Source organism: Melozone crissalis, unplaced genomic scaffold (genome assembly GCF_028551555.1).
Source record: "Melozone crissalis strain CALT ecotype California unplaced genomic scaffold, PUWL_Pcris_2 ptg000074l_1, whole genome shotgun sequence".
NCBI classification, from domain to species: Eukaryota; Metazoa; Chordata; class Aves; order Passeriformes; family Passerellidae; genus Melozone; species Melozone crissalis.
The window spans coordinates 1,802,820-1,874,908 of record NW_026535851.1 but is presented as its reverse complement, the minus strand read 5'-3'; the positions used below and the strand labels follow the sequence as shown (position 1 = coordinate 1,874,908).

Below are 72,089 nucleotides of genomic sequence, written 5' to 3'. Positions count from 1 at the left end.
GATTCGTTCTTACCGGTACCAATGCCATTTGAGTCCATATTTCCCGTGCCACTTGCCGTGCTGTAACATCAGCAAATCGGTTTCCGCTGTAAACGTCTCCCTCTGCAGTCTGATGTCCTCTAACATGCATAACTGCAACTGCTTTGGGACTATGTACCGCATCCAGTAGCTGTAGCACTTCTTCCCGGTGCTTGATGTTGGTTCCCTGTGAATTCAAAAGCCCCCTTTCCTTCCATAATGCCCCATGTACATGAACCACACCAAAGGCATATTTAGAATCCGTCCAGATATTAACCCTTTTGTCCTTGCTCAAATACAGGGCTCTGGTGAGTCCAATCACCTCTGCCTTCTGGGCCGAAGTTCCAGGTAACAAAGCCTTTGCCTCTATTACCTGATCCAATGTTACCACTGCATACCCGGCATAGCGAGTCCCATTCTCGACAAAACTGGATCCATCAGTGTATAGTTCCCATTCAGGGTCTTCCAATGGTTCATCCTTTAGGTTGGGTCTGCTGGCATATACTTGTTCAATTACCTCTACGCAATCGTGCACCAGTCCCCCAGCCTCCTGGTCACTGCGTAAAAATTCTGCTGGATTAACATGATTAGTAGTCTTTATTTCAATATCATCCTGTTCTCTCAGGATGGCCTGGTATTGCAACATTCGACTGGATGATAGCCAGTGACCCCCCTTTTGCTCCAAAACAGCCATGACCATATGGGGAACAAACACTTTCATTTTTGCCCCCAAAGTCAATTTCCGGGCCTCTTGAATAAGAATTATTGTTGCCGCCACGGCTCGTAAACACGAGGGCCACCCGGAACTTACCAAATCCAGTTGTTTAGAGAAGTATCCCACTGGCCTCTTCCAGGATCCCACCTTCTGGATGAGGACCCCCAATGCCAGTTTTTGCCTCTCATTCACGTACAACTGGAATTCCTTGGTCAGGTCAGGGAGTCCTAGGGCTGGGGCCTCCTTTAGTGCCTGCTTCAATTCCTGGAAGGCCTTCTTTTGCTGTGTCGTCCACTCCAGCCGATGCTGCTTCAAGGCCTCATACAGCGGCTTGGCTAGGAGACCGAAATTCATGATCCACAGTTGACACCATCCCACCATTCCTAGAAAAGATCTCAATTCCTGATGGTTACGAGGCAAAGGAATAGCACATATTGCCTCTATTCGGTTTACTCCCAAACGTCTCTGTCCTTGTGTGATCTCACAACCGAGATAAATAACGCTATTTTTGACCAATTGAGCTTTTTCCTTAGAAACCCGATACCCTGCTTGGCCAAGCATGTTGAGTAATTTAATTGTTAATTCCACACACATTTCCCTTTCCTTAGTAGCCAGAAAAATGTCGTCCACGTACTGCAGGACTACATACAAGGATGGGGATATTGTTACCTGGGTTATCTTCCATTCCTCCAGCTCCTTGGCGAGTCGGTTTCCAAAAATAGTAGGGGAGCATTTAAATCCCTGTGGGAGTCTCGTCCACGTAAGCTGCTTCTTTCTCCCAAAATCAGGACTCTCCCACTCGAAGGCAAAATATTTCCTACTCTCTACTGCCAGTGGGATGCAGAAGAAGGCATCTTTTAGGTCAATCACTGAGAACCATTTAAACTCCTCCGATACAGATGTTAACAAGGTATAAGGATTAGCAACAACTGGATGTATGTCTTTCACTATTTCATTAATAGCCCTTAAGTCCTGTACCAAACGGTACTTACCATTAGGTTTCTTTACAGGAAAAATTGGAGTATTGTATTCCGATTCACATTCCTGTAATATTCCTTGAGCCAAAAATTGTTTAATTAACGGGGCTACTCCCCTCCTTGCCTCAAGCTTCAAGGAGTATTGCTTTACCCTCACTGGTTGGGCCCCTTCCTTTAGTTCCATCTTTACTGGCTGTGCAGCTTTAGATTTTCCGGGGACCCCTGACTCCCATACCCAGGGTACTACAGCCTGCTCAATTTCTTCTGGAATAAGAGAGGCATCCACTTCCTTAATCACAAAAATGCCTGCTATTTGTTCCTCAGGTATTTCCAATTTCACCCTTCCCCCTTCAAATATTATTTTCACATTAAGTCGGGACAACAGGTCTCTGCCAAGAAGGGGTGTGGGGCAATTTGGCATATACAAAAATTGGTGATCTAATTCCTTCCCCCCAAACCTAAGATTTAAAGGTTGTAAAAATGGTTGTTCCTCTAGCTTCCCTGTTGCCCCTACCACCTGTACTGTTGTGTCACTCAAAGGTCCCAATCGTCTATTAAGTACAGAATATGTTGCTCCAGTGTCTACCATAAATTCTTGATCCTTTCCATCTATTTCCAAAACTACTCTACGATCCTTTTCTAGTCAGCTTTGATTCTGATAGTTTCCCAAAACTAGTGCTTGAGCGACTTCTGCTGGTCCTCCCGTGAATCCTCCCACAGGAGCATTCCCCATTGGACCTGTCCTTAATCCTATGTTTCCCATGCCCATACCTCCTCTAACCGGGCATTCATTTTTCCAGTGTCCCAATTGTCGGCAAAACGCACACTGGTTTGGATCCAACCTCCCCATGTTAGGTGCAAACCCAAATCCTCCCTGACCTCTTGCCGGCCCCCTCTGTCCACGATTAGCTCCTCCCCGACCTCGACACCTAGTGGGTCTTCCTCCTGCCCCTGTCTGTTGCATTACAGCCAGAATACCAGCTTGTTGTCTTTTTGCAGTTTCTTTTTCCCTGTTGTTGTATACCTTCCACCCTACCTCCAACATTTTATCCAAACTCCGAGTGTCCTCTCCTTCCAGCTTTTGTAACTTTTTCCTAATATCCTCTTGTGATTGCCCCATAAACAACAATGCCAATTGAAGTTTTCCTGATTGATCCTCTACATCTAAATTAGTAAACTTCCGAGCCATGTCTTTTAATCATTCTAAAAAGGCAGACGGTGACTCATTCTTGTCCTGCTTGACCGAATACAGCTTAGACCAGTTCATAGTCTTAGGTATTCCTGTCCTAATTCCTTCCACCAACAATTCCTGATATCGTTTTACAGCCCTTATTCCTCCCGTAGAGTTTGGGTCCCACCTTGGTTCCTCACTAGGTACCAATTCATCAACTGTTTCATTTAGTTGTCTCAACTGAATCTCCTCACGAGCCTTTTCTCTAGTGGCTCTAATAACCATTTCCTTTTCCGTGGAATCCATTATAGTATCTAATAATACCTGTAAATCATTCCAGTCCGAATTCTGAGTCTTTATTACCATTTTAACCACCCTTGCCACCCTTTCAGGATCCTCCCAATAACTCCCCGCTGATTGCTTCCATATTACCAAATCCCTGGGGGAGAAAGGCACCTTTATAAGTATCCTTTCTCCCTGTGGTCCCACAGCTTCCCTTAATGGCGCAATTAACTGTGGCCCGTTCTGCCCCTTCCTCCCCTTGCGAGTCCGCCCTGCTAACAGAGTTCTTTTAACACTCTCATTCTTTTCACCCTCATCACCATCACTATCACTCTCACTAGATCCCATTTTTATAGCTATATCTGCAGGGGGAGCAGGGGGCACATTAGGAGCAACCGGAACCCTCGGGGGTGCTATACAATAAGACAAATCTTCCTCGACTGAAGGATACAAATTACGCTCCTTTCTTTCTTTACATCCCACACACTCCCTTTCATCATTCACTTCTAAAACCAAAATACCACACTCCTTTTGCCATTCATCTTTCCGGTACAAAACGAAAAACAAATCCAAATATGGTATTTCATCCCATTTCTCATTTTTCCTTAAAAATTGCATCAGAGATTCCATTATCCCCAATTCCAGTGTACCATTCACCGGCCATCCCACTTGCCCAATCTCATATTCAGGCCACCAATGATTACAATAATCTATCATTTTGCTTTTATCCAATTCTTGATAATACCCCTCACTTTTCCATCGTTTCAATATACAACCTAATGGCGTATTTCCAGGTATTTTACCATTGGCTTGCACTAAGGTTTTGAAAGTTTTAAAAGACATCATATTACAGCCTTTAATTCCACCTTTAGTTCCAGTAAACCAATACACCTTAAACCGATATACCTTCTCGCCGTCCTTCCCAAAAAAAAACAAACAGGAGGCGAGTTCTGGTCCTGCGTCCTTAGACGTCTTATGGCCGGAGCCTAGGCTTTTTTTACCAACCACCGAATCCAAATCCAATTATCACCTTTTTCCAATATAAAGCACCTTCGGGCTTACCTTGATGCAGTTTGTCCGACAGGCGCGGGGGTCGGGCACGACCGATGACTCCCCGAGAAGTGCTCGGTGCCGGCTTGGAGTGGATCAAGACCCGGAACTGCCCCGGCTGCCCTCGGAGTCCTGCCGTCGTCGCCAGAAAACTGTTGCCCGATTGATAAATGACACAAAACTCGGATAAGTTTTGTGGGTGCTTTATTACGGGCCCGGGGAGCTGGGGGACTCACGTCCCAAAAACCCGAGCTCCCGATTTCACATATGGGTGCTTCCCTCTTATACATGCGATTCACAACAAAGTCTCCAAGAAACTGTTCCCCTTTCCCTTGCCTAGTCTCCAAGAAACAGTTCCCCGTTCCTCTTGCCTAATCACAGACCCCTTGTGATACATTCCTTAGTTCACAAGCAAGATCATAAATCTTCTGCTTATCTTATTCTAAGAGCATTGTATGCTGCCTTCAGACAGGTTAGCATTCTTACTTTCCTGCACTAGTTTAATTATTTATTAAATTCCTAAGACTACCTGCTAGGTTACACACAAACCCAACACACACTATCAACGGCTACAAAACTGCAAAACTGCTTTTAACAAACCAATTCACACACAACTCATAACTAAACTATAATTACACATTCTGCTAAATTTCATTTCTTTTCCAACAAAAATTACGGTCTGATTGTCAGCCATCTTGTCTGGGTTTCGAGATGAATTTTAGGAGAAATCACCCTGGAATGAGCATTTGCTCTAAAGAGAGGGACTCCAAGTATCCCCTTTTGCCAGTGAGAGGAATGAATATCAGTGGGTGAAAGTGAAAGAAAAGTAAAACTGTTTATTAACAAAACAAAATACCTGCAAGGCACAGAAAAAAATTGAACCTTACACCCCACCCCCACCTCACTGTGTGGCTGGGAGGCAAAGATGGCAGCTGGCCCCCTTTGTCTCAGGGAAGGAGGAGAAAAATGTTCATGCAGCAGCTGGGAACTTGCTGGATTTCTAGCATTGGTCTTCTCCTTCCATCTGGTGAAGTTGATGGATTTTAATGTCCTTTCTCGTGTTGGTTCAGTTTCTCTGAGGTCTTGGGTTTGAGGTGGCCTCCGCCATCTCCCCGGATGGACTGGAAAAAAAACCAAACACCCAAGCCAAAACAGTTCAAGGAAAAAAAGCAAAGAAAAAGCCACTGAGAGAATTCCCGGTATAGCCTCCAGGCTAGGGGAAGGGGAAAAAAGGAAAACATCTTACTTCAAGCTAGCAAAAAACAATCCAGCAAGAGAAACAATGTAGTGTGCTGGTCCATGCCATAGCCCGAGCACACTGGAGCACACATTGAGGTGAGAGAGAGTTTGAACCAAACCACACAGGAGCCCAAGTCTCCCTGCCTCAACCCCGGGTCCATCTTAAATCTACAGCAGCCATTTCTGGGCATAAAGCAGATGATTAGGGAATAAAGTATCATCATAAAATTACCCCAAGACACCCCTCTATTAAGTGACCTGTAAGAAGAATGATTTCCAATGGGGCCCTGAGCATCAACAAACCTTTGAATAAATCAAATAAGAGACAGTTCATGCTGTAGCCCTGGGGCCAGTCCAGACAGTGCAAGATGTAAAAAAAAAAGGGTTCTACATTGCAGCCAGGGAGAATGGTACTTTCTGGAGCCTCTAGCAGAAAGCACCAGGGGAGACTTGAGGTTGACCTCTCGGCTTCTAAAGGATCTGAAGCCCGCTATAGTCCAACTGAATAAGATACCAGCAGCTTAGGAAGGGGTTTGAGCTGCTTTGGAAATGATTGGTTCTGAAGTCCAGCTCTTCCTGGAACCCTGATTACCCATGCTGGGTTGGATGTTGAAAGGGTCTCCTCTACACATCATGCAACTGATCCTACATGGAATAAGTGGATTGCACTGATCCCACAACAAACTCAAATAGGAAACCCCAGTCATCCAGTAATCTTGGAATTGATCATGGATTGGTCAGAAGGCAAAGAGTTTGGAGTGTCACCAGAGGAGGAGGTGTGTAATGGTGTTTGCAGGGGTCCCAGGATGAGGGAAGAGATGAGAATCTTGACTCTGTGTTTCAGAACGCTGATTTATTATTTTATGATATATATTATATAAAAAAAAATTATATGCTAAAACTATACTAAAAGAATAGAAGAAAGAATTTCATCAGAAGGCTTGAAAGGAATAGAAAGGAAAATTATAATAAAATCTTGTGACTGACCAGAGAGTCCAAGACAGTTGGACTGTGATTGGCCATTAATTAAAAACAACCACATGAGACCAAGCAAAGATGCACCTGTTGCATTCCACAGCAACAGATAATTATTGTTTACATTTCATTTCTGAGGCCTCTCAGCTTCTCAGGAGAAAAGATCCTAACAAAACAATTTTTCATAAAATGTCTGTGACAGAGGTGAGGCATGCTGAAGAGGCCCCACAATATAATAAATTACCAGAAAGTGAGAAGCAATATGCCCTGTTGACTGATGGGTTCTACTGTACTGTAAGAAAGCACCAGAGATGGGAGGTAGATGTATCGAGTCCACAAAGACAAGTCTCAGAAAATGTTGAAGGAGATGGTGAATTAAGTCAGTTTGTGGAGGTGAAAGCCATCCAGTTGGCTCTAGACATTGTTGAATGAGAAAAATAGCTGATACTTTACCTCTATACTGACTCATGGATGGTGGCAAATGCCATGTGGGGGTGGTTGCAGCAATGGAAGCAGAAAAACTGGCAGCGTAGAAGTAAGCCCAGCTGGGCTGCTGCATTGTGGCAAGATATTGCTGTCTAGGAGGACAACTTGGTTGTGAAGGTACATCACATAGATGCTGTTATACACAAGAGTCAAGTCACTGAAGAACATCAAAATAACCATCAAGTGGATCAGGCTGCTGGGACTGAAGTGGCTCAGGTAGCATTGGGCGTCTTGTGGACAGTCTGGATTTGAGGATCTGAACTTGAACTGCCCTATGACTGCCACATTAATGAAGAATAAAATATGATGAAACCAGACAAGTGCAACAGTGATGGAATTAGAACTGGCTTCAACTTACAACAATGCATCCAGTGAACAGCACATCTGGCTCCTCTCTGGGCATCTTGCTCCAGTGTTTTATCATCCTCATTGTAAAAAAATTCTTCTTAATAGCTAGTCTAAATCTACCTTCTTTTAGTTTAAAACCATTACCCCTTGTCCTGTTGCTACAGGCCCTACTGGAAAGTCAGTTGCCATCTTACTTGTAGGGTCCCTTTAAGTACTGGAAGGCCGCAATAAGGTCTGCCCAGAGCCTTCTCTGTTCTGAGTGGAACAACCCCAACTCCCTCAGCCTTTCCTCATAAGAGAGGTGTTCCATCCTTCTAATCATCTTTATGGGCCTCCTCTAAATGCACTCCAACAGGTCCATGTCTTTCCTGTGCTGAGGATTCCACAGCTGGATGCGGTATTCCAGGTGAGGTCTCACAAGAGCAGAATAGAGGGGCAGAATCACTTCCCTCAACCTGTTGGTCACACTGCTATGGATGCAGCCCAGGATGCATTTTCCCTCTGGGCTGCAACCACATATAGCTGGTCCACATCCAGCATTTCATTCAACAGTACCCCCAAGTCCTACTCTGCAGAACTGCTCTCTATCCCTTCATCCCCCACCCTGTATTGATACAAGAGATTGCCTAGACCCAGGTGCAGCACCTGGCACTTAATCTTGTTGAACCTCATGAGTTTCCCATGGGCCACATCTTGAGTTTGTCCAGTGTGTGATATGGGGTTATATGCGTTAAAGTTGTTAAGGCTTATGTTCACCAGAAGGCCCTGTGGGGACGGCACAGCTGCAGGCTGGACAGTTGGAAGTCAGTTGGGGGGTGAGAGGCAGTTATGAGGAGGAACACGTGGACAGGATATGAACGGGAAGCTGATTGGGTGATAGGACACGTGGACAGCAGACTGCAGCTGAGACAGACAATGGGTGCCCTTCTTCTGTTAAGTTCTGGTTCTGCCCGGTGGAAACTAAAGGTAAAAAAGGGGGGTAATTTCTACAATAAAGTGATCTCCTTTGGATGCATAAGGAGGTCTGTGTCTCTTTGTTCCCCATTGCTACAGTCCAGGTCGCTCTGGATGGCATCCCATCCTTCAGGAGTATCAACTGTACTGCTCAGCTTGTTGTCATCTGCAAAATTGCTAAGGGGGCACTCAAATCCATTGTGTCTGTCAATAATGAAGATATTAAACAGCACTGGTTCAATACAGAGCCCTGAAGGATTTGTCACCAATGTCCATTGGGACTCTAAGCCATTGACCACGACCCTCTGGATGCAACCATCCAGCCCATTCCTCATCCACCAAACAGTCTGCCCATCAAATCCTTCTCTCTCCAATTTAGAGAAAAGGATGTTGTGGGGGACCGTGTCAAAGGCCTTACAGAAGTCCAGATAGATGACATCAGTAGCCCTTCCCTTGTCCACTGATGGAGTCACTCCATTGTAGAAGGCCACTAGGTTGGTCAGACAGAACTTGCCCTTGGTGAAGCTGTGCTGACTGTCCCTGTTGGAACCCAGGGCATGGGGAATATTTCTCTGCCTGTCCTGAGGGGTCCTGACTCCCAGGGAAGCACTGCCTTTAACCTTCGCCCATGAAGAGGGCTTCCAAGACTTTGGGATGGATTGGAGTGTACAAGTGTGTGAAATAGATAACAGACAATAGTTTGTCACAGGGTGAGAAATTTAGAGTTTTGGGAGTTTAGTATAGAGGTAGATAGGAGACAAGATGGAGAATCTTGGGCATTTTCTGAGCTTCTTCTTCTTCATCGACTCCATTTTCTGCAGTGTTGGTGGCACAAGGTGATTGGTTGTGGGAAACTGCAGTGCAGAGGTTACACGGACAGAGAAAGGATTAGTTATTGGTAGAAAAGTAGAAATAAAGTACATTTTAAGAGTTAATTTGTAGGAAAGACATCCTGTGCTGTTCTTGTGAGCCAGCAAAGGCTTCCTGAAGATAAGGAAAGCCCCGTATCTCTCCTGAGGAAGACACCAAGGTTGTCACCATGGCAATGTGATGAAGGAGAGAAAGTTAAAAGATACGGACTCTAGTTGGCTCACAAAATGACGTGGCTTCTTGATCACCTACTGAGAACTTTGATTCTTTCTTATAACCAATGGGCAGTGAATGTGTCTGTTAAGTGAATGTAAATATCTTGAAAAACCATAAAAGCAACATGTTGCTATAATAAAGCTGTTTCTTGCACCCTTCTGATGGAGTCGTGGTACTTTCTGTTGTGTCACGCTCTATAGCGACATATGGTGACTCTGACAGGATTGCAATTGGACTATAAAAAAAGGAAAGAGAAAAAAGAGAGAAAAAAAAAGTTGAAGGGTACCCAAAAAATGAATGAAGGCAGCAAGGACGCTGTGGAGTTCCAGACTTAATTCAGACATCTGATTTGAGGTGAGCGATTGGGAAAAATAATAAGAAATAATTTATCAAACGAGGAAAAAACTGTTTTGTCCACGTGGAAAACTTTACTGAAAAGAAAAAATGGTCAAGCTTCTGATAATGCTCTTTGTAGCTTACTGATATAGTGTAAATCACAGGACTTTGAAGCTGATGCTGACACTGCCTTCAGTGTCCAGGCATGGGAAAAGGTTGTGAAGAGACTATGGGAAGTGATTTCTAAGGGGGATAAGACGGTTGTCTATTTGGCTACTACCTGGAGACTGTTGTATGAGGCATTGAAGTAATGGAAAGCAGAACAAGATAGAGGGGAGAAACTGGAGGAACAAGAATTAGAGCAAGAAACTGAAGTAAAGGAACAGGAGGAAAATGAGCCTGAGCCTGAGCCTGTCAATGAGCCTGAGGAGTCTGCTGATGCCATTGCTGTGGAGGTTCCCCCAGGGTTTGCTATCATGAGAATCAAACAACAGGCTAAGACTGTTCCTCAGTATTTATCTCCAAAAGACTATGTTAAACCTGTGTGTAATGTGCCTGCTCAGCAATTAGTTGAACTGAGTACTAAACCAAAGTATCTTACGCCTGCACAGCAATTAGCAAAAATGAAGTTACAGAAGAAGCAAAGTGAAAAACAGGCTGGGTCATCAGCGCCTCTGTCTCTCCCTGGGCTGTTTGCTCCCCCCCCGCCCCCTACCCTCAGTCGGTTGCTCCTCCCCGACCCTCCTGTGGTTTGTCTGCTCTGCCCCTGCCCTCCCTTGAGCCATCTGCCCCTCCTCTGCCCTCCTTCGAGTTTGCCTCCTCTCCATATTCTCTTGAGCCATTCACCCCCTCTCTTCCCCCCTTTGAGTCGTCTGCATCCGCTCCACCCTCCATTGAGATGTCTGCCCGCCCCCAACCCCCTCCACCCCTCCCCCCCCCCCGAACTGGTTGAACAAATGCAATCTTTAACATTGTGTTCTTCTTTGCCTAGTGATAGTTCCGACGATGAACTGCCAGTGATAAGTACACCTAAAAAGATACAGGAATCTGTTTCTGTTAGACCTCGTAGCAGATGCAGGCCTGCTGTTTCTTGGACTCTGCCTCCCTGCCAGGTGGCTGTGACTCCTTGACACCCTTTGCAATTTTGGGAGCATGTCAGAATGAAAGCAGCTGAAGTGGGAGATTGGAATTTGTTGGAGAAAATAGGTCCACCTAAAAGGATGGAGATGGCTGCTGCTGCTGCTTCTAGTGGGCCTGTTTTCAAAGCTGCTCCTAATTCAGGACAACAAGATAACCATCAGGTTTTTGCATGGAGGGTTGTACAGGACCTTCAGTCAAAAGTAGATCAGTATGGTGTTAACCCTTCAAGATGATGCAAGTGATTCGTGTTCTAAATGCTGATGTACTTGCACCTTATGATATTGTTCAGCTTGCTACGATTCTGTTTCAGCCAGTGCAGTATGGTGTGTTTCAAGCTACCTGGAAACAAATGGTTGAAAGAGTAGCATTGGACAATATGCAGTTACCTCAGCACAATCCACGTCATGCTGTGGGAGTTGATGTCTTGCTGGGCAATGGACCGTCCTCTAACCCGGATTTGCAGGCAAGATGGGACCCCTTGGTTCTTGCACAGGCCCAGTAGCTGGGTATGAGCAACTTACTTAAAACAATGGAGATGGCAGCTCTTAAACCGAGGTATATTACCATCCAGCAAGGGGTGAAGGAATCTTTTCTGCAGTTTGTGGAGAGGGTTGCCGCAGCCCTTGAGAAGCAAGCAGAAGATGATAAGTTGAGGCAAATTTTATGCCGACAGCTAGCATGGGAAAATGCGAATGATGACTGCCGGGGAATTATTGATTATTTACTGGGAGATCCCTCCCTGTCTGATCTTGTAGTTGTTTGCTCAAAGGTTGGTTTGGTTGAGCATAAAATGGCTGCTTTGTCAAAAGTCATGAAGTCCTCACCCAGATGTTCTGTTTGTGAAGAATCAGGGCATGTGAAGACACAATCCCCTCAAACTGCTGGACGATGTGTACACTCTAGTTGGTTTGGTTATTGCCCTGGAGAAAGTTCAAAGGTAGTTGCCTTGGAAATATTTGGGGTTGATAATCACCAATACACAAATTGTGCCTCAACCTGTAAAATTGGACATTGAAATTAAAACTGCTGCTGACATACAGAAATTGGTTGGTGCAATAGGTTGGCTTAGGACATACTTGAGGATAACCAATCATCAACTGCAACCTTTGTATGACTTACTATCAGGGATTACTTCCTCTACAGATGAGAAACATTTGACTGATGCAGCAAAAAAGGCTGTAGAAGAAGTTGAATTCGCCCTGACATCTAAATTTGTTACCAGGATAGATGTTTCTGTTGGTATGGAATTATTTATTATGAGAGATGATGAAATACCATGCAGATTGTTGTGTCAATGGAATGATAAATGAGAAGACAAATTGCATATTTTGGAGTGGATATTTTTGTCTTTTGGGTCCTGAAAACAGCTCCAGGTCTGTATGAGCTTTTTTCAGACATCATTATCAAAGGTCACAGATGCTGCCATGAAATCTTAGGCCGTGATCCTGTAACTATTGTCATACCGGCACAACAATCGTATTTTGAGTGGTGTTTTCAAAACCATCATGAGTTGCAATCTGCCTTATCTTCTTTTACAGGTCAAATAGCATATAATTTACCTTCTCATCCTATTCTGAATTTCATTAAGAGGATTCCTTTTCAGGGGAAACAACTTTGCTCCTCTGTTCCAGTAGAAGATGCAACAGTTTTTACAAATGGATCCGGGAAAACTGGAAAAGCTGCTGAAGCCCAGAAGAAAGATGACCACTGGGAATATGAAGAAATGGCTCAACAAGGGTGTCCTCAGTTAATTATGTCTCATGTTTCACAATATTATGGTACTAATCCTAGAGGCTTGCTCCCTTTGCAAGAATGGCAAACAGATGTTACAAAAATTGCAAGTGTGTCACAGACATTTTTTCATAGAAATCCTTTCTTTAGGATTATCCCTTCTGGGAAGCTGAGGCCCCAGAAGAAGAATGTAAGCAATTGTTATCGGCTGCTGTGAAATGTAGCAGGTTGCCCCTGTGATTGGCTCATGTTCCATGTTTACAATTGGGGGCCAATCACAGGGCAAGCTCTCTGGAACACAGTGACAGAGAACTCTCTTGTTTTTAGATTCTATTCTTAGCTTAGCAAGCCTCTGCAACTTTTCTCTTTATTCCTTTTAGTATAGTTATAATGTATTATATATCATATATCAATAAATCCAGCCTTCTGATCATGAACCAAGATTCTCGTCCATCTCTGTCACCCTGAAGACCCTCATCAGGTCGCTGTAATACAAGTGTTCTTTCGTGCCTGGGGTGTTGGTTATTCTACTGGTATCCCTCATGCTTTGACAGGCCAAGCAATTATCGAACATGCTCATGGTGTGTTGAAGCGCCAGGTACAAAAACAAAAAGGGAGAATGCAGACGGAGTCACCTCAAGTGAGATTAGGAAAAGCTGTCTATGTCTTAAACTTTCTGCACCCTTTACCTGACTTACAAGTGTCACAGACATCTTTTGTGAAAAATCCTTTCTTTAGGATTTTTCCCTCTTCTGGGAAGCTGAGGCCCCAGAAAGAGAATGCAAACAATGGTTATCTGCTGCTGTGGAATGCAACAGGTGCACCTGTGATTGGCCCATGTTCCATGTTTACAATTAAGGGCCAATCAAAGACAAGCTCTCTCTGGGACAGAATCGGGGAGAGCTCCTTTGTTGATTCATTCCTTTTCTATTCTTAGCTTAGCAGCTTCTGAACTTTTCTCTCTATTCCTATTAGCATAGTCTTAATGTATTATATATCATAAAATAATAAATCCAGCCTTCTGATCATGGAGTCAAGATTCTTGTCTATCTCTTCACCCCTGAGGAACCCTTGCAAGCCCGGTAACAACAAGTGTCTCCTATAGTCTATCATTTTTTGTCTTTGAATTCAAAACAGTCAAACTTTAAGAAAGGTATTAAGGTATGGGTAAAAGATTTAATCACAGGAAAGTGGACTGGCCCAGTGGAATTAGTAACATGGGGAAGAAGATAAGCATGTGTTTTAACAGAAAATGGCCCTCGTTGGGGCTCCGCCCGTTGTGTTAAACCTTATTAGGAGAACACAGAAAAGGACAGGATGGGTGGTTCTACAGTGGGAGCAAAATGAGTAGGTAATTGCATTGGTTATTAGGTGGATGGAAGCATGGACCCTCAAGGAATGTGTGGTAAAGATGGTAATTCAAGACAGAGTAAAGGTAGTTTATAGGCTTTCACTGAAAATCCAAAATTAAGGTGAATGTGTGTTACTTTTGCTTCTTTTCCTTGAATTCTCTTATAGAGAGGTTGGTAGTACTGAGAAATGTGTCTTGTACCATCTCCTTTTGCAGGGCACCGACAGTCCCAAAATAGGGGAATTTGATGTACCTAAGGGAGAAGTGTTGCCTTTGCATAGGGGTTGAATTAGTAGCTCAAGTCCACACTTTGAGCAACTAGGTTGGGTGCCCAGTATGATAGGAGCAACCAGTTGTAAAGTTAAGTGGATGCTACTTGGTTCTAAGTGGTAACTAGGCAGATGACTTGATCTCTGATTCTGTGTGGGAGAAAGTTATTTGATTAGAGGTGAAGGTGTCATTCTGCTACGAATGTGTCATCTGGAAATTGTGAGGTTTGTAACAATATTTGAAGATCTGTTTTTATGTGCTATGTTTGTATATGAACGTTAAGATTGTGAGGGTGTGTGCTGTGGAGTTGGTAGAAGTTGGTTATCTGTAAATGAATGAAGAATGGATCCTCCATCTGCTTGGATTTTTGCAAGGGCCCTGCAGAAGTCCCTAGCAGTTGTATTTGCAGGTCAAATACCAAAAGGGGGAATTGTGGGAAAGACATTCTGTGCTGCTCTTGTGAGCCAGCAAAGGCTTCCTGAAGATAAGGAAAGCCTCGTATCTCTCCTGAGGAAGACACCAAGGTTGTCACCATGGCGATGTGATGAAGGAGAGAAAGTTAAAAGATACGGACTCTAGTTGGCTCACAGAAGGACGTGGCTCCTTGATCACCTACTGAGAACTTTGTTTCTTTCTTATAACCAATGGGCAGTGAATGTGTCTGTTAAGTGAATGTAAATATCTTGAAAAACCATAAAAGCAACATGTTGCTATAATAAAGCTGTTTCTTGCACCCTTCTGATGAAGTCGTGGTACTTTGTGCTGTGTCGCACTCTATAGCGACATTAATTGGATAAAACAGCTTTAAAAGACCTTGAAACTGTACATGTCGCAAATCACCTCCTTGTCCTCCATGTGCCTTAGCAGAGCTTCTTGGAGGATCTGTTCCATGATCTTCCCAGGCACAGAGGTGACGCTGATGGGTTGGTAGTTCCCAAGGTCCTCCTGGCCTGGAATCCAGTCAGAAGATACAAACAATGCAAACTGTTTCTGGTGAGCTACAGGTGGCACCAGTGGTAATTTTTGGTACTGAATATGCTAAAAATCCACCCTGCCTTACCATCTTCAAACATACATCTGTCTCTTTGATGTAAGGATTGACAGATAAGCTGTTAAACTGCCCTGAAGGCATATGACTGGCAGTCAATTTCTTTATGCTATAAAAAAATCCAGCATACTTCCATACAGTCAGATTCTTTCACATACTTCTCAAAGTACGTGGAGTTTCTTCTGTGAATTGGAATGCATCTTCACAGTCACTTCCCAGGGATTGAGAGAAAGAGGAAGACGTATTCCACGAAACAGTGTGGGGTGAGATACATCAAAACGGCTAATTAATGTTTCTCTTGCTGGCTTTAGTATAGAATTGCTTTAATGTTATTGCTTTAATATAGTGCACTTAGCCATTTTATGTCATTATAGTCAACTAGTGCTTTTAGCTTTTGTACTGTGTAGTAAGTAATTCTGGTTAAGATCTTCTGACTGTTCATTTGTCTTAATAAATAATTCATCTTTTATAAATATATCTGATTTGCCATTAATGAAACATTCAGGACAAAGATGAAAAACCATTGACAGTGAGGCTAAGATCCAGCTGCCTCTAGACTCCTCTCTCTGAGAAAGAGTTTAGAAAGTGAGGGGGTCTTCTCAGCAGCTTGTGACTCAGCAGAAGGGCTTCTTTAATAAACTTTGTCTGAAGCTTCCACTGCACCTGCAACAACCTTGTCATAAAAGGAAATTAAGTTTCACAAGCAGGTCTTTCCCCTCATGAACCATGCTGGCTGTGACCAATGATTGCATTGTCTTTCAGTTTGTCAAGCCATTCTCCATGATATTTGAAAAGTCATGGCAGTCAGGTGAAGTCCCAGGTGACTGGAAAAAGGGAAACATTGAACCCATCCCAAGTCCTGCCTGACCAACCTGTTGACTTCTATGATAGACTACGTCAGTGGACAAGGGAAGGGCTACAGATGTCATTTATATGGGCTTCTGTAAAATCTTTGTCACAGTCTTAGTCCCCCACAATATCCTTCTCTTTAAATTGGAGAGAGATGGATTTGATGGGTAGACTGTTAGATGGATGAGAAAGTGGTTGGACAGTGACATCCAGAGTGTAGTGGTCAATGGCTCAGAGTGCCAATGGACATCTCTAACAAATGGTGTCCTTCGGGGCTCTGTATTGAGACCAGTGTTATTTCTTTGTTTGACATAGACAAAGGTTTTGAATGCACTCTCAGCCAATCTGGGGATGACACCAAGCTGAGTGGTGTAGTTGATATACCTGTAGGATGGGATGCCATTTAGAGGGACCTGGAAGAGCTTGAGAAGTACACCCACAGGAAACTCATGAGGTTCAACCACGACAAATGCAAAGTTCTGCACCTGGTTTGAGGCAACCCCCAGTATCAATCTAGGCTGGGGGATGAACAGATCAAGGGCAGCCCTGCTGAGAAGGATATGAGGGGGCTGGTAGGTGAGGGGTTGGACATGAGCCACCCATATGCCCTGGCAGCCCAGAAAGCCAACTGTATCCTGGGCTACATCAAAAGCAGAGTGACCAGCGGGTCCAGCAGGCCAAGGGAGGTGATTCTGCCCCTCTACTCTGCTCTCCTGAGACTACATCAGGAATACTGCATCCAGGTCTGGAGTCCTCTGCATAAGATGCACATAGACCTGTTGAAGTGAGTCCAGAGCAGTGCCATGAGGATGACGAGAGGGACAGAGCACCTGTCTTATGAGGAAAGGCTGAGGGAGTTGTGGTTGTTGAGCCTGAAGAAGAATCTGGGGACACATTTATTGCAGCCTTTCAGTAGCTGAAGTGAGCCTACAGGAAAACTAGAGAGGGAGTTTTTACAAGGGCATGTAGTGACAGGACAAGAGGTAATGGCTTTAAACTGACAGTAGGTTTAGATACGATATTACAAAGAAATTCTTAACTGTGAGATTGGTGATGATGCCATTTGGGTTTTGCCTTTTTTCTATGTTCTCTGTATTCTTCACACATATATTTGTAACTCTGTCACCTATTGTATTAGTGGCTAGTTTTCCCAGTACTTTTCCATGGCCTTTCCCTAAGCAAAAAGACAGAACAAATTCCAGAGCTCCAAGCCCTGGGAGGTACAAGGCTACATGCTATCTTGATTCTTCCTAGGAACCAAGGCTGAGAACAACTCTTTGAGATACATTTTCATAGACAAAGTACAACTAGTGCTGAAGGGAGGGCTCCAGAGAAAGGGTTTGACCTGGGAGGGAACTGCATCACCACTTTTCCTCCTAATCAGTGCTCTTTATCAGTTATGCTAATTTCCTAAAACCTATAAAGATGTACTCACCCCTGGGGGGGGGGAGGTGAGCTTTTGTGGACATATTTCTATAATTGCCTCTGAAGGCCTTCAAATGAAGATCCCCTTTTATATTACCTCCTTTCTAAAATTATCTCAAGTTTCATTTCCAGGTTAGGGAAAAGGCAACAGTGAGGTACTGAAACAGGTCTCCTCCATGGGCTGCAGGTGGATCTCTGCACCCCTGTGGTCCTTCATGGGCCACAAGGGCACAGCTGCCTCACCATGGTCTCCACCACAGGCTACAGGGGAATCTCAGCTCTGGTGCTTGGACCGCCTCCTGCCCCTCCTTCTCCACTGACCTTGGTGTCTGAAGAGTTTTTTCTTTCACACATTCTCACTCCTTTCTTCTCTGGCTGCTATTGCTTTTGTGCAATAACTTTTTTTCTCCTTAATTTTGTTATCACAGAAGCGTTACTAACATTTCTGATTGGCTTGGCCTTGGCCAGTGGTGTGTCCATCCTGGAGCCAGCTGGCATTGGCTTCTGGCAGCTTCTCACAGAAGCCACACACCTGTAGCCCCCTCACCAGAACCTTGCCGCACAAACCAAATACAATTCTTAAGGTGTGATACAATTCATTAGATAGCTATTCTCTGTGCAACACACCAGGGTAATGTAAAAATCTTATTTCTTTGCTTCAGTAATTTTTACCTCATTAACTTATGTCCATGTGAACTGATGTCTCATAGTAGTCTACTAGGCATGCTGACCAAGAAGGTGTAAAAAGTATTTTTTTAATTTTGCCTTATCAAATATACCTAGATTAACAAGAACATAGTCTGTGCATTGCACCAAGTTTTGCAGTTTTACAGCAAAATCTATTCACTTTTAGGTGTATGGAGAGCCTACCTCTTTCCAAAGGACAATAATGTTTTTAAACACTTGACTCCTCAAGCCAACCTCAGTTCCTACCTCATTCACTGTAGCAGCGTGTGGCTGCGTGTTGTATTTGCTCCAGAGAAATGTCATGGTTTGATGCTGGCACAATGCCAGTGCACCCATGAAAATGTATTCTCCCTATTGTCTGCTGTGAGATGTGACCAGAAATAGAGCAAAGCAGGCTCCAGCTCAGGAATAAAGAAAAAAACCCAAAAAAACGTTATTAATTTACAATATGTAAAAGAAACACACAGAACTCAGAATGAAAACCTTACAAAAACATTCCTCCTCCTCCCTCCAATTTCCAACACAACACAGTGAGACAAAACCTTGGATTTTCAATCCAGTTACCACCCCTCAGATAATCAACTCTCAGTTCATCAAGAAGAGAGGAGTCCCTCTTGTACCATAGGCTTCCCCAGGAAACACAGTTGAAACCTCATGTGTTTCCATGTCACACGTGGCACCGCCAGGAGAACATTTGCCATTGTGCCAACTTCCTTCCATGTCCAGTGCTCTCATCACTGCACATGGACCAGAGCTGCTTCTAGGGTTCTCTTTTTAAGGGTGCTTTGTCCAGTTCCAAAAAAGCAACAGTCTCTCACTTTCGGGACACCAGTCCCCCCTAAATTCACCCCCTGGGGCCGAGGGGTCTCAAGAACAGAGATCTTCTTCTTCACTGAAGATCGAGGGCACTACCACCCTCCTCACCCATCATCTCTGTTCATGTCACTCCTTCACATAACATCACTGCACTCTCTTGGCTCCAAGCCATTGCCTCCCCCTAAATGCAGTCTCTGTGTCACAGGAAAAAAAAAAGGTTCTGTCCATGGCTATACAAGAAAAGTCCATCCAAAGGCCACTCCATCATCTCCTCCCACCTAGGATTCTTCTCAACTCTTCTGACATCTTTCACTTGCACGAACTTTCATCACACTTGCCCATTTCCTCCTATTTCATCTCTATCTCTCTTCTCATTCAGATCCAGGAGGATCAGTATTTGTAAGGTTTCCATCATTCAAGAAAATCTCAGGCTCTGCCTGCCGGGAACTCCCACAACTGCCCTGCCGGGCACCTTCTCACCACGCCCCCGCTGCACCCCCCCCTTCCCCTTCTCCTGCTTGGGTGGGCCATGCTGCCAGCACGATATCAAATTTCAAGGTGGCACAAGCACAGGCACAGGCTCTCTCTCTCCCGGAGGGGAGGGGGGCTGCCTGATGCCTCTCAGTGTTTCTCCACCCTTCCATCCTGCAGGGGCCTTCACCTCCCTTCCAGCCTACCTCACCCGGCCACATGGCTTCCCCTCCCCCACCCAGCCCGAAGCTGGGCAGGGGAGGTCTGACCTCTTTCATCAACTGGAACCAAGAGAGCTTCCCCCGGGAGTTCTCTGCTTTTAACCCCCTGTGTTCTCAGAGACATATGCGTGTCCTCAGAGGCCACACCAGGTGCCAATATTCAAATCTGAGTACCCATTGGTTTGAGCACAGCATCCCAAAAAAATCACTTCCTTTTCAAACCAGGATGAAGGCAGGAATGATGCATCTGACTCCATGTTCTCAGAAGGCTAATTTATTACTTTATAATGCTCTATTATATGAAAGAATACTATACTATACTATACTATACTATACTATACTATACTATAGTACACTATACTAAAGAATACAGAAAGGATACTTACTGAATGCTAAAAAGATAAAAATGAAAATTCATGACTCTTTCCAGGGTCCTGACACAGCTTGGCCCCAATTGGCCAATGAGTCAAAAACAACTCACACCGGAGACCAATGAAACAATCACCTGTGGGTAAACAATCTCCAAACATATTCCAGACGAGCAAAACACAGGAGAAGCAAATGAGATAAGAATTGTTTTCCTTTTGTCTGAGGCTTTTCAGCTTCCCAGGAGAAAAATTCTGGGCAAAGGGATTTTTTCAGAGAATGTGAATGCCACAGCTGTGGCCCCTGCCCCTGCTTCCCCCCACTGTTTCAGCAGCGGGGATTCCCTTTTCTCCTGAAGCCCTGGGTTTTCTCCTCGTATCTCAGGGTGTGCCCCCTACCCCAGCTCCTGGTCTTCCCCCTACCCTGATTCCCAGTGTCCCCCTGGCAGTAGCCCCCTCTGCCCCTGCCTACCCACTCACGCCAGCTGTCCCGGCAGCGGGGATTCCCTTTCCCCCCCATCCCCTGTGGGACTCCCCCTCCTGGTCCTTCCCCCCCCTCCACTGTGTCCCACAGTTGCTCCCCCAGTTCACCCCCCGCACCCTACTGGGAGGGAAGCTGATCAGAAAAAACCCTCCTGTTTACACACCAAAGGTTCCAAGCATGAAGTGTACCCTGGCTGGAGCTCTGGTGCCAATTCTAGGACATCTGCCTCTACCTCAGATGACAGTGATTCCTAAGATGCAGACAGTGAATTTGAGGATCCCTGGGTTCAAATCAAAAGAGAAGCAGCTTTGGATAAGAACTGGGAGTTCACTGAAAAAATAAATGTCCTTGCTGCCCCAGTTAACTACAGAAGGAGGTGCCCCCCAAAATGGAAAACTGTTCCTTATACTGAACTCAGAGAAATCTGCCATATTTCCAAAGATTTTGGCCAATATTCCCAATATTTCAAAAATCTTATACAGGTTACCTTCTCTACTCATGTGCTTGTCCCCCATGACCTCCGGCATGTTATGTCCTTCCTTCTATCACCTACAGAGCTACTTCTGTGGGAATCAATTTGGAAAAAACAAATAAAAACATTAGAAAAAATTACCAATTGGAGGCTAGCCGAACTTATCTCACTGTAGAGCACTTGAGCCAGGAAGGAGAATATTAAAACCCACAAGTGCAAGCCCAAAATTTATCCAAAGCTGTTTTAGAGGACATTAAAAGTGCTGCCCGGAATGCTTTATTCCAAACACCTGATGGTACTACCCCACAACTAAGTTTTGCTGACATTCGCCAAAGCACTGTTGAACCATATATTAAATTAATTGACAGATTAAAAGATACTATTGATAAGCAGGTTGATCGCCCAAAGGCTAAATAGAAGCTGCTCAATAAACTAGCAGTATCCAATGCAAATGAAAATTGCAAAAAAATCATAAGGGCACTCCCTCCAGACCCTGAACCCACCATTCACCAAATGCTGGAAGCCTGTTCCCGCCTCACAACCACTGAACATATAGTAGCCATGGCTGTCAGTAAAGGTGTAGCTGAAGCCTTTGTAGTACAAAACAAACCATGTGGTGCTATAAGTGTAATGAACTTGGTCACCTCAAGGTAGAATGTGACAAGAACTTTGTGCAGAGACATCCCTCCGCTGGTTGTCCCTCCACTGCATGCCTACACTGTAAAGAACATTTTAAACACTGTCCCCAGTTTCAGTATCACCAGCAGATCCAGCATCAGCCCTCTCAACAGCAGCATCAGGGAAACTTCCCATGAAGCGCACGGCAGGACGGCGTGATGACACCAAATGCCAAGAGTTTCCGTACCCCTTTCCCCACCATCCCGGAATGCCCGAGCACCGAGAGACAATTTGTGATGTTAAGGAACAGCTCCAACTCTCCGAGGTCTACCAATACGTTCAGGCAGGGACACGACGCATGCTGCTAAGTGCCCTTTCCATCCAGCTTGAGGATAAGGCAATCTACAAAATTCCAACTGGTAAATTTGGACCCTCTGATGAACCAAGGAACATTTTAATCATAGGGGACTCTAGTATTGGACCAGACTATTTGCAAGTATTACCAGAAGTCCAAGCTGTGGGGCCAAGGGATGAAATTACTGTGACTGTCTCATGTGTACACCCACCTTGGTATTTGTCTAAGGGTACACCCATCGCCCAAGCCTTCCTCCTGCCTACCTGGACTGACATTTAACCAGAAAACCCTACAGTCTTACAGACTGAGACTGTGGGCTCGGACAGACCTATTATGGAGTGCGGGTTGTTTAACAAAGGGGACAAAGTTTTTCTTCCAGGTGTAGCAGACACCAGAGCAGGCGTGACCATCATTTCCTGCTCCCAGTGGCCACAGGACTGGGAGCTAGTGCCAGCCAATGGAGTTATCTCTGGGATTGGAGGAGCTGCTACCTCCATGTGAAGCAAACGTACAATCCTTATCCAAGGACCTGAGGGTCAGGCAGCCACAGTGAGACCTTTTGTAGTAAGGGCACCTATCACCTTATGGGGCAGAGATTTCTTGTCCCAATGGCAAGCAAGGCTAGAAATCCCCTCACCACCACAGGATTTTTTGTCAGGGCCACTGTAAATGCAGAGCGCCTCACCATACCATTCACCTGGAAAACTGATGAACCAGTGTGGGTTGATCAGTGGCCCCTCTCAAATGAAAAGCTAAAGGTGCTCAAATCCCTAGTGGAAGAGCAGCTGTCCAAGGGCCACATAGTACCATCCATTAGCCCTGTCTTTGACATTCATAAACCAGGCAAAGACAAGTGGAAGCTCTGTGGGAACTCAGCACATCACTCCTGATGTCCAGAGTCGCCGAGACAACCCTTGGGGGACTTGGAAGTCCTGGAACGTTGCCAGAAGTGCTTGGTGGTTAGACTTTGACCCTGCACGGGATGTGACACCTGTATGAGGACGAGAGGATCACTTGGGGATAAGTGGTGAAGGGATTGATTAATTACAGGATGAAAACACAGGTTTTGGAACCTTGGCACAGGGGGGTTTTAGGAGACAAGATGGAGGAATTAGGGCGTGTCCTGTCCTTCTTCTTCTCCTTCTTGTCATCCATCTTGGATGGTGATGGTGGCACTTTGGGATTGGTTCACACTAAATCTGCACTAGTCAATAAGAGTGAAAGATATTGGAAGGTAAAGGTAAATATCCTTTACGTAGTTTTTAGTATAAAAATAGACGACCGCCCAGAGGGAGGTTGTGAGAGTCTGTCCTAATTTTCCCTCATCTGCCTCACGATCGTCCTTGGGAGCCCACTGAAGAGAAGACCCCCCCTGTCTAGAATATCTGGCTCTGAAGGAGAAAAGTCACACGCCACGGGCCCTGAGACTTGAAAGCTCAGTGTTGTGTTTGCTGTATGCTAAGAAGAGGGCACCATGCCCCGTTTGCAACAATAGCAGCTTTGGAAGCTGTTCCACCTCTCGGCCTGGCTGGATTTCTCCTGAGTTCCAGGTGGTCTCCCACAGAAGACCCTCGCCTGTTTTACAACCACCGTGACAGACAGACTGAGATGTAAGAAGATTCTCCACCAAAGACTGAGACATGAAACTCCTGAAAGGCCCCTCTGCTCCTTCCAAGGACTGGGACTGAAACCCCCCCAGCCCGGGGGAGGTGTGTGGGGAGGCAAGCTGACCGAAGTGAGATGTTTGCCTGCAGATTGTGACCACTGGAGCAAGAAAATAACGGCTCTCACTTACTGCTCAGAACATAGACTACCTGTTACATCTATCAAGATCATTTACTGCCGAGAACATAGACTACCTGTTACATCTGTTCCCTATTGTATCTGTTTCCCCCCCCCCTCACAATTTTCAGTAATAAAAACCTCTGAGTTAGCTAGAGCCTTTGAGATCTCCCCAGCGTAGCAGGCGGACCCTCGGCTGGACTGGACCAAAGGACTTCGTCTCTGCGTTGGTAGCTATATCCCCTCTCTCTCTCTCTCTCTTTCTCTCTCTTTTTCTCTCCCTTAATCCCTATATCGCATTTTTGCTGTAGTTATTTCAATAAAACTGCATTTGTTTTAATTATCACTGCAAACCCCCTTGTACCGTGTTGGTGTTTTGCACTCTGAGATCATTCCTACGAACCATCAGGTCATCTGTCCACTAGGACGGACCCTGACAGAGGTCAGTGTGCCCATGGCTGTCTTGCTGTGCAGACCTCTGTCGGGCTGGGAGACAACTTTGTAGATAAGAATTAATAAACAATATTGAGGACCGAAAAACCTGAAGACTGCTTTTGTCCTTTGGAGCGCGGGCTGCCTCAAGGCCATCCTAAGCCTAACCAGGCAGAGACAACAGGCCGAGAACGGAGATCTTGGTGTCCCTGTCCGGGCGACTCCCACCAAAGGGGGGGTATCCCTACAGCCCTGAAGAGCCGAGAGGGCAGCTCCCGACTTGGACGAATTCCCAGGAGAGCACTGATAACTCCTTGGGAGAGAAGCCAGAAAGCGGCCGAGAGAGTCTGAAAAAAGCAGCAACCACTGAGAAGACCACCACTCAGCTTCTGCCGAAGAAGGTTCGCAGCAGAACAGCCTGGACCGGAACCAGAAAGGCGCCTATGGATCCATCTCCTGTGACCTGCTGGACGGAGATCTGCTCTGCCTTCGGACTGCTCTGACGACAGAGATTCGGTGAGAAGGTCAAAAATTAAGAACATGGGGGGCACACTCTCCCAAGAACAGCTGGGAATTTTGTCCGCCTTACAAGGCGTGGCAGACACACATACAGTAGGGATCCCAAAGAAGGAGCTTAAAGACCTTCTGTTGTGGGTGAGACTCAATTACCCGTTTTCGGAGACGCGTCCGTTGTTTGAAGTGGGGTTTTGGCAAGAAATTAATAGACATCTTTATCTTTTAGCCATGAAAAAAGACGAGACCGCCTTGAAATTGCTGTCTCCGGCAAGAATCATGTTAGAAGGCATCTCAGTGCAGTCAAAAAGGCTGGCTAGGCAACAACTTGTTGCGGGTCCCTCAGAGGCAGTGGGAGGAGAGCAAGGCTCGAGACAGAGATTGGCTCTGACCCCAGCTAGCCAGGGGGAAAAGGCTCTCGAGGAAAGGGAGCAGGAAGCAATATCATTAACTCCAATCCCACCACCCAGAAAGCCCAAGAGATCCCTAAAACGCCCTGATACCCCAGAGAGTACAGGGGCTTCAGGCTCCGACTCAGGCTCAGAAGATACCATCCTACTCCCAGAAGAGTCGAGGTTTTCTCCTCATGAGCCAGAGGGAGAAGGGACGGGAAAAGCGGCGGAGTCGAAAGGGGGGGTCCGAGGAGGAGAGAAGGGATCAGGGGAAGCTCGTCCTTGGGGCGAGCACAGTGGCGCGGCGGCGACAGTGCAGGCTGGCAGGGGGAGTGCGCGTGAGGAAGGGATGGGAGACACGGGTTCTGGTGTGGCTTTTGCGGGCGCAACGCCGGGAGCGGCGGCTGCCACAGCTGGCACAGTGCCAAAAATGTGTGAGGAGCAAGGCTCGCGGGACTCCGGGAGAGGGTTCTCAGACCGACGCGGCAGCGTCAGACAAGGGCAGCGAATTGGGAGCGGCTGCACAGCCCCAATCGACTACCGTAGGGAGACGCAGGGGACGCGCGGTTGTGATGTCAGACCCAGAAGTCGGGACGCGGAGATCGACTCGAATCGCGGAGCGGGTCCGGGTGCCGGCGAGGGGCGGGCTGCGCGCACCAGTGGGAGGAGTGAAGACTGCGTCAGAGGAGGAGGAGAGAAAGTCAGGGACAGATCGTAGGGAGGAGACTTCAGAGGCGGAACGGGAGGGACACAGTGACATCAGCTCGGGAGAGACGGGGGGTGGTTCCGAAAGCACGCATGCGCAGAAAGCAGGGTCCGGTCCCCTGTGACGTCTCGGGCGAGGAGGGGCCGTGCTCGGGGTTCCACATCCCGGGGCTCCACCCCCTCTCCGGTCCCGGTGTCTTCAGTCCAAACCCTTGGGGCCCAAGCCTCTTCCCTCCAAGGGAGACGTTCACGTATTCAAGCTCCATTGTCAGCTCAATCAAAAGCCATGCAGACTCAGTCTCAAACAAGATCGCGGACACGGCAGTCTGACGAACAAGAGGCAGTCGAGTTCATGCCGTCATCAAGGCTGTCCAGTCCGATGACAGCGCCACCTCATGGGGGGATGACTGAAGTGCCCGACGTGTCGGATCTGTTTGGGGGAGCCACAGCGCCATCTCGTGGCGAGACTGCAACAATGCAGCGATTTTTTCCAACAACATATAAAAAGAAAAGTACATCTAAGAAAACAATGACAATGCAGTAAATGGATTATCCTTCGACTTTGGGATTTCGCGAAGACGAAGAAATTTTAGATGAAGCACAGCAACAAGGAGAGGACATCATACGGATCACAGCATCGGAAGGTGTTCCGGCGTGGATGCTGTCGGCAGTGGGAGCAGCAAAAAGCTTCTTGCATTCTTTTGACACAGCCAAAAAGATATATCAACAGGATCCTCAAGTCTCTTTTTCGGATTTGGGAGCGAGGCCGAAAACCTCAAAGCAAAGAATGTGGTGCAAAGAATCTCCGATGACCTCCACGACTCCACTGTTCATGCAGATACCGATGGAGTTTCCAGAGGAGGAATTTCAACAGCCGGTGAAGACGATGGACTGGAAGCGCATCAGAAAAGCGTTAGCAAAGGACAAGCATTTATTTCCGGGCTCAGGAGATTTGACAATGCCAGTGACGTATGACGCCCAGGGACAAAATCCGAGATGGGAAAGGATGGGTCACGAAACAATCAAAGATTTAGGGAAGGCTGCTCAAACTTTTGGGCTGAGTTCACAATATTTCAAACAACTATTAAGGGGGGCATTCACCATGTACGACCTTACACCATATGATATTCGGAGCATTGTGTCAATGATTCTCACAGACACACAGAATCTCGTCTGGGAAAAAAGATGGAGAAAGTATCTTTCAGAGTTGCGAAACAGATATCAAGGTGGGCCAAACGCGAATCTCACAGAAGCACAGTTAGCAGGAGATCCTCCAGATGACTACCCCGGGGAACAAGCAGTGCGGCTTCCACGAAGAGTGTTAAATGACATCAAAGAGGCAGAGCGAATGGCAATCCTGCAGATTGCGCCAGTAGGAACTCAGGATGTTCCGTTCTCGTGCATCAGGCAAGGTCCCGCAGAACCATACATGTAGTTCATCGATCGACTCATGCAAGCCGTGGATCGACAGGTGACAATTGAAGAAGTGAAGATGCCTCTCTTGGAGAGTTTGGCTTTTGGCAATGCCAACCCAGATTGTCAACGGGTCATTAGTGCCATGCCAGGATGGCCATCCTTGGCAGAGATGGTGGAAGCATTTAGCAAGGTGGGGACACCTCAGCATGTCGCATCGATTGTGAGGAACGAGTTAAGAGAGGAATGGGAAGAACAGATAAAGGGACACTCAGAGAGAGAATCGGAAAACAAGGCATTGGAAAAGATGCTGGAAAAAATACTTCATCAACAGAACGAGAACACAAACAAAGTTCTTGCAACAATGCAGAAGAAGAGCAATCCCCCAGGAGGACAGTGTTACAAATGTGGGGCGTTTGGACACATGAAAAATAATTGTCCACAGACACATATAACAGCGCCAGTGCAAAAATCGGAAAAGCCAATTTGTGCGCGGTGCGGAAGAGGAAGACACTCTGTGAAAGAATGTTATTCTCAGACAGACGTGGAAGGAAATCCTTTACCGTATCCGGGAAACGAAAGAAGGAGCGCACCCGTAAATCGCCAGCGCACGCAGACACACGTGATGGCGGTGACACAAGAGCAGACAGGACAATCATCAGTGAGCGACAAGCAGACGCCCTCAGCAAAACCCTCAGTCGATTCCATAGCGACCCAGACCTCCTCCCACCAGGGGCACAGTGCGCATTGGCAGCCTCCAAATTAGTATGCTTCCTAGACGAAAATCATGCAGAGATACCAACGGGTATCCGCGGAGATTCATACAAAAAGCAAGATTTTTTGATAGTGGGACAAGACAAATGCAGCATCTTTGGACTCATTGTTTATCCTACAGTTGTTTCTGCAGACAAGAATACAGAATTGACGGTTCTATCAAGAGCGCTTCGTCCACCATTGACTGTGCCGGAGAACACTGTGGTTGCTAGAGCTTTCGCCTTGCCGCCACATGCCATTGGAGAGGTCATGTCAATCTTTGACGAAGAAGGGCTTCCTATGAAGGAGCATGTTGAGATACACACTACATGGGTGAAGCACATAGGTCGAGATCAAACCACACTCACGTGTCAATTGACATGTGGAGACAGGTCGATAGCAATCAGAGGCATGCTCGACACAGGGGCGGATGTCATGGTAATATCGTACATCTTTTGGCCACGCAATTGGAGCTTGGTCGTGCCCTTGGGTTCTCTCTCAGACATAGGGGGAGTTTCTCTGTGTCTGCAGAGTGAGAATTCCATCGCTGTTACGGGACCAGGAGACAAGACGGCGATCATTCGTCCTTTTGTTTTCCAAAAGCCGATCACAGTCTGGGGACGGGACCTTTTGGCGCAATGGGGGGCGAAGATCGAGGTTCATTTTTAGTAGGGGTCACTGCGGCACTCGCCACATTGAAGTTGACATGGAGAACGGATGATCCAGTTTGGGTGGATCAGTGGCCCCTTGAACGGAAAAAGTTGAGTGCTTTGAAAAACCTGGTCCAAGAACAATTGCAGAAGGGACACATCAAGCCAACAGACAGCCCTTGGAATTCTCCAGTGTTTGTCATCAAGAAAAAGCTATCAGGCAAATGGAGGCTGTTACATGATCTCAGGAGGATCAATGAAGTCATAGAAGACATGGGACCGCTTCAGCTGGGACTTCCATCTGTCTCGATGATTCCCAGAGATTGGCCGCTTGTGGTCATCAACCTCAAGGATTGTTTCTTCAGTATTCCGCTCCATCCGGATGATGCTCCAAGATTTGCCTTTTCAGTTCCAAGTATCAATAAGGAAACACCTCTGCAGTGGTACCATTGGGTGGTCCTTCCTCAAGGTCTGAAGAATTCTCCGACGATCTGTCAATGGTACGTGGCACGAGCTTTGGCACCAGCGCAGAAGAAATTTCCAAAGGTGAAGATCATTCATTACATGGATGATTTGCTCATTGCGGCATCAACACAACAGGAGCTGCAAGAAGCTCGTGACTGTGTGAGTGCAGAGGTGCAAAAGGCAGGTCTGGAAATCAGCATTTCAAAAATTCAAGAGGTCGCGCCTTGGAAATATCTAGGGTGGAAGATCTCAGAGAAAACAATAAAACCTCAGAAGATGGATGTCAGTACAAAGATCAACAATTTACATGATTTACAACAGCTTTTGGGAGAGATCAACTGGATGAGGCCGGTTTTGGGAATCACAAACAGCGACATTCCAGCGTTGCTCGATCTTTTGAGAGGAGACACAGACATTCGATCTCCTAGGACACTCATGCAAGAAGCGAAGAAAGAATTGGAGAAAGTCACAGATGCTATACAGAAAAAGCAAGCACATCGATTTGTTCCAATGTTGCCTTTTCAGTTGGCAGTGCTGGGGAAGAAAACACAGTTCCATGGTTTGATCTTCCAATGGGATGAATCACAAAAAGACTCTCTAATAATCATAGAGTGGGTTTTTCTACCGTACAGGCCTTCAAAGACAATTCTCACAGATCTAGAGATGGCAGCACAAATCATCATAAAGGTGAGAACAAGGTTGCTGACAATGGCAGGACGGAAATTCTCAGTCATCAGATTACCTCTGAAAAAAGACTACTTCGATTGGGCAATGCAACAATCAAAAGACTTGTTAATCGCGTTGTTAGCTTTTCCAGGAACTTGCACGATCAATTTTCCACAGCACAGGGTACTGCAATCACAAATATGCTACAGAGCAAAACCAAGAATAAGTGAAGAACCTTTGGACGGGATCACAGTGTTCACTGATGGCTCAGGGAAGACACACAAGTCGGTGATCACGTGGAGGAACTCAACGACAGGGGATTGGGGTTCAGATGTAAAGATGGTTCAGGGCTCTCCACAAATTGTGGAGGTGGCAGCCGTTGTCCGAGCATTTCAGTTGTTTGAACAACCTCTCAATCTGCTCACAGATTCCACATATGTTGCGGGTGTGGTCAAACGATTGGAAGGTTCGCTCTTGAAAGAAGTCAGTTATGAGGTTTTATACTCATATCTGGCGAGCTTGAAAACGTTGCTAGAGAGCAGGGAAAGAGAATATTTTATCACTCACATTAGAGCGCACACAACACTTCCGGGATTTCTAGCAGAAGGGAATGCTCGGGCAGACAGGTTGGCAATGCCCATTTTGCAAACACTTCCGGACATTTTTGAGCAGGCAAGATTGAGTCATGCGTTCTTTCATCAGAATGCACAGGCGCTGATGGAATCTTTTCGCCTCACGAAAACTCAGGCGAGGGAAATCATTAGTGCTTGTCCAGACTGTCAGCTTGTGCAGCCACCTTCTTCCACAGGAGCAGTCAATCCGCCGGGACTGCAAAGTCTTCAATTGTAGCAAGCTGATGTCACAAAGTACCCATCATTTGGGAGGCTCAAAAATGTTCATGTTTCAGTAGATACATTCTCAGGTGCAGTCTTTTCTTCAGCACATGCAGGGGAAACAGCAGACCATGCTTGTCGACATTTTCTGCAAGCATTTGCATCATTAGGTGTGCCTCAGGAGATAAAAACAGATAATGGTCCAACATATACAGGCAGGGTGCTTGACAAATTCCTGAAAAGATGGGGTGTCAAACATACGTTTGGTATTCCACATTCACCCACAGGTCAGGCAATCATTGAAAGAACACATCACACCCTGAAATCCCTTCTGGACAGACAAAGAAGGGGTGAGCCAGAGGCGACACCTCACATGAAATTAAATAAGGCATTGTATATGTTGAATTTCCTAAATAGTTCATCCTCAGAACCCAATCCGCCAATCGTGAGGCATTTTTTAAACAGCACACAGGCAAAGCTAAGGGAAAATCCTTTAGTTTTGATCAGAAACTCAGAGACAGGACAAATAGAGGGCCCTTTCAAACTACTCACTTGGGGCAAGGGTTTCGCTTGTGCTTCCACAGATCGAGGTCTGAAGTGGGTTTCAGCGCGATATGTGAAGCCATTTCGAACGCGAGAGCAGGAGAACGCTGATCCGAGAAACAGAGAGACGAGTACTCAGACAGAAGTCGAGGCTCAGGCTGCAGAAGATGACTCAGAAGAGAAATAAAAGGAACTAAAGACTTTGGGGATTTTTCCTTTGGGATTTTGAGTGAAAACATGACAGTGGTTTCGCACGAGAGTGAAGTCATGAGCTTCACAATGCTCGTGTGCATCGTTCTTTCATTCATTGCTATAAGCAATGGGGCAAGTTTACCCATTGATCAACCAAAACAAAATGTCTGGGAGGCTTTAGCTCAAGCAGCAAATTTGGATAGTATTTGTCTGACATTTCGAGGCCAGGAAGACCATTTTCAGCATGCATGGTTGGATTGCCAGTGGACGAATGGCCAATTCCAGGGCACTCCGCAGTTGAGATCTCGCAGGTCGTTAAAGATCCTGTGAAGGAGTGGTGTGCTTGGACACATCTTCCTGTGGCTTCTACAGAACCTCAGGAATTGGAGATTTTTGGGTCCATGACAATGGAACTTTGCATGCAGTTTGAAACTCCGAATGTCACAAAGACAAACAAAACTATTGAGGTAACTCCCAATCATTAATTCTATAAAAATGCATCAGCTTGGTGTAAATACATAAAGAAAACTGACAAAGGATCAATCCAAGTTCCAGTGCAATTGCCGGGGGAATTGTTTTTAATTTGCGGGGACAGAATTTGGCACTGCATTCCTGCTCATGCCAGGGGAGGTCCATGCAGCATTGGGAAAATTTCAATGTTGTCGCCAGATTTGAAATTGCTAAGAGAGAAAAAACACAAAGAAAAAAGATCGTTACAACATTATGGGGCAGATTGCAGCGACGAAGTATATACTTGGGACAAGGCAAGGAGAATTGCTACAGCAATCTTCTCACCTCAAACAGCATCGGGGGTGGTCTTGACTCAACTGGACCACATGGGTGGCTGGTTGAGCAAACATGCTCAGTCCGTGTCTGTCGCTCTGAGTGACATGTTGAAAGACATCAGTAGTGTGAGACAGGCGACTCCTCAAAACAGAGCGGCGATCGATTATCTGTTGCTCGCTCATGGACATGGGTGTGAAGAATTTGAGGGGATGTGCTGCATGAATCTCTCAGACCATTCAAAGTCAATTCATGAAAGTATTCAGAAAATAAAAGATAGCATAAACAAACTTGGCGAGATCACAGGATCTTGGATTGATGACCTGGCAGGATTTTTTGATCTTTCTCCCCTATGGAGAGGAATTTTAAAGATAGCATTATATGTCTTGATAGTGCTCTTAGTCCTCATGCTTGTTATCCCGTGCATCTTTTTATGTATAAGGCATGTCATGAGTCAGGTAGTGAAAGAAGTGCTTTTAGTGCAAACAGAAGGGGGAGATGTGGGAACTCAGCACATCACTCCTGATGTCCAGAGTTGCCGAGACAACCCTTGGGGGGCTCGGAAATCCTGGAATGTTGCCAGAAGTGCTTGGTGGTTGGATTTTGACCCTGCACGTGATGTGCCACCTGTATGAGGACAAGAGAATCACTTGGGGATAAGTGGTGAAGGAATTGATTATTCACAGGATGAAAACACAGGTTTTGGAATCTTGGTACAGGGGGGTTTTAGGAGACAAGATGGAGGAATTAGGGCGTGTCCTGTCCTTCTTCTTCTCCTTCTTGTCATCCATCTTTGATGGTGATGGTGGCACTTTGGGATTGGTTCACACTAAATCTGCACTTGTCAATAAAAGATATTGGAAGGTAAAGGTAAATATCCTTTACGTAGTTTTTAGTATAAAAATAGACGACCGCCCAGAGGGAGGTCAGTGTGCCCATGGCTGTCTTGCTGTGCGGACCTCTGTCGGGCCGGGAGACAACTCTGTAGATAAGAATTAATAAACAATATTGAAGACCGAAAAATCTGAAGAGTGCACTCGTCCTTTGGAGCGCGGGCTGCCTCAAGGCCATCCTAAGCCTAACCAGGCAGAGACAACAGGCTGAGAACGGAGACCTCAGAAAGATCAATGAGGTCATTGAGGACATAGGCCCTCTGCAGCCCAGCCTACCCTCACCCTCAATGTTCCCCTGAGATTGGAAATTAGCAGTCATTGATATCAGAGATTGCTTTTTTAACATCCTGCTCCATCCCAGAGATGCCCCAAGGTTCACATTTCCTGTACCATCAATTAACAGACAAGCCTCTCTCAAAAGGTATCAGTGGACAACTCTTCCTCAAGGCATGAAAAATTCCCCTGCTATTTGTCAAATGTTTGCTGCCCACGTGCTCTCACCCATTCAGGAAAAGTTCCCTGATGCAATAATTTTTCATTACATGGATGATATTCTAATTTGCACTGAGACTGACTATTATCTACAGACTGTTCTCAAAAAGACTATTCAGGCCATCGAAGGAGCAGGATTTGAAATTGCCACCGAGAAGATTCAATGGACCTGCCCGTGGACCTACCTAGGACTCTGGATCAGCAAAAGGACCATTGCACCCCAGCAGCTCACCATCAAGGACAACCCAAGAATTCTGAGGGACCTACATCAGCTATGTGGGACCATCAACTGAGTTCGTTCACTGCTGGGGATCACAACCAAGGACCTCGCACCCCTCTTCAACCTCCTGCGAGGCTGCAATGACCTCGATTCACCACAATCACGCCAGAAGCCCAGGTAGCAATCCAAAAGGTATCAGAAGCACTGTCCATGAGACAAGCCTGCCGCACTGATCCCACTCTGCCCTTCCAATTTGCCATTTGGGGTAAGGCACCAAAGTTTCATGGTCTCATTTTCCAGTGGGACCCCACTCTGAAAGATCAGCTGTTATTTATAGAGTGGATATTCCAATCACATCAATCACATAAGACTATCACTACACCCCAGGAGCTGATGGCTCAGCTCATCATAAAAGTCAGATCGTGCCTCAAAACCTTAGCAGGGTGTCAGTCTCCCAGTGAAATCAGGTGAGCTGGAAGCTCTGCTCCAGACCAATGAACACCTCCAGTTTACTCTTGACAGCTATCCAGGCCAAATCTCTATCCATTTGCAGAAACATAAACTATTTAGCAAGTGTTTCACTTTGGTCCCAAAATAATTAAAAAGTAGAACTCCTTTAAAGGCACTAACTGTTTTTACTGATGGCTCTGGAAAATCCCACAAGTCGGTTATGACATGGAAAAATCCTGATACTCAGGAGTGGGAGACTGATGTCCAAATTGTTCAGGGATCCCCACAAATCACAGAATTAGCAGGTGTTGTCAGAGCCTTTGAAAAGTTCAAACAGCCCTTCAATCTGGTTACTGATTCAGCCTATGTTGCTGGGATAGCTGAAAGAGCAGAACATTCTTTGTTAAAGGAAGTCCCAAATCCAGATCTATATAGATTGCTTTTCAAAGTTAGCATACCTCCTCTCCCACTGAGAGCAACCATATCACGTTATGCACGTGAGGTCACACACTGACCTCCCAGGACCAGTTGCTGAAGGCTACCGGAGAGCAGATCTCCTAGCCATGGCAGTGCAGACCACCCTACCAGACATTTTCAATCAGGCCAAGCTAAGCCATCAGTTTTTCCACCAAAATGTGCCAGCCCTTGTCCGGATGTTTAAAATCTCAAGGGAACAAGCAAGAGCAATCGTGGGCTCCTGCCCCAATTGCCAAGAGTTTGCATTGCCCTCTATGGGAGCTGGGGTTAACCCTTGAGGCCTCAAAAGTTTACAGCTCTGGCAAACAGATGTCACACACTATGCACCTTTTGGGAGACAAAAATACATTCACATGTCTATAGATACTTTCTCTGGGGCTGTATTCACATCTGCTCACTCTGGAGAAAAGGCCAAAGATGCTGCCAAACACTTTCTTTTAGCGTTTTCCACACTAAGCATCCCTCAAGCCATCAAAACAGATAATGGTCCTGCTTACATCTCCAAAAATTTCAAACAGTTCCTAAATCAATGGGGAGTGAAACACACCACTGGCATTCCCCACTCACCAACAGGGCAATCCATTGTAGAGAGGGCTCACCGTACACTCAAGACAGTCCTGGACCAGTAGTGTGGGGGAGTTGAAACACTATCAAATGTAGAAAGAATATGTAAAGCTCTCTATGTTATCAACTTTCTTAATAATTCATTCACAGAGCTAACCCCCCCCCCCCCCCCGCCATTATCAGACACTTCTCCAACACTAGCAGAGCTCAACTTACTGAGAAACCCCCTGTGCTGATCAAAAACCCAGAATCTAAGCAAATAATGGGTTCATTTCCATTAGTAACATGAGGCAGAGGCTATGCTTGAGTGTCCACAGAGTCTGGCCCCAGGTGGATCCCTGGCAAGAATGTCAAGCCATTCATCAAATCGCCAAGTGCAGCTCCCAGAGACACTTCCCTGGAACCTCAGAGACAAGAAAGAGACCAAACTCAGGCAGCGTGGAAGAGGTGAAGGAAAAAGACTGTAAACACAAAGGTCCCTCACAGAAGAAGACCCTCCGCTGCTCCTGAAGACAAAAGACTCGGTGTTGAATTTTATTCACTTGTTTGCACTGTTACCCCCCCCCTTTTTTTGTTGACTTCACCTCTCTTCAGTTTGCTAAACTGTCATCCCCCCCTGTTTTCCTACCCCTTTTCTACTCAGTAAAAACTGAGGGGATAAGAGGGGAAGGTAGGAGGGGCTGTTGAAGTTACACACATCTATTTTCTCAAAGTCACAGATCAACTAATCACTCCCAAGTGTCCTGTTATGTCTCCAGTGGCAGGGAACCTCCAACTGTTCCAGACTGGATTTTGGATGCTCCTCACCTTTCCATCAGTTTGTCTGTGGATGGTCCCTTAGCCCAGTCAGAACATCTGGGTCACACTAGCCAATACTTTACAGCAAGACAATATCTGCCTGTCCATGGGCAGCGTGGGCAACCCGTTGTCCACGTGTCCGGTAGGGATTCCCTTGGTAGCAGATGACTGGCCTGTCACCTGTTCAGATCTCCTCTGCACCACCGGCAAGAGGCCCAATCCAGTAGACACTTGGGATGAGTGGACAAAGATTCTGTCAGATGGTATAGAGGAACCCCAAGAATTGGACTTGCTGGGGTCCTCCAAAGCAACATATTGTGTCAAATTTTACTTCAGACAGCTGAGTCAACATTGGCCCGAAATTGACCCAGCAAAAAACACATATAGAAAAGACATATCAGCAATTAACAAAGCCTATAATAACCTAAATTGGTGTAATTACAGCAGTCACATACTCTCTGTGTTCTCACTCCTCCCCAAAGTGCTGCCTCAGGGAATGTTTTTTATCTGTGGTGAGTGAGTGTGGGCTGGGATCCCTTCACGTCTTCAAGGGGGTTCCTGTAGCCTTGGCAGGCTTTCTACCCTCATTCCAAACATTACATTAGTACATAATTGGAAACAAAAAAGCAAATTGGTGTGATGGTGTTCACAGGGGTTTTCAGGTGAGGAAAGAGACAAGAATGTTGACTCCATGTTCAGAAAGCTTGATTTATTATTTTATGGTATATATATTACATTAAAACTACACTAGAAAGAATAGAAGGAAAAGTTTCCTCTCAGAAGGCTAGCTAACCTAAGAACAGAAAGGAATGAATAATAAAGGTTTGTGTCTCGGACAGAGAGTCCAAGCTAACTGGGCTGGGATTGGCCATTAATTATAAACATCCAAGATGGGCCAATCACCGATGCATCTGTTGCATTCCACAGCAGCAGATAACCATTGTTTACATTTTGTTCCTGGAGCCTCTCAGCTTCTCAGGAAGAAAAATCCTAAGAAAAGGATTTTCATAAAAAGATGTCTGCAACAAATTGGCACGCCAAAAGAGATCCTATTCTGAATTTGATGAAAACTGTGATAGCCAAGTTTATAACTGGAACAAAGCAAAGAGAGTCGCGGTCTCACTTTTCTTACCTTGGGTGGCCACAGCTAAGGTTCTCAGTGAAATTTCTCACCTGGAGTGTTGGCTTAGTAAGCAGGCAAACACTACCTCCACTGCACTCAGCGACCTGCTTAGTGACACTGAGGCTACCAGACATGCAACATTGCAAAACAGAGCTGCCATAGACTTCCTACTGCTTGCCCATGGACATGGCTGCCAAGACTTTGAAGGGATGTGCTGCCTCAACATCTCCTCACACTCAGAATCCATCTATACAAGCATTCACAAGCTGAGGGAGCAAATAAAGGACTTAAAGGTGGAAAAATACCCAGATTGGATCAATGAACTCTGGACAGTGGGGTTTGACAGGATGGGTTGCATCTTTTGTCAAAGGAATTTTTTTTATTGTAATAATTGTTTTTATCCTCTTAGTCATGTTTCCCTGTCTAGTTAAGCATATGCAGAAGTCTATTGGGGAAGTCTTCTTAGTAAATAAAAAAAAAGGAGTTGTAGTATCCCATGAACTCTCTTGGTCAATCCCCAAGTCCCCAGGCCTGGAAACATCAGTAACTACTTACCATAGAGTTAGCCCTCCCAGGGGGAAAAACAGACTCCCCCATGGACTTTTGTGTCACAACTTCCTCTGGTTTCTCCTTCCCCTGTCCCCTGACTGGCTTGGCATCCCTGGTGGCCATCCCCCTTCCCCTGGAGGCCAGTCCCCTCTGCCCAGTCCTTAGCTCCGCCCCGTACTCCTTCCCCTTCTTAAGCTGCCTGCTCCACGTGGTTCCTCCTCTTTCTAGACGGGTTTCCCTTCAGCTACTGTGTTACTCTGCTGGAATAAATCCTTGCAAAAGAGCCTTTCTTGCCTCTATCGCTGAGCCAGTTGCAGTAAGTGTTGAGTGGAGGTTTGACTGCGTTGCCTGAATGTTAACTCAACTTGCTTTTTGACAGGAGAGGTTTGTTGGGAACAAGAATTAGGCAGCAGCAGCAGCTACCATTCTAACACCCGCATTTTTAATTCACCATCCCATCATCCCATCAATGATGAGCATATAGATTCTATGAAAGCAAGAAGTACATTGAAAACCAAATTAAATATACTTTACAAAAATCATAACATTTTTGTTCAATGAAACACCATACCAGGGAAACAGCTGTCAGCAAGTCCTCAGCCTTTAAGTTATCTCCATGACTAATGTCCCTTTGCTCACAAGACAAAACAATTTAATCTTCCCTGATAAATCATCACTGAGCCAAGAAACATTTATTTCAGTTCTTCACCAGTCTTCACATTTTTGCATAACACTGTGAAGTTGAGAGCAGGGGAGAATAACCTTGATTCACAACATGAAAAACATTGCTTTTTAGATTGCTCTTCCATATGTAGCCACCAGAGCTAGTCAAAGATGAATCCTACCAATACGTGAATGGGGGTAAATAGGAAATAGCTAGGATATGACGACTCTCCATCAACCCCAAACTGTATGTCTTCCCTTTGAGTCAAGCTAATTTCTGATTCTGTGACTCTAAATTGCTTAACTAATCACAATTACTTGAAGAAGTCTGTTTAATTCAAGGTTACAGTTAATCCCCCTCCCTACAGATCAGTCATAGCAAGCATGTGAAAAACAAATATCCTTCCTCAAGAAGCCCACATTAATCTATGACCAATGATAGAAAACAGCTTCTCACCCATTTTATCTATCTAATCTATGGTTGCATTTATTATCAGACCAAAAAGAAACACCACTCAAAAGCTAACCAGCCATTTTCTTCACAATAGCACTTTATCAGGTGCTTTCCTACTGTTTGGTGTTCAAAGTGTGTTTATATCTACTGCTTCTATCTTCACAGGACATTTGTTCTTCTATCATAATGAAAAACTCGGCTAACAAAAGCAACCACCCACCCACAAACATGGACCAAGTATTAGATGATTAAGTTTTCAAATTTCTAAACTACAACAGTTGCAAGAAACAAATTGTTGTGAAAACAGCTATTAAAAAAATAAGTTGTAGTGCAGCTAAATTCTTGTTAAAAATAACACTATGTGAACAAAAGTCTTAATTTATTTCCAAGCATTCTAATTGCTATTGCACAGATGCCATTTAATGATTTTTTTATTTGAACATTAATAAAATTAGTTGGAGGGTGCATATTTCCAGTGACAATCATGCAGACTTTAAGACTGGCTCAGGTAAAATGATATTTTATTATTATTAGAGGTAGAAATATAACTGTCAGATGGTAAACTTTTTAAGCATACAAGCTAAGAAAAATCAAATTGTGACAAGTTTTCTCAATTATAATCACAAATTAAGCAAGAGTGTTATAAGAGGAACTAATAGTTCTCGTGTCTTGGCTTGAAAAGACAGGTGTCTGCTAAGGAAAGCAGGAGCTTCTCTTGAAATGGAAAATGTAAACCCCTTCCCTCCAAATTTTTATAATTTTGACATTAAAAGGCTCTCAGACAAAGATATGGGAGTTGGAATAACAGGTTTTTATTAGGGAAAAAATAAAAATAAAAATGAAGTAATACAAAACAACACTGACAGGGTCAGAATACAACCTGACACCCTGTTGGTCAGGGTGTTGGTAGCAGTCCAATTAAATGGTAGCTGCAGTCCTCTTGGAGTGATAGATGTAGTTCTGTTGAAACACTGATCTTGTAGAAAGGATGTAGTTTTCCTCTGAAGGTCCAGTGACAGTGTAAATGGGCTTGGTCTTCCTCTGGGAATCCAGTGGGAAAAGGTTGACTGTGGTGCTTTAAATCTCAGATTATATCCAGGCAGGAATGCTTAGCTTCTCCCCCTGGGTGGAGCATCTCCCAATGGGATGATAGCATTTTATCAGTCATGCAGTGAGACTCAATGGCCTATTAACAGAAAATATCTCCCCAGAAGGAGGATTGGTTGTGGAAGAGATGAAGAAAACTGCCCCATTAACAGAAGATAACTCCTCCACCTGGTTCTAACAGATGGCAATAGAATACACATTCCCAGCCACATCTTGCATTTGCAACTTAAGACATCTTGATTAACAAATACTAATTTCTTTGAACATCTCTACCATCAGTTTCTACAAAACAACTAATCACTATTATGAAAACTTTTCCACTTACTCCCCCAAAATTAATTTATTTACTTCTCCGCATTCTTGAACACAATTTTATTGTACGCAACTGTCATCCAATGACCTACTACCACAGTAGTTGAGGACAATGTTCCCTCTATTATAATAATCATGCAGTTTAGAGTGGCCATATGAAACTTTTGAAGTAAAAATGGGTTAAATCTGGTTGCAAAATTTCAGACTTAAAGGAAAATAAAAATCATACATACACACCTACCACAAATAAAAACTACACCTAGAATCTGTTGATAGTGATCTGAAGCAATTTCTTTTATACACTCATCTGAAAATTTTAGCAGATATTTCATACTTTTTCTATTTCATCCAAATACCGTGACATGCCAATAAGAGTCACTCCAAAAGAATGCTGTGCCCCAAAAATACAGCTACTACCACAAAACATCTCTTCACGCTTTTATTCACCCTTGAGCAGTTTTTAAAACTCCAATTTACTGAGCCATACTAAAACATAGCTTAACTTTATTTTAAATATGTCAACAATGGGTAAGTTAAAAAGTGGGTAGAAGCATCTGACATAACAGTTAAAATTAAATTATATATTATTAAATTATATATATTTGATTTAGTCATATTTCCTTATCCTTCCGTATCCATTTCTATTGAATTATAAACCCTGCAGTACAGGAAGAGTCTGTGTATGACACTTAGGAGAATAGGACTTCCATGCATGTTTGCAATATAAACAATTATATTAAAATATTCAAAAAATAAACAAATAGTAAATCCTGATTATGCACACACTTGAAAAAATACAATAAATTTAACATCAAATTGGAAAATTACAGCTGAGCCAAGAAATTGTTATATTTACTACATAGTCCTGAAATGTCAATTTTCATTAAGCTGTTTCAAATCCAAACACACAGGTCTAAAGGAGAGCTACAAAGATGATCATAGGGATGGAATACTTCTCTTATGAGGAAAAGCTGAGAGAGTTGGGGCTGTTCAGCCTGGGGAAGAGAAGACTTCAGGGAGAACTTATTGCAGCTTTTCAGTACTTAAAGGGAGACTATTAGAAAGATGGGGATAGATTTTTAGTAGGGCCTGTTGTGATAGGATATGGGGCAATGGTTTTAAAAGAGGGGAGATTCTGACTAGCTATAAGGAAGAATTTTCTTACAATTAGAGTGGCAAGACACTGTAATAGTTTTGCCCAGAAAGGTGGTAAACGCCCCATCCCTGGAAACATTCAAGGTCAGATTGGATTGTGAAGATCTAGTTGAAGATGTCTCTGCCCATTGCAGGGGGGCTGGACTGGATGACCTTTAAAGGCACCTTCTGACCTAAACTATTGTATGATTCTATGATCTTCCTTTGATTAACTGAATTAAGTCAGAAAAACTCTTATCCAATTCTGCTAACACATTTCTTCACTGTAGGTATTATTGTCAGCTAACTTTGATCTGTCACCTTTAACTTCTGCACTGGAATGCCCCTTATCACTCCAAGTTCTACTCGAACATCATAGTCTTCCTTCTTCATTTCATAGTTTGTGACACCTACCAAGAAGCCCTTCATCTGGAGCAGCATCTAGTCTAATAGAACTTCCAGTGGGCAGAAGACTCTCTTACCAGAATAGCACACTGGTAGACAAGCCAAGTTCACTACAGTAATGATCCACTGTGTACCAGTGTTCCATTGTAAGCACCAAGTACTTTCTGTACAAAATATAAAACAGTTGTGCGCATGTAAGCCACACAAGGCAAGCCAAGTTAAATGGTTTGGGTAGGCAGTGTGGGTAGGGCAGAAACATGATAGCCAGCTGTCTTGGCTAAAGCAATCTTAACTCCCTTTGATTGTTTAATCTGTGTTATAGCCTAGTTTAAACACCATTGTTTATACAATACTGTCATTTACAGCTTTTAAATACTATCTTACTCTGAGGTATAGGTCCATTACTGTAAAAGTTTATGCATCACTGTTATGAATGAGAGGGGAAAGGTTAGACAAGTGCATTTCCAGGTTTCTGGCAGTAGACAGCAGCTTTATTGAGACGGCCAGCACGCCAAAACCCACTCTTGCTCGCAAATTCGTAATAATGACTAATCAGGCCTATTACAACATGAATTGTTTATTGAACAGGCCAAGGAAAACAGACATAAGACTTTAAACAGACTACTTACTACACAGGATAACACAAAAAGAACTACTAGTAGATAAAATATAGTGCAGAATAGTAAAGGAATCTATGTTACAGCTAGTGAAGAAATAGTAGAAGAGATTAGGAGAATTGATTAGGAGCCAATGTCACTTACCAACAAATCATGGTGGTGTGCAAAGAATCTCCTAATTACTCTCAGTCCCAGGGAAGTATCTCAATGTGAACATCTCCACGTCGAGAATTCTTTACACACTCAGAAAATGTATAAGAGATTTCTGATTTCATGAAAATCATAGTGGTCTTGTATAGTTGTAAAAAGTGCTTGTCTGTCAGTCACTTATTTGCGGCTTATCCTTTCCCACCATTCAAGGAAGGATGTTTATTGCTGACTAAGGGTGTTTTCAGCTGAGATAATTCATCACAAGACAAACCATTCTGGCCTAGCTTAGCCATGGGGAAAGTAGAGAAGCCTTTTGCTGTGTCAGGGGATGAAAGGTCCTGTCACGATCACATTCAAAATCTAGGGTCTAAGAAAAAAAGCTAACTGTATTTTCTAAGTCAATCAAGCTATAGAAAAATGGGAAGAAATAGTGTGTGGCTTGTTTTCAAATGTTATTGTTTAGCATAACACTTCATGCAAGTAATGCAAAATAGTCTATATACTCAGGACTGTTTACATTTGAATAAATACAGTAAATTAGCAAATACAGTATTTAAAATTATCTACAAAAATTAGTTTTACCAGGTATTCACTGTTTGTATCAAGTCTAAAAGCTAAAAGCTGCCAGGGCAATACTAAAGAGTATGAAATAAAAGGAAAAAACATTAAAATGGAGACACTTAGGGAAATCTCAGGAAAAAAATATCACATTAATGGTCAATTAAACTAAAGCCATAATTAAAGCTATTAGGCAACCTTACCATCATCTTCAATCAAAAGGCCATAAACATCTATGCTTTACATATTATTTGATTTTTTTATTTTATACTATGAGGTGAAAGCAACACATTTCCTTTTAGTAATGTATACACAAATAGCCTCATTCAGAATACACTTTTAATGCACATAAAGTATTCATTTTACAAATCATTTAGTAATCCAAATAAATATACAATAGCTTGGAAAACAATATTTTAGAAAACAAATGCCAATGTAAAAAGACCACTTAAAGCAACTGAAATAATAAAAGGTTTCTGTATAGCTCTGTATTTACAGTTTTTTCACTGCATCATCAATATCAGAAATCTGTTCCTTCAGCTGGTTCCACTGTTCTGGATTTAAAGAAATACCTGAAATGCATTAAAAAGAAATACTTAGGGAAAAAAAAAATTGTAGTGCAGAATCGTGCACAGTTACTGTCAAGGCTGGTTTCATACACAGTGTATGTCAAGATTAATAATGCTTAACATACCTCAAGTGTAACAACCACCTCGGTTACAAAGAAATTACTCACTTGGAACACTTCAGACCTTAGCTTATCTCCTTGCAAAGAAAATTAGTGCAGTATAAAAAATGCATTTACAAGTGTTAGGCTAAACACAGAAATTAGGTGCTGGCCTTGACAGAAGGCAGTACAAAAGAAACAAGGAAATCAACTGTATTCCCGTTGACTTCTAAAAGCCATACCTCTGTGGACTAAACTTCTACACACTTTTAAAGAACCATAATTCTGGGGGTTTTTTCCCCTCATGTTTCTTAAAGCATTGTGAATAACAAACTATAAGTAACATTTTGGAGAGACTATTACCACTCCCTAGCACTCAAAAACCAATATGGAAATCTAATTGTAATAAAAGGAAGAAGTGAAGGTAATTAAAGGGAAAATGTATGGCTATGTATGTAACTCCCATACCAAATCTGTTTGTATTTGATGCCTTGTTTTCCATAAATTATGGGGGAATTATTTGGGAAAACAGACTCAGGCCAATGAAACCACTTTGCTTTTGTTTACAGTCAACTGATAAAACTAATTATATGTTAAAATGTGAATCATTAATAAGTAAAAATATTACTCTAAAAATACCATGTAGTAACAAAGTATAGAAATCTGATACACAAAGATCTCCAGCAAACTGCAGACAATGTTTTAGTACAAAATAACATGAAGCAAAACAATACCTTTTCTGCCAGGCTTCATTTCACCTTCTTGATCCATCCAATATTCCCTAATATCAATTAAGACTTTTCCTTTAAAGTCACGAACACTGACGTACCTCATTTTGCCAATCTGTCAAAACACACATAAGGATATTTTTTAGGTATTTTATGTATTACAGCATTCACTTTTCCCAGCAGTATCAGACACGTACATGCGACATTGCACACTTCAGCTTATTTTAGACACCAGTAAAACAACTAGATCAAGAGCTTAATCCAGAGCAATCAGTAGGGAAATAAGTAATGTCAATATAAATACATTAATGACTTAAAACCTGTTGAATATTCAGCATGCAATGCTCAAAGTGGCTCTCTCCTAGAACAAGAAAATACTTGTCTTCTTAACAAGCTTACATCTTATAAAACCCACTAATTTACTGTTTTCTGAAATAAATTTTTGGGTCTGTTATAACCATCTTTTTTAGTAGCTGTTGTAAACAAACGGGGAAGAAGGCGCTCTACGCTCTACCGCCAAATCTAAGTTTTAGTCCATTCCATAGGTACAGAAATCAAATTAGATATTCACATGAGATGGGCCCAATTTTTAACTTGTTCCCCCCCCTCTCTTTTTTTTTTTCTTTTTTTATTTTTTAAAACATAGTAAATACAGATGGAAACAGAAGTAAGCCACCAACTGCCCCATGCCTGCTTCTGCTGGTTCATTGAGACACTTTCTTGGAACTGTGGTTAAAAGACTGTACCAAATGTTCCCAAAAAGACCCCTATTCAAATACTTTAGCTTACCAACACAGCAATGGTATGAAATGACTTTGAAATATCAGATTTTCATGCAGTGGCTTAACTGAATTATGAGGGCTTTTTTTTAATTCTCCAAAGAAAGGGCAAAGGGAAAAGAGACAACAGGCATACTATATGTTACATTATTTAGGCTTTATCAAATTTGAAAAAGACTGATTTAAAAAACTATTTGTTCACATAAATTCAAAATATAATGTGAATTTGAGAATGAGAAATTTGATAATAATAAAAGCACAGTCAAACAACTCATGTAAAAAATTCTTAGTATTTTCTATGTACCTCCTGGACCCACCTAGTGAAGAAAACACACATAAACAATTTTTAAAAAGGAATATTCCTTCCTGATAAAACATTAGTTTTAGTTTTCACCTTATTTAATTTACACATCTTGCACTTTGACATAGTTAAACAGGAGACAAAACATATCTTACTAGCATAAAGTCTAACCAGAAAGCATGAGCAACTCTCCAGTCAACTAAAATCATTCACAGATGTTTAAATCTGAAGTACTAAGGCCCAAACAACAGGCCCTGAACTAAATTTGACCTCTAGATGAACCTTCCAACCAAATGTATATGTATCCATTTATAAATGACGTATTATTAGCAATATGATATATGTATCCACTCTTTGGCAAAACATGTATTTATCTTTCTGTATTTAGAAACTGGTCAATGCCACATCTGGTCTTGTCTGGGGTGTAGGATCAAAGACAACTCCCTTGGTTCCTCCTTGAGCCCTAGCCAGGCTTAGGGAGAAACCCAACAGGAGAATAAAAACAGATGTTCCCACATTAGAAGTAATAGTAGCTTGTATATTATAAAAGCTGGGCTCCTCTCACAGCAAAATCAGAAGCCTCTTTGCCTGCAAGGTGGATGTACCACAGAATTCCCCAGTTACTGGGAGTGGTTCTCCAGTCCTTCGCTGTGACAGCTTCCCCCAGCTGATGATTAAAGGATATCTGGGTGCAGGGGTAAAGTATTAGGGCAACTGGTGATGTATCTTTCTTAATCACTATAGGCAATCGTCTGTAGTAATGATTAGGTGCATTGCTTAGCTTATTCTTTTGTAATTCTTTGCAGTATTGCATTACAGAAAATTACACTACTCCTTAAGTTGGCGTCGGTGTCTGGTGCTGACCCTACCTACCAGCAAAACAAAGTCATAAAAGTTGTTATTTCACAAAATATACATAAATAGGCTTTGTGCTTGCTTAAACTAATTTTTCTTCTTATGCAGATCATGCTATTTTAACTCTAAAATTTATTTTAAAATAATTAGGACCTCTTTAAATACCATAAGCCTGAAGCAGTTGTTTTCCTACTTCAAAGCATCCTTTAAAATAAAAAAGTTTATAAGGTAGTATTTTGTGATTTATTTATTAAATACTTTCACAGCACTACAAATTTAACATTCAAAAATAAGGTATTATGTCACAGTAGCCGAGTTCTTTTAGACCAAACTTAGTAGCATGTCCAAGTCCATCAGTACTGCTGGAAAAGGATATCCTAAACAGTCTACATGAACAACATTTATTGGTTTTCCTTCTAATGTTTCAGTGACTTTTAAGGTCATCTATAGACCAGCTTCAAGCAGTAGTACTCCTGAACACCTTTTTTCCCCCCCCAGATCTATCAAAGACTATTAGTCTACTGCCAAGTAACTCCAGATTTAAACAAAAAATCTGATACAAAATAGCAGATTAGAGCTGCAAATACAGTAAAATGATGCAGAATTTGACTATTAAAGATAAGGCTACATGTCTTAATTCAACTACAGTAAGGTGAGGGGCAATAATACAAAGTACACAACATTTATTCAGTCAGTAAGTCTACCTTAAATGTAAACAGTTCCATATGAAAATGTTAAAATTGTTAGATTTTACACCACTGTCTAGATTTCAGCTGAATACTCACATGAAATTTCAAATGTTTAGGTAAACTCAATACAAAATTGTTGCCACTGCTGAAAAGCTTTATATAGGTTTTCAAAGTACTGTTTAAAAAAATTCAAACCTAGATTTTGGCTAAGCAAAGTAATGTTTCCTGACATTCAGTTACCTGCAATTCTGGCATTGAGCCATTTCTGATAAATTCTTTTTCCACGCAGCAGTTGATAGACCTAAAATAATTTCACTCCTCTAAGACACCTTTGTATCTCTGTAACAACACATTAATATTCCAAGGGCTGCATTAATTATTAGCAGGGTAGCTGCTGCAGTTCAACCTTCAAAAACAAAATCATATGCTTTTCTGCTGGTTTTGGCTGGCTTATTTATTTTCTTCCCAGAAAGTTTGGCTTGCACAGAGCCAAGGCCTTTTCTGGTACTCATACAGCCACAATGGCAAGGAGGCTGGGGGTGCATGGGAGGTTGGGAGATGACACAGCCAGGACAGGTTACCCTAACCGACCAAAGGGATATTCCAGACCATGTGACATCATGCTCAATATATAAAATAGGGGGAAGGAGGAGGAACAGGGGGATGTTTGGAGTGATGTAGTTTGACTTCCCAAGTCACTGTTGCACATGATGGGGGCCTTGCTCCCCTGGAGATGGCTGAACACCTGCCTGCCCATGGGAAACAGTGAATTAATTCCTTGTTTGGATGTGCGGTGCTTGGTTGCTGGCTGGGGTTAAAACATGTCAGCTTTCTATTAAATATTACAGCTCCTTTGACATATTATTCTATTAAATTAAACACAAAATATTAAAAGCATTATTTCCAGGTTTCCATTGTTGACAGTAAAATGCACTGAACTGTGTCTAGGTTCGTTTCACAGCTATGCAATTGACTTCCTGTATGAGTTTCAGCAACCATCTTCTTCACCATTTTTCTTCCTCTTTCCCTTGATTAAACTGTATGTATATTGTTGGAGAAAAAACAGCAAAAAAAAATTTGTTTTCCCTTACCATATGTATAGCATTAGAAGAACCTCAATAAGCTAATATAAACTTCTAGAATAGAGTCCTGCACACAGCAGAGATCTGTAATACAGCAAATTGGTTTAACAAATTAATTCTGAAACTTATGTGATCACTGATGCATTTCACAATGTCCTGGTTCCAGTCAGGATAGAGTTAATTTTTGAAGTAGCCATGAGATGGCATGGCCAAGACAGGGAGGTTATTCCATATCACTTCTCATCATTGCTAGAAGCAGGGGAAAGGGACTGTCGCTTCCCAGGAAAGGGGGCTTCTTCCGGTCAAGAAAACATGGCAGGAGAGCTATCTGGTATTGTTTCTTGCTGGGGGCTTTCCATGTAAATAATTTCTTTTGTACACTTTTGTTATTAACATAATTGTTGTTACTGTTCATTTTCTTAGCTCATTGCTGTTTCCAGTAAATTGTTCTTATGTCAACCCATGATCTTTGCCTTTTGTGCCTCCAATTGGACAGGAAGGGAAGAAGGAGTGTCACATGGGCGGGTTTTTTTTAGTGCAAGGACTAAATTGGAGAATACTATCGCTAAATAATGACACACAACCAATCACATTTGTCGCAGACATTTTTTCACAGAAATCCTTTCTTTGGGACTTGTTCGTTTTCTGGGAAGCAAGGGCCCCCAGAAAGAGAATGTAAACAATTGTTATCAGCTGCTGTGGAATGCAATGGGATGCACCTGTGATTGGCTCATGTTCCCATGTTTATAATTAAAGGCCAATCACAGGAGCAAGCTGGGGACAGAGTCCCTGGACACAACTTTGTTGTAGATTTTTATTTCTATTCTTAGCTCAGCTTTGAGCAGCCTCTGCAACTTCTCTCTTTATTCTATTTAGTATAGTTATAATGTATTATATATCATATATCAATAAATCCAGCCTTCTGATCAAGAAACAAGATTCTTGTCTTTCTCTCACCATGGAGACCTTCAACAGGTCCCTGTAATACACATTCAAGGGCATCACAAGCATATATTACCTACTTACTTATCTACTTTCAGGAGCCTATGATAGGTAAAGACATTACACCAGGAAACTGAAGAACTTATTTCTCACGAGTGAAAAAAGCAAATTTTACCCAAACTTAAATAAAGGGGGGGAGGGGGGAGTGAGGCCCATATGCAACAGGCAAACTCCTTTTCAGGAAACAATTCCTGTGAAATGCCCAATCATGTAATGTGGTTCCACTCTGGATAATTAACACTTTAACCCATCAGCATTAACAAACCTAATCCAAATCAGGCATAGGTAGATGACGGGATTTGTCAAACTAACCAAGGTACATGATGAACAACTCACATTGGCTTGAAGCCACAGACAGGAATCCAATGTAACATGAATAATGCTTGTCCTTAGGGCCTCTAGTAATACATCACAAATGGGAGTAAAGTTCCACAACCCAACTGTACTCAAATCCTTTAATAAATTCCAGAGTATACTAGGCTACCTATAAAACTTAAAAGACCATGATGCAAATAAATAAAACATACTTGGTCTCTTATACTTAATTCCCTTCTTCTTACAATTATTTTATTCTTCATAATTAGTTTCAAGAATACCATTATACCAACATTAGTTTCAAACAAAAATAAAGTGTAGATCTTTATGAAAATGCTCAATCTTCTAAATACAGCAGTCACAACGAGTTCAATATTAAAGGAAGTTGTATACTTTAAGAACACAGCCCAAAGGTGTAGAACAGCAAACCACTAAGTTTCATGTCAGTTGCTATCATTCCCACACACAATATGGATGTCACAGAATTTCTGACTATCATATGAATGCTTTACAGCCTCATTTCCATCAACTGAAGACATACTTGTAAGTTATGCTGCAAAATCACTTGCACACAGATCATTTTTATTACCATGGGGAAGCAGAAAGGAGAGATTCTAGTATTGTTAATATTCCTAGAAAAAACAAAATAATACCTCCAAAATTAACATGCAACTAGATCTTGAGCATGCTCTCTTGGGTAGAAAGGAGAGAAGGGGAGCATTCTCAGACCTACAGTGCTATTTCTACACTGAAACAGGTACATCTTGGTTAACACACATAAGCTGATGTTGCATGAAAAAAGAACGCACATAACACAACAAACAATCTAAAAAAACTTTTGTTGTTGAGAAACTAAAAGCAGGCAGAAACTTAGGAACATTGATGGTTTAAGTCAGGGTGATAGTGAAATTTTTTTCTGTATTGTAGTCAACACTGGAAGAATCCTGCTCTTAGAGTAATATATGTCCTCTACTGTCTGTTTTTAGTAACTTATTACCTTGAGTCAAAAAAGGTTGAAAGAAATCAGAGCACACAAATAGTTTTGCTTTTATTTGAAAGTTTTTTTGCATTAGTTGGTTCGGTTATGGTGGTTTGCTATGTTGCTTTGTTTTTTGGTTTTTTTCTCCTTTTTTTTTTTTTTTTTCATAAGGAGGGCATTAAAATTAACTTTTCCCCAAGGCTGCAATTTCTGAACCTATTACAAAAAAATCCCAAACATATAGGCTTTATATTTGAGTTCTAAATGCAGTTCCTCTCATTAGATGCAGAAGATACTATCATTTTTCCTATATGGATCAAAGCATGCCCCAGCAGAACTAAAAGTATTATATTCTTCCTTAAATGTACAAGTCCAAGCAGTTATGCCCAGGGTCTTAAATTGAAGCTCTCCCTCCAACTATATATACACAGGAAAGTGAAAATTGACACAGGCTTTCACTAGTTTCCCCCCACATATTACTTTGCACAGGTACAGCCCAAACCCATTTATTTTACCTTATTCAGTGCTGGAACCATCTTATTAGGCACCTCTCACATAACTTTTCACAAACTTAAGAATCAAAGTCTAAGAATTTAAGTCCCTTTCTCATCCCATGCTCCCCTTTTCAAACCAGCTAGTCAGGCGTTTAATAAGTCTTGATCCACACCCCTAAAAAAAGGAATTCTGAGCTATGCATATTCTTGCACAGCTTTCAGGATACATTGCTTCTTCAGCTAACCATGGGACATGCAATACCCTGAACTCACAAATGTTTGTGGCTACTGAAAAAATGTACATTCATCCTATTTTGACAATGTCAAAAATTGAAATATTTTTGGATTTTCAGTGAGAAAAACCTGCATCATAAAAGAATGAGCAAAGCTTATTCCAAGATACTGTCTTAGAAGACAGTAGCCAAATTCCCTTGACCTAGCTAAATAAGAATTAAGAGTCCATATTTTGGGTTTCCAAGACTGTCCTGATCTAATATTTACAGACAAAATGACTACACAGAGAATTACCACATGCAAAGACATGAGAGTTAGAATCAATTACCACAACTCTGATTCTTTTACTCTATTGAAACCAATCAGTGCTTTTTCTCAGCATCTCATCTTGCATGCTAGCATCGTAATCCCCTTCAGCCAAGATTTCAGGAGACCAAGCACAATGCTATCATGATATCCACATAGCCTCATAAAATTTATACAGATTATTATGTAAATGGTTACCTTAACCAGGCTCTAAGAGAGTCATCAATTTTACCTGAAACATATTCTCATCTCTGTTACTGCTTTGCTTAGAAGAAGCTGCACCTTTTGAACTTTCACCACTCTTTTGTTTCTTAACAGGCTTTTCTGGAGCTACTTGCTTTTTCCGCTTTGCCTTGGAGCAAGAATAAAAAAAAACTCATAAATCACAACTCATTTTATAAGTTATAAAAAAAAATTATGTTAGAGGTCACAAACTATTATGCAATATGTATTAACACCTTCCTCCTGTGAGGGCAGGAATACAATACTGTACATTTAGACTGGAGCCAAAAAAAAAAAACTTCAAATTAGCCTATTTTTGTTCTCAGTGAAGCTTACCATAATAATTTGGCTTTAAAGAGAAATTTAATTAGATCAAAATTCAAAACTCAGTCTTAAGCTGTGCCAAGGGAAATAGAGGTTGGATATTAGGAGAAAGATTTTTACGGAAAGGGTGATAAGTATTGCAATGGTCTGCCCGGGGAGGTGGTGGAGTCACCATCCCTGGATGTGTTTAAAAAAAGACTCAACGTGGCACTCAGTGCCATGGTTTAGTTGAGGCATTAGGGCATGGGTTAGACTCTATAATCTTGAAGGTCTCTTCCAACTGAGTGATTCTGTGAAAATACATTTCAAAAAGCCTACTTTCTTTGTGCAGTAATACTGTCAGTTTTAATTAAAATTTTAAAGTATGATAGAAGTTTCATTTTCCAGAAAGTACAATGAAAAATGGGGAACAGCTAACAACTCTGGTAAAAAAAAAATAGATAAGATAATAAAAAAAAGGATTTGAAAAATCAAATCCAAGAGAACTTTGTTAATTGAAGTCAAATCTCTGTTCATAGCATGATAAATTAAACATTTTTTTAAAACATTGAGGCAATATCACTTGCAAATCAGATTACTTTGTTAGCCGATGCTAGAGCATGCTACATTTCCACTAATGGTGATATAGTAATCATGCCCACTGTAAAGGAAGAATAATGCAAAGATACCAAAAATTATTCTCACCTGCTAGAATCATATTGTAAATAATCTCTTTTAAAGACAAACAGCTCAAAAAAATACCGGATGTTGTCATAGAAAAAAAACAAAACCAAAACCAATCACCTTACTGCCCACTGAAGTTGATTGTTACACTATGTCTTATTAGGAATACATTTCCAGAAAAAAAAAAAAAAAAATCACCTGGTCATTTTCTCTTATATTAAGATTTCACAAAATATCTAATTTGCTATGTGCAAGCAAGTCACATTTTCATATTTGAACCAGTTCAGTAAATCAGATTGTCTCTTTGCAAAGCGCACTAAAAGACCCAATGTCTGCATTACCACCTAGCATTTATTAAAAAGATAAATTGACTGTTGTATTCAATTTGTTTGCAATGACTGACACATCTATACAAATTTATAAATTAAATAATTATTAAACTAAATGAAAACATTACATTTATGCATTTAAAACAGGTAATGTTAAAATTATCAACTCAGAAACATTCTGGTTGGCTCTGTTTTTTAGTGAGAAACTAGCAGATAGTCTTACAGTAAAGATAAGACTCTGAAACATAAAAAAGAATGTGAGCGAGATAAGCAAGTGGCACATGGATAACAAGGCAAGTGGACATTTTGGTTTTGGACTTGCAAGTAATCCAGATATCAAAATGAAGGTGGGGCAGTGTCCTCAAAATTAGTTCAAATTCTTGCCACCAGAGGCAGCTTATACAGAAGCTGTCTATCACTTGCCACAAAACAGCAAAGAACTCCAGGAAGCTTGTGGCTAAATATACCATACAGAAAAACATGAAGCAAAATGCACCTTAAGAATAAAGTGTACTGCAAAGCAAAAAGCATCCACCCAAACCATAAGCTTGGGGGGTGGTTTTTTTGGGGTTTGGTTTGGGGTTGGGAGGGGGTGTTTGGGGTTTAAGCGTCAGATAAATCATATGTCATTTTGTGACATAACACTCAACTAATTCCTTAACCCCTGCCTGAAATATAACAGTTAATACAGTAGTTATAAACTGCATATAATGTTCACCTTTTTGTCAACTTCACTATCTGAATCACTGGCAGATGAGCTTGAAGACACAAGTTCTTTTGACTTCGGCATTCTAGGAAGAGAAAGATAACATGAGAACACTATACAAGGAATACATCCCATTATGGATAGAAAGCCACCTCCAAACCGGTTTGTAAAGGCTCAACTTATTCAAAACCCTCCTGAAGACTTTCCTACCTTTTCATATAACCTTTAATACACATTGTAGATGTAATCACAAGCACCCTTCCCTCTTATAGCTCTTCCCCTTTTTGCTGTGACTGCCTTATATGCAGTATTTTAGTTCTGAACTGCTTACAAAAGGACATTTTTTCACCTGTTTTATGTTCTCCCAAGTATGGTAGATACTATAATGAAAAAAAAGCAATACAAAACCGGTGTCCAGATGAATTCTCAACAAAATATTCATAAATATAAACAATTAAGCCCCCAACACTACATATATTCTTATATTAGCATTTTGCCTAGTTGAAATCGGGAGTAACAGCTGCATAGTTGTCACAGATTAAGCTTAATTTCCCATCAGTAATACAAAAGTCTGAAAATATCTCAGTTACAGAGAACTACAGTACTGCAATTAATATTTCCATTGCAACTTTACAACATCAGTCACTAGAATATATTCATTTACTGAACAAGTGGACACTCAACTTTCCTTGAATGCATGCTGCCAGGTGTACTTCTACATCTCTCTAGTATGCAAACATGATTAGATACAGCAGTTGAACAACATCTTGCCTGTTACTAAAAACTCTAACAAATAAATAGCTAGTTTGTGCTTCAGAATAAAAAGAAGCATCACAGGGAGAAACTACACAAAATAAACTAGCTTGGAAAGGCTAATAAAGTTTTAAAGAAGCATACCTCAGGAAAGAAAAAGAAATAGCAGTTTTTAAACTGGCAATGAAATAAACTATGTGCAAAAGAAAAACCAGTCTGAATAATAATAACGGATCAAATGTGGTTCTAGAGTAAATTGTCAGAATAATTTGGAACACAACGATAGAAGCTGTAGCACTGAAAATAAAACAGGGTATGGGAAGCACACATAAACCACATGTCCTGGTTTGGAAAGACACCACACTACAGGACGGAGGCAGGCAGAGGAGAGCTGGAACGGGGCAATGCAAAAATAAACTCAGCAGTAACATGAAATAGGGAAGTCGAACAAGAAAAGTCTGATACGCGGAGGGCGGGACACCTGCAGAGGACAACTCCAGAGTCCGCATCAGGAAGGGAGAGTAACAATATGGAGGAAGACGGAGGCGGAAACTAAAGGAAAAATAAATAGGGTGGGGTTGGTGTCCTCTCTTGAGAAACTAGCAAGCAGAGCGTGAGGACACCGAAGCACCGAGGAGAGGAAGGGTGGAATGAGACGGGACAAGTGAAGACAAGGGAAAGTAACATGAGAAAGACAAGCGAGTACGAACTAGGAACACCAGATAAGCTGATGCCTGCCTGCCGCCATTTTCCTCTCCTCTTCCTCTTTTCTACGGCTTGTATTGCCCCCCAAAGGAAAGGAGCGAGGGCCCGGCAGGGGGGCGCGGGTAAGAACACTCAGGTCCTCCCAGGGCAGGGTGGCAGCAAGAAGGATGCAGGTTACCGGCGGTGAAGGAAAGAACACGACACACACATTAAAAAAAAAAAAAAAAAAAAAAAGTCGGGGGTCGTCAGCGGGCAGGGCCTGATCCCGGTGCGAGGTGAAGAGCTAGGCGGTTCGCCACCACCATTTTCTCCCTCACTCAAATCCTCTTTGCCCCCCCCCAACATGGCAGTGGCTACTACTCCCGCTCCACAACAGGGCATTTCTCCCACAGAGCATGGTGGGCACTCGAGGAAAAGGGAAAGCCTCACCACACGGTTACCCAGCGTGCTTCTCCCACACCAGGCCAGGAGATGCCGAGCGCCCAACAGTTGGGGGTGGAGGAAAGAGAACACGGCAACAGCTCTAACAAAATACGCAAAAGAACATAAATACTCACGTCTCACTTCCCATACGACTCCTCTACACCACGACAGAAAGATTCATCGCAGAATCCCCGCCCCAGCCCTGCACCACGTGGGAAGGAGTAGAGGGAGGTGTTTAAAGGGGACGCGTACCTTTCTAACTTGTTCCTACCTCCCCCGCCCTGGCTAGGACAGCCGCAAAAAAAAAAAAAAAAAAAAAAAACAACCCAAAAAAACAAACAAAAAAACCCAAAACCCAAAAAACCCCCCCAAAAAACAAAAAAACCCAAAAACCCAAAAAAACCACCCAAACAACCCCCTCCCCCCCCCAAAAAAAAAATACCACAAAAAAATCCCACAACTGGCTTCCAAAGGGCTAGTCAGCCGCATCATTCCAATAGAGGGAGCCCTATGGGACCGACGGCAGGACCCTACCTGGAGCCCGGCCCCATCGGGACTGCAGACCCGCAGAGGGAAGGCCTGCACTCCACCTGGGGGCTGTGAGAGGGGACCGAGAGAGAGGAGGGCGCTTAATATCTAAAAGGAACCCTTAAAAATAAATCTGTAACTAGTTGTTTTATTTTGCACGCAGCAGCGGTTCCTCGATCTCATTTAGAACCTCCCTGCCTGCAGCCATGCCCGAGGGAAGGAGAGGAAACGCTCAGAAATGGTGTAGCTACGTCGACTTTGCATACTGAAACCGCAGCACGTCGAGGCGCTGTTGAGAAAAGTGCCGGTTCCCCTTTCTGGCATCGTGACTCGGTGACTCGCGTTTTTTCTTGCTGACGGGCTTTTCGTTTGAGGAACGGGTGAGCCTTATGGCTCCTAGCTTGGCAGTCACCTTGAGTCAAGTTCACGTCTGAAGTGCTGGGGAAAAGACGTTAAGAAATACATGTCACCTTCTGTTCTAAACAGTTACTTTTTAAAATCCCTCCAAGCAAAACCCCTTGAAAATATAATCTGACCATCTTGCTGCCAGGAAAATCCACAAACGCCAGAGTAAATGGAGAGAGTCTATTGGGGCACACACCCACGAAGTTCTCTCTCACAAGGTTTCAGAGGGTGCAAGCCTCCCTTTTATCCTAAACTCCCGACTGCATGTTGCCCTCTTCCTTTCCCCATTGGCTGAGGTACTCGGAAGGTACAGCCTTCCTGAACCACCTACTACCTATCCCCCCTTGAATCTGTCTTTTCCCCCCAAAGTCCAGAGGTTCAGGCTTGTGCAGACCCTTGTCTATTTAAGGAGCCAAACTGTCTGGGCCCGTGTCCTGGTTTAGGGCAAATTTGGGAAAAAACCTCAGAAGGGGTTCCCCTAGAAAGCAGATTCAAGTGGCCCCTCCCCCAACTGGTTCGGGAAAAGATTTTCTTGGAGAAAAGTGGAAAAAGCTGTTTATTTAACAGGCAAAGCATTCACCAGCACAAAAAATGAACAATATTAAACAATAAAACCTCTTGACAATATGAAGAGATGATAAATTCAGAAAGTCCTTTTCATGGGCTCTAGTTCAGTTCGCTCAGTCTGTTATCAGTCCCTCTGGTGCTGGAAATGCCATGACCCAGGCCTGGTCTGGTGGGCCACAGGTGTGAGCTGCCAGTGCTCTTCTGGGTGTTCGGTCTAGAGCAGGTTTAAACAGTTCCAAGAAAAAGAAATAAAAACACAGTCCAGGGAACTTCTTTGCCTCAGCTAGCTAAAACTAACTAAAAGCAAAGGAGAGCTCTCCCACTGTCTGTCCATCCACAGACAACACAGTCCAGGAGCAGGAATGTGGAGGAGTGAGTACAGTTTCTGTAAACAAACTCCACGCTTCTTCTCTTCCCTTTCTTTGTGTTTAGAACAAGTCTTAAAGGTGAAAAACTTATTTCTGGGCTAAATAGACAAATGGGGATCCAAGCATCATAAAGTCACCCCAGGACAGCCCAGTTACAAATCTGCTGCCCAAAGTCAGTAGAAACATTAAGACCCATTTCAAAGACATTAACATCCATCAAATTGTTTGTAAAGGCATTAGCCCACATCTTCCCTCTCAATCCCTCCTCTTCTTATTTATCAATTTGTTTTTACAAAGCCTAGTTATTATTAGCTTAACCCTTTTTAACAATCTGGAACATTTTAAACAGCCCTTCCCGACTTTTCTACGCCTAGTCCTTGTGCAAGGTGTGTCAAGTAAATACAGAGAATAAAGTAGATAACGCCTGTTGTAAAATCAGCCACCCCTCCTCTGGGAAGAATGATGCATCTGACTCCATTGATATCAGAAGGCTAATTAATTACTTTATTATACTATATTATTCTATACTATATTACACTATATTACACTACATCTAAACTGAAACTGCACAAGCACTCAACTCCACTGAATCTTGTGCCTGTCTGCTGACCAACAGTCTTGACATGCGCTTGGCCCTGATAGGCCAAGGAAACAAAACACCATCACTTTGGGTAAACAATCTCCATATTTCATTCTACTTTGGCACAACACAGAAGCAGCAAATGAGATAAGAATTTTTTTGTTTTGATCATTCTTTTCTCTGCTTCTCTCACTGCTTCTCTCAGGTTCAGAGAATGTGAGTCCCACAAATGACAGTTCATATTAGTCCATTAATCACTAGAGGTCTTTGTCTATGGCTACTAATCGCTGAGGTCTTCCATCCTTATCTTCTAGTTGAGAAGTCCAGATCTCTGGGGCTTTAGAGACCTTGACCCGAGTGTGATGGGTCCACCTGTGTTCAGCTGTCCTAACTGCTGTTCCTGCAGTCCTGGCTGGATGTTATGAACAACAAAGTCCAAAAGCAGCATCTGTGCCAACTGGGCTTCCTGTCAGAGATTTCACAAGACACAGTATATTGGCCACATGCTGATTTAAATAGACATCTTCACTTCCCCACCACATTGAAAATAAACAGGGTAAGAATCCCAAACAGTTCAAAGGGGAATAACTGAATATTTCATCGGATTTGACTCTTATTCTTGCCAAAGCTAATGGCAAAAGCCATACACATGGCATCTTGAGTTTCTGTCACCAGCTTCAGAGGGTGTTTCTTTATTCCTCCATTCATCCTTTCTACTTGACCTGAATTCTCAGGGTGCCAGGGGGTATGGAGGTCCCACTGAATTCTCAAAGCAGCCATAATCCCTTAAAGGATTTACATAATCCCCTGTAAAATTAGTTCCCCCGTCCAAGTCCACTGCCTTCACAATCTCATATTCAGAAATCATTTGATAACTGATCAAATAGTTCCTGAAGCGACTAGAAACACCTCTAGCCACTCTGCCAGCTGGCACACCACTACCAGAGGATATCTGCGCCCTTTTGCCCAGGACATCTGTCTTAGGCTGGAAATGCAAGATGTGGCTGGGGGTGTGTATTCTATTGCCATCTCATAGAGGTGGGGCAGTTATCTTCTGTTAATTGGGCCACCTGTTAAAACCAGGTGGGGTAGTTTTCTTTATCTCTTTCACAACCAATCCTACCTCTGGAAAATATTGTCTGTTAATGGGCCATTTAGTCTCACTGCATGACTGATAAAATTGTGAGATGCTCCGCCCAGGGGGGGCGTAAGAGCCTGAGACCAGAGATGCTGGACTTCAGGCATCTCTTCAGCATGCAGTTCATTGTATCCAAGATGTTACAACAGTCCAGGGTCATGGGTGACAGAGCCTGCGCCTAGAGCTGTCAGCTCCAGCTGCATACAAGCCTGAAGAACCTTTATTTTTGGATACAATGCATTATATACTTTTCTTTGCTGAGCATCTTAATACATAAGAACCAATCTATACCTTTACTTTTACCTACAGCCTATCATAATTACTATAATTACAATATTATGGCTAATACTATCCAATCACATGAGTTAGTATGTTACAGTTTAAGATTTAAGTTGGTTTTCAGTTTTCTTGCAGTGGAAAATTCTTATACCTTTTTTATACTTGCCACATCAACGTCTTGTTTGCCCATGGTAGCTTTTTGTTTGGTAAAAACATCTTCTGTTTGAGGTGGGTTTATCCTTTGCTCTAAGCCATAAAACCCCCTTCTAACTAACATACCCTTTGCCTTCTTAGTTATCCAGTAAGACTGGCTCAGCAATTTTTCGTCTATATCAAAACTTGCTTCCATCTCTATTTCGTTCTCAGATTCTACATTCAGAGAGCTTTCTGCCAAGCATCCATATCTGTTAAAGTTTCTGGTCAAACTTTCATCCTTCCCAATAGGGAGGAGCCAAGCATTCCTACCTGAATATAATCTGAGATTTTGGAACACAACAGGCAACCTTTCCCCACTGGATTCCCAGAGGAAGACCAGGCCCATTTACACCACCACTGAATCTTCAGAGGAAAACTACACCCTTCTACAGGATCACTGCTTCAACAGAACCACATCTGTCACTGTAGGAGGACTGCAGCCACCATTTAATCAGACTGCTACCAACACCCTGGCTAACAGGGTGTCAGGTTGTATTCTGACTCTGTCAGTGTTTTCTTTCTTACTGCATTTATATTTTTTTTTTCTTAATAAAGAACTGTTATTCTTACTCCCATATCTTTGCTTGAAAGCCCCTTAATTTCAAAATTATAGTAATTCAGAGGGAGAGGGTTTACATTTTCCATTTTAAGCGAAGCTCCTGCCTTCCTACGCAGACACCTGTCTTTTCAAACCAAAACAGCATCTCAGCAAAATACACCCGACATCGCTGGAAAGGACATAGCTTGAGAGGAATAGCGAATTTGTCTTTAAAAGCGAATTTGTCTTTAAAAACAAGCTGTGGGTCTGCTGGTAGATAAAACTAGCACTGGGAGATAAAAGGAACGATGGGAAGGATTTCACTGATTGATGAATGGAAAAAGATATTTGCTTTTACAAATAAACTTTAGGTTTGCTGATAAATAAAATTAGACATTGAAAGATGAAAGAAACAACGAGGAAGAAAAACCTATAAAATCCATAAGAATTAAAAATTAAAAGGGGGGAGGATTATACATTAGAGGGAAATCTTCCGTATCAGGCATATCAGGAAGTCTGTACCTCTCAAGTCCCTGAGCCAATAGGGAAAGAGAGAAAGGAAATATGGCCGGGAAATTAGGATAAAAGGAGGCTGCATCCTCCAAAAATTTGAGAGATCCCAGAGGAATGCCCCACGGCCTCTCTCTTTATTTGAATAAAGTTACAGGACTCCTCTGTCTCCTTTATGGACATAAACCTCTGATGTTTGTGGATTAATTTTCCTAACAAGCTCAAGGTCATTTCCCTGCCTTGCAATTTCTTTGGTAGTCTGGCTATTAACTTTAGTCAGGCACCCCTCAATACCTCGTTTTGCTAAAACAAAAAGACCCAGGGCAGTACATCTTGAAGAACTCTCTGCCAATCGTTGAGAGTCCCAACCGCTATAAACAAAAATTTGCCAGGTTTTTTGTGAGAAAAAGGTTGCCACTGTTGCTGCTGGGGTGCTGCTTGTGTGTTATGGTAATTACAGGTCGTTGTCATTAATAGTTGTTTTTGTATCAGTAAAAGCCTAGCTGGGGCCAGGTTAATGGCTCTTCTCTGGGACAGTGAAGGGTGGGGACCTCCCCGAACAGTGAGGAGAAGAGACTTAGGACAGGGGGGAGACATGCAAAATAACCCCAAGACCAGCATGCCATGAGAAGCTACTGCTTCTAGCTTGTTAAAAAAGACCCCAAAACAACGAGCCAACTAAGAGTTAAGAGACTGGAGTGATGTCGAGACATGAGGAACGGAGTGCTGAGCCGGCAGAGATGCTGAACACCTTCATAGTCCATCTCACCCTGAGCACGGGAGTCGTCCTGAAACCAGGAGCAGACAGGGCGAAGCTGCGAACAACAACATCTAAGGGGTCACCACTCCCTAAAGACTCCCACAAGGACTGGACCCCCAGCTCTGCCCCTAGTGGACAAAACTGCGCATATCCTCCTCCTCCTCGTCGCCCTGGGAGAGATGATGGGAGACTGCAGACCCATCCGAGCTGCCCAATCCTGAGCTGATCACTTTTAATAAAGGCATTAAAAGGAGAAAAAGTCTCCTGCCCTGTCTATTTCAGCTGAGGTGCTCATCCAGGATAGCCACGCCGGAAGAGGACACCAGGACCGGCCATCTTGGACCTCCAGGAAAGCTGGCCATCAGGACCAGAGAGATCGGCTCAGGACCAGCGACGCAGAGGAGCACCGGAGCCCCACACTGGTGAGAAATTTGGTGGCGGGAGTGGGAGACGAGCGTGTGTGTGTGTGAGTGAGACGAAGGCCGGCAGCCGGACCTTCGGAGTGACAGTGGACCCCTCAATACCGCGTTTCCGAACTTCCGCGAGGAAGGCGGCCGGGAACAGGGGGAAGTGAGTGCAATTAGCATGAGTGAGTCGTCTCCTAAGGGGGAAAGAGGGCTCCCCCCCTCCGGGCATGCGGAGGGAATAGTTGTATGAGTGGCACGCACCCCCCAAAAGTCCTGACAGAGGAAGTCAGGCAGATTGTAAGTCCTGAGAAGGATTCGGGCAAGCTCACAAGCCCTGCAGGCAAAGTAAGTCCTGACAAAGGGGTCAGGCACAAATCCCAGCGAAGGAGGCTGTGGTTTGTTTTTAAGTCCTGATACGGTGAGGCCTAAAAATTGGAAGGTTAGGCAAACTAGGAATCAGGCAGCTGTTTTTCCTGAGAGAAGGGAGTCAGGCACGACCCGGCTTCTTACGCCGAGGCTTCGTGTGTTCAAGTCCTGATAGATGCAAGACCTGACGTTAGGAAAGTTAGGCAATCAAGAGATTGGGCAGTTGTTTCGGTATAAAGTCCTGAGCATCAGGGAAGTAAATTTTTCTTGAAATTACCTGTCAGTAGAGGCACCTTTGGGTTTTTTTTCTGTTGAGACCTGAAAAATGGGAGGGTGTAATAGTAAAAAGACCAGCAAGAGACTGAGGAATATACCTCCCAATAGTCCCTTAGGAGAACTGTTAGAGAAATGAGATTCTATAGAGGCCACAGAGGGATTAGATAAAGTGAAGATGATCCACTACTGTGTAGAAGTCTGGCCGGAATTAGAGGTGCAAGGAGGATGGCCTTGGTGTGGGACAAGGGACAAGTGGATGCACCAACAACTGAGTCATTATCTGACAGCTCGAGGAGATACCAATCCTGAGCAATTATTGTATGTAGCTTGCTGGTTAAAGAGCGCTGTTGGGGATGAAGGGGTGCGAATTTGTAAGGTACAGAAGAAGAAAGAGGGGAATGAAGGAGGGGATGATGGAATTAGTAAAAGATGGGACCCCCTGGATTATTTGCCTCCTTCTGCTCCTCCACCTTATAATCCTCTTCCTCAAGCACCTCAAATGGCAGGTCCGGTCCCAGCTGCCATCTCATTACCACCTGCTCAAATTCCTCCTTCTACCTCTTCAGCTTCCCCTATGATAAACCCAGTATCTCCCCCAGTAACCACTCCCTCACCACCTTCAGCTCCTCCAGTTCCTTCTGCATCACCACAAGTGCCTACTACACCTGCTGCATTCTCTACCCCTTCTCCAGCTCCACTTAATATCCACTCAGGCTCTTCTCCCCCTCCTATTGCTGTCTCTTTACCTCCTCCTAGTTGGGACACAAATATCTCCTTGCCCAGTAAACAGCTATCAGCAAATATGCCTGCTGATGGGCAGGAATTTCAGGGTAACCCAGATATCCCTCAAACTAGTAGTTTGGCATCTGAAGATGAGCCGTACTGTAGTACCAGATCCAAGACTTCCAAGGCAGAGAAACTCTTTCCCCTCAGAGAAATTCCTATGGGAGGAGTAGCGGGAGGTGTTGGCTTTGTGAATGCCCCTCTAACTGCTTCTGAGGTGAGAGGATTCAAGAAAGAGTTAGGGCATTTAGTCGAGGACCCAGTGGGCCTAGCCAACCAAGTGGATCAATTTTTAGGTCCAAATATCTACACTTGGGGGGAGATGAATTCCATCCTGAGTATATTATTTTCCCCAGAAGAGGTCCGGATTATTAGAGCAGCTAGCATAAGAATTTGGGAGAAAGATAACCATCCAGGAGACCAGGTGCCATCAGGTGAACAGAAATTGCCACTAATGGATCCCAGCTGGAACCCTAATCAGGAGGAAGGGAGGAAGGCCATGATGGAATATAGATCTTTAATAATACAGGGGATAAAAGAGTCAGTTCCCAAAGGAACTAATACCAAATTGGCATTTGAGGGTGCACAAGAGAAGGATGAAGCTCCTGCTGCCTGGCTTAATCGCCTAAATCGGAACTTCCAGTTGTATTCTAGAATAGACCCAGGCACCCCAGAAGGTCAAGTGCTACTAAAAGCCCAATTTGTTACCAAATCTTGGCCAGATGTATGGAGAAAACTGGAAAAGATTGAAGATTGGCAAGAAAAGGACATTAATGAGTTATTAAGAGAGGCATTGAAGGTGCATGTAAGGAGGGATGAAGAAAAAGCAAAGGCCAAGGCTAGGATCATGATTGCTGTAGCTAGAGAAAGTGTGGGGTGGGCGGGTCCACCACCAGGAGGAGGCAAGGATAGGCCAGTACTGTCAGGTACAAGAGGGATGGAGAGATCTCAAGTCCCTTTGAGAGAACGACATTGCTAGTACTGTGGAGAGGCAGGACACGTCAGGAGGATTTGTAGAAAGCTCAATCTCGATGAAGCAATAGCTAGGGAACAAGATAATTTAGGGAAGATCCTTAGAGGTGATTATTAGAGGGTCAGGGGCTTTACACTTTAGGGGACCCGATGCAACATCTAGAACAGCCCTTGGTAAACATTGAAGTAGGACCCCTAAATGAAGAATGAGAATTTTTGAGTAGATACAGGAGCAGATAAGTCCTGTCTCAACAAAGTACCAGAGAGTATAGTAAATTACCCCAAAACATCTGAGGTTAGACACAAAGAGCTAGGTAGAAAGGATATCCAATACCACCAAAACTGGCCAGTAACACTAAACTTGTAATAAGTGATGTGAAAGTAGAAGGTACCTTATTGTTGTCTTGTTGTGTGTGTGAGAGTGAGTCACAAAGTCAGCCTCAACTTCCCAACAGGTGGGAAGGGGGCAGTGCAAGTGTGTGTATGTGTGACCTGCAAACCAGGCTTGTGTCCCCCGGGCGGGTGGGGGCTGTGGCCAAAGAGCGTGTGTGACCTGAAAACCACACTAGTGTTCCACAGATGTGTGAGGGGCCTGTAGCTGTAAGCGTGAGTCACACGCAGACAGCCTCACAGGTGAATGTGCACCAGAGGCAAGCAGAGTCAGGGCCCTTCCAAGAGGCCCAGTGATACTGAGACCTGTGGGCCAACCCCAAAGTGAGGGGGGGCCACAGAGATTTTCTAGCAATAAAGATCCAGTTTGTGTCTTGAGGGTGTGAAGGAATGTGTGAAAGTGAATGAGAAATAAGAGAGTGAATATAGACGAATTAGAATAGAGGTAATGTAGATTGTGCATTATAGGTGTTACCACATCTCCTTAGAGGGAAGTGTATTGTGTAGAAGAATGGTGTGAGAAAAAAAAATTTAAGTGTAAGGGGTTAAAAGAAAAGTAGTATTTAAGCTGTATGAGAAAGTAAGAAACAGAAGCAAGAGATAAATAGATAAGATCTTGAAAATAGAACAGAAAACCAGTAAGTTAAATACACAGAAAAATAGGAGAATAAAAGCTCTCTGGGAGTTAAGTTAGCTAACAGAAATACAACTCCTTGCAAAATACAGAGTATGCAGAAGTTGATGAGAGAAACATGCAAGCTATGGAAAAAAGGAAATTACCAATAACATTAAACAGAGAAACTGAGTTTTGATAGAATCATAAAATAGCAGACCATTAATGCCTATATTTGAAAGCCCGTTTCAGGTACTCTTCATTACTAATTCGACTGTACAGACCAAAAGAAAAAGGTTGGACCCACATCACTCTCACCCCCTGGCATTGGACCAGGATTCAACATCAGTTTTTTCCCTCTGGCATTGGACCGAACTCCACCCCATTTTCCCTCTGGCAATGGACCGGACTCCACGTCATTCTCCTTCTGGCATTGGGCCAGACTCCCAGTTTTTCCCTCTGGCATTGGGCCAGAGTCCACATCACTCTCACCTCCGGGCACTGGACAAGATTCATCCACTTCACAAGTTAATTCACCTGAGTATACTGTGATTTAAAGTTGACTCTCAGAAGGAAGAGTCAAAAAGACTGAACTGTATGGGAAAATACTTGGTATCAGATGAAATAAACAGGGCAGGAGACTTTTTCTCCTTTTAATGCCTTTATTAAAAGTGATCAGCTCAGGATTGGGCAGCTCGGAAAGGTCTGCAGCTTCCCGTCGTTTCTCCCAAGGCAACGAGGAGGAGGAGGATATGCGCAGCTTTGACCACTAGGGGCAGAGCTGGGGGTCCGGTCCTCATGGGAGCCTTTAGGGCGTAGTGACCCCTTCCGATGTTACTCCTGCCGGCTCTCTTGGCCCGGTCCCGCTCGTCAGGGACGACTCCCGTGCTCAGGGTAAGAGGGACTACGAAGGTGTTCTGCCTCTCTGCCGGCTCAGCACTCTGTTCCTGACGTCCAGACATCACTCCAATCTCTCAACTCTTCGGTGGCTCGTTGTTTTGGGGTCTTTTTTAGCAAGCTAGAAGCAGTAGCTTCTCATGGCATGCTGGTCCTTGGAGTTATTTTGCATATCCCTTCCCTCAAGTCTCTTCTCCTCACTGTTCTGGAGGTCCCCACCCTTCACTGTCTCAGAGAAGGGCCATTAACTCGCCCCAGCTAGGGCTTTTACTGATGCAAAAACAACTATTAACAACAACGACCCGTAATTACCATAACACAAGCAGCACCCCAGCAGCAACAGTGGTAACAAATTTTTTCTCACAAAAAAATTAGCAGAATTTTTGTTCATAACATCAGAGCTCTAACATAGCTTTAAATGTTTCAAGACAGTTCTGTGTAAAATATGTTGGTAAAAAGTTTAAGACTGTAAATAAGTAATTCTGGTTAAGTTCCCCAATTTAGTTCCAAAGACTCCAGGTTAATCCTCTACAGAGCACTCCCCTAAGAGAAACCAAAATTGGTAGAGAACAGACCAAGAGAGGTTTAACCAGAGAAGCGGGTAGAAAGAACTCTAAAGAGCTTGGAAGCTTCTTCTCAGTAAAATTCCCCAAGAGGCAAGGCCGGGTGGGCAGGCTGTGCAAGGTGACCCATACCGGACTCTTGGGAAGGGTAGTAATGATGGCTCTGATTGCTGGTGGTGCTCTGGGGAGCCCAGAAGAGCCAAGCAGTGAGTGCTACCAACCCCTCTATGAGGAGGAAGAAGTGAGCTCCTTGTCTAGAGTCCACATCAGTTCTAACCCAAATTGTGTTAACCTCTCCCAATTGGTCCTTTATCAGAAAAATAAGAGAGTGTATTGGATAGCATACAATACTGCCACTTTTAGGCAGCCACTCCTGGGAGAGTGCCCTATAGGAGAAGCCTGGTTGTGCTTTGAATGTGATGCTGCTGAAACAAGCTCAGTAGATGTAGTAAAAAGAAAAGAAATGGTAAAAACAGTAAGAAAAATGGTTTGTAACAAGTATTTAGCAGTAAAGTATTCAGCTACCCAGTGGATCCCAAGAGATCCAAACAAATTAGAGTCTGTTGAGAAAAGAGAAAGAGACGAGTGTACCCACTATGAAGTATGTGAATGTTATGAGTATAATGAAAAAGGGATAAACCCCTCTTGGAAAATGAAAGAACTGTGTAAATATAAGGAATGCCCAACAGAAACTGATAACACATATTGGGAGAGCTCTAAACACCTGGTTTTGATCTCTAGTACTACGGCATACACTAAATTGTCAGGAGACTGGTCTGGCAGCTACACAGGTAGAATAATAAAACCAGCTTTCTTCTTATTACCCAAAGAAACTGGATCAAGTTTAGGAGTTCCTATATACAATGATCTAGGCGAAACCAAACAGAAGAAGCAAAGTGCAATAGAAATTGAGAAAATCCAAAATTGTAAAAGCCAAGTTCAGACTCCAATATCTATTGTTATGAACAAAAATTCGGGTAATATTTTTTTGTGAGAAAAAGTTACAAAAAAGCAGCCAGACCACGGGTAGCTGCTGAAGTTCTTCGTGTTTTGTTATTGTAATCACGAGTCGTTGTGGCTAATCGCTCCTTTTGTATCAGCAGAGCCTCGCCCGAGGCTAAGTTGTACCTTTCCCAGAAGGGTGGGAACCTTCCCGAACAGTAGAAGAGACCTGAGAAGGTGGGGGGGGCTATGCAAAGTGACTCCAAGACCGCAATGCAGCATGGGTCCCCCGGTGTACAGAGAAGACCCCAAAACGACGAGCCACCTAAGAGTTGAGAGACTGGAGTGATGTCTGGACGTGAGGAGCCGAATGCTGAGCCTGCAGAGATGCAGAACACCTTCGGACCCTCTCGCCCTGACCAAGAGAGACGACCCCGGCGGTGAGACCAGGCCGACTGAGTGGGTGGGGCACCATCTGACGGGATCAGCAGGCCCTAAAGGCTCCCACGAGGACGTGATCCCCAGCTCTGCCCCTTGTGGACAGAGCTGCGCATATCCTCCTCCTCTGAGTCGCCCGGGAAGACGACGGAGACTGCAGACCCGTCGCGCCACCCAATCCTGAGCTGATCACTTTTAATAAAGGCATTAAAAAGGAGAAGAAGTCTCCTGGCCCTTTTGTTTATTTCATCTATGTTAAACAGAATCATCAGGCTCCAGGGATTATTAAAAATAAAGAATGCAATTATCAGAAACATTTCAAACGAAATAAAAAATTAGCATGTGTAAATAACCAAGAACAAACTCCTACACTTGATTCCAGTTGGTGGGATAACCTATGGATTTTCAATAAGAGTGTATGGGAAAAAGTTTTCTCACTGTGTATATACTTGGAGGATTGCTCTTTTTACTATGCTTGTTTCCCGGTTTCATTAAAGTAGTATTGGCCATGCAGATCAACCTAAAGAAACTAAGAAAGGTAACAAAGTTAAGTAACCATGATTACCAGAGTGCTCAAGAAATTTATAATCAATACAAAAAATTAAATATAAGGCTCATGAGTAAAAAATTGTAAGTTGATGCAAGCTTAAATTTAAGCTCGATCAAAGAAAAAGAGGGGGGACTGTTATAAACAAAAATCTGCCAATTTTTTTGTGAGAAAAAGGTTACCACTGTTGCTGCTGGGGTGCTGCTTGTGTGTTATGGTAATTACGGGTCGTTGTCGTTAACAGTTGTTTTTGTATCAGTAAAAGCCTAGCTGGGGCCAGGTTAATGGCTCTTCTCTGGGACAGTGAAGGGTGGGGACCTCCCCAAATAGTGAGGAGAAGAGACTTGAGGGGGGAGATATGCAAAATAACCCCAAGACCAGCATGCCATGAGAAGCTACTGCTTCTAGCTTGTTAAAAAAGACCCCCAAAGCAATGAACCAACTAAGAGTTAAGAGATTGGAGTGATGTCGAGATGTGAGGAACGGAGTGCTGAGCCGGCAGACATGCTGAACACCTTCATAGTCCATCTCACCCTGAGCACGGGAGTCGTCCTGAAACCAGGAGCGGACAGGGCGAAGCTGCGAACAACAACATCTAAGGGGTCACCACTCCCTAAAGACTCCCACAAGGACTGGACCCCCAGCTCTGCCCCTAGTGGACAAAGCTGCGCATATCCTCCTCCTCCTCGTCGCCCTGGGAGAAACGACGGGAAGCTGCAGACCCGTCGAGCTGCCCAATCCTGAGCTGATCATTTTTAATAAAGGCATTAAAAGGAGGAAAAGTCTCCTGCCCTGTTTATTTCACCAACGACTTCCCTGATGGAGTTATCCCAATACTTTCAGGATCAATGTTCCTGGCACCCACTATTTACTGTCCTTTTTTTCCTAGGTTGATGTTATGATGCTTGTATCCCCAATTGTGTGTTCTGTTTATGCTAGACATTATATTGTGTGTATTTAAGACTGGCTCTGACAAGGAAGGCGCGGAGAAGAAGCAGCACAGAGTTTTCTTATCAAGAACTAGACTCACTCCTCCACAGTTTGCTGGAACACTGTTGTTGTCTGGGCATGGACGGGGCAGAACACTGCGCTCCTTTTGCTTTTGAGTTAGTTAGGTTAGCTAGCTGAGGCGGTGTGAGCTTTCCCTGGACTGGTTTTCTTTCCCTTTTCTTGGAACTGTAATATATGTTATAAAGTATTTCATGCTTAAGGAGAAAATGCATATTATAAAATTGTAAAATCCAACGCATCTCTGACCATAAGCAGCCCAAGGACAGATAACTATTTTGGAATTTCGAAATTCCTGAACGCAGCAGGAGAACAATGCTCCATTTGCCCATTAATCGATGTGGCCAGTGCGATTATGGGCTTCCTCAGGGGCCATCAGGAGACACCCAAGGGTGATCATCGCTTGATAGATACCATCAATCAAGATAACCGAAGTCACCAAGAAAGATACATCTGAATACGTGACTTCCCCTGACATGATCAGCGCTTGCTACTACTCAGGAAACAGCAATTGTCCAGCCCTGCGCAGTGAAAGAAACTTTCATACATATGCGGGGTTACAAAAGAACTTGGGACACCTCTGCCTCAGCCATAAAAAACTGTATAAAATAGCCCCTCTGGAAACGGCATTCATGAACAGAGGAGGGTCCGATGCGATAGAGGTCAGATCTAGATTCACCCAGCACCAATCCCAGGCTAGACACTGTCTCTTTGGCTGTGGGTTTTTGAGGACCGTGTTTTGGTCGTGAAAATAAAATCTTTCACATTTATTAATTCGGATTTCTGCCTGATCATTTATAACAGAACCATTCGAACCAGCTCCAGACTGGGACTTGGGAAAACACGGAGAGCTTGTACTTTGTAGCCTGCCGGGGCCTACAATGCAGCCTTTCCCAGCGCTGGAGGGACTGATAACAGAGCAACCACCCATCGGAGAGACTTTCTGAATTTTTCATCTATTCAGAGCAGCAAATGAGTTTTCTCATTCAGTATTGTTCATTTTGTGTGCTGGGGAGTGCTTGGCCTGTTAAATAAACAGGTTCTTTCCACTTCTCTATGAGGAAATTTTTTCCCGAACCAGTTGGGAGGAGGGAACATGTGGATTGGCTTTCTGGAGGGGCTCTTTTTGGAGGTTTTCTCCCAAATTTTCCCTAAACCAGGACTAATTTTGGTGCCCAACATGGGGCTCAAGAGAGTGGAAAAAACCCTGTTCTGATTGCATTTTGGTTGCAATTACTCTGTGTTGGTATAAAGCAGTTAATAGCCATGTTGTTTGAATTCATAATGTCTCCTTGGGTGGAGGCTTGCATGTTTTTCTGGTCCCTAGGTTTTTTTGAGGTCTTAGTACCTCTATGGTCCCTAGGTTTATTTTCTTATCCAGAAGTATCTCTGGTACTGTCCCTAATACGTAGATTTTGCAGTAGGGGGGCACTGACTAGAATAGCTATTGAGCCGGGCTTGATGGTAATGACTTGTAGGAAGTTTATAAAGGTGCTGGAGTCTGTTCCAGGTATGTATGGTTCATAGTTATGGGTATGCACGCAGCTTGTTAGAGGAGGAGCAGGGGATGAGGCTTTTCAGCCTTTGCTTTCCTTCTTCTCCTCTGAATCTGTTACATCACTATTGGAGAATGTTCAGGACACCTTTGTAAATCAATTCTCCCCTCTTTCTTCTGCCCCACCACCTAATTAATTATCTCAAACTGTTCTGGTGAAAAAGACAGCACCACCACTTCCCCCCTCCTCCTGGCATCAGCTGAGTCACAGGGAGCAAAGGGAGGATCCCAGAGACCTCTGTCGAAAGTGCTGCTTTTTTAACATTTCCATTGGCCAGTTGATTACCTATTGTCTCCTCTGAGTGCTCTGCCTGATGTCTCTTAGCATCTCTTATTTCTACCTCTTTTGGTAAATTCACCACCTCCAACAAGTGAGTAATTGAGCTCTCATGAGCAAATGTTTTTCCCTGCAAGTTAACAAACTCCTCTCCTTCCAGCTTTCCAAACTCACTTACCACCCCACATGCATACTTGGAATCTGTATGCACCTGGACTTTGCTACCTTTCCTTGTGTCACTATCAAGTAAGATAGTGGCACAGACTCCAACCAGGCTGGTTTGCACAACAGCAGCTTTAATACGAAAAACCCTTTTTATAGACAGTTCTGATACATTCCGCTTGATTGGCTAATTAACAAAAACACTTTCCTCACAAACAGTCCTTGAGAAGAACAGAAAAACAGAGTAGGAAAACACCACCTGCAGGTTGCTTATAATAACAAGTTATCGTAGTTTCTCTACAATTCCCTAAAAGTCTCACAAGTCCTCTTTGAGAAAACTAATATAGTTTTCTCGCTGTCTGACCAGGATGTCACATCCACATCCTTGATATACTTTGAAGGCTTTTATTAAGGCATAGAATTCCATGGTTTGTGCTGACC

General features: G+C 43.4%; 1 protein-coding gene across 1 annotated transcript; it reads right to left on the bottom strand.

Moving 5' to 3' along the window:
- Positions 1-43,520: 43,520 nt before the first annotated feature.
- LOC128946107 (activated RNA polymerase II transcriptional coactivator p15) lies at positions 43,521-53,787 on the bottom strand. The gene is made up of 4 exons (XM_054290012.1): positions 53,716-53,787; positions 51,692-51,811; positions 44,430-44,538; positions 43,521-43,600 (listed from the first exon to the last, which is right to left on the bottom strand). Exons 1-4 carry the CDS (start codon positions 53,785-53,787, stop codon positions 43,521-43,523), a joined length of 381 nt encoding a protein of 126 aa, XP_054145987.1.
- Between the last annotated feature and the right edge of the window lie 18,302 nt (positions 53,788-72,089).

Coding starts and splice junctions, on each gene's coding strand:
- LOC128946107 (XM_054290012.1), bottom strand. CDS start 53,787: ATGCCGAAGTCAAAAGAACTTGTGTCTTCAAGCTCATCTGCCAGTGAT. Junction 51,812..53,715: donor ATAGTGAAGTTGACAAAAAG/GTGAACATTATA, acceptor TCTTGCTCCAAG/GCAAAGCGGAAAAAGCAAGT. Junction 43,601..44,429: donor AATGAAGCCTGGCAGAAAAG/GTATTGTTTTGC, acceptor AATGCATTTCAG/GTATTTCTTTAAATCCAGAA.